The sequence below is a fragment of the Corapipo altera genome, unplaced genomic scaffold (genome assembly GCF_003945725.1).
Source record: "Corapipo altera isolate COAL_440 unplaced genomic scaffold, ASM394572v1 23, whole genome shotgun sequence".
Classification (NCBI taxonomy): domain Eukaryota; kingdom Metazoa; phylum Chordata; class Aves; order Passeriformes; family Pipridae; genus Corapipo; species Corapipo altera.
The window spans coordinates 2,142,156-2,214,244 of NW_020884878.1; the positions used below are offsets into that span (position 1 = coordinate 2,142,156).

Sequence of the window (72,089 nt, forward strand, 5' to 3'; positions counted from 1 at the left end):
TTGATGCAATAGATGCGCTATTTTGTTAGGGGCAGTGCTCTTAAGCTTGCAAGGTGTTTGAATACCGAGTTATTAGATGCAGAAACGACATCACAGTAATCTTAAACATAGCAGTCTGTCGTGGGTTAGCATGACAGACAAGCAGTTGAAGAGGGACTTTCCTTAATATGATTACTGCACACACTTCACGTTACCTGTGTCTTTTGGTACTGTAGTCACTTTGTGGAAACAAAAAAAAATTACATATTTTTGAATCTTTGTTACTGTATTTTGTTCACCTAACACATTCAATAACATGATGCACATTTGTTTTGTTTGACATAAAGTGTTCTAGTGGTTAGGACTGCTGTGTTGTCTTTTTATACCACTTTTGAAATAAGAAATTGCTGCATTGCATGGAAATTATTTATAATGCACATATTTTCTAGATGAACATGATTATGTAGACTATCCTTGATGTATACAAATAGTGTAATGACTTTTTTAATGAAAGAATTTTTTTCAGTTTTTAACCTGCTGAATAGTGTACAGTATTTGGGAGAGAATTGTGCATTTTTATAAGCTTTGTTTTTCAAATGAGACTGACACTTGGGCAATGGCTGGAGAAACACTGTGTACAGTCAGCATTGCCACTGCTCCTCAGTTGTACAGTTTGAGTACTGTCATTAAAATTTTGCCAATGTCTGCAGGACTATCAGTGTGTCTGGTGGGGGGGAAGCAGCTTTATATTCCAGCAGTGCTGACTCTTCCACTCCTCTGTGAGTCAGCTTTGCTTGCTCGTGGAGCAGTGTTGGAACAAGCACCACTCTTGCTTATCAGGGCAAGGAATTACAAATCCAGAAGTGGAGCCTGTGTTTGGTGGCACAGATCCTTTCCTTTGCAATTGTTGGTGATTTCCTGGAAGAATATGAAGCTGAACCGACTAACGCTTATTACTAGTTTGAAATGCTGAACTATTTCCCACCCTGGAATTGATTTTTTTATACTGGGAGTTACGGCAGTGCTGGAGAAGGGGAAGTGCAGGTTGAGGAGAGCTCGATGCAGGGCTTTGGATGAAGGCTTTTTGTATTTGGTTGCAGTGAAAATCACCCAGGAATTAGCTAATTTATGTAATGCTTACTGTAGAAAATGAGATCTGTGATTAGCCCGTGGGAATTCTCCTGCCCTTTCTACACTTGTCTCCACTGGTGTTTGCTGATTCCCCATCTTCTGGCAGGGGCATTTATGAACCTGCTTTGTTGTTCTGATGTTCAGAGAAAGACCAAACCAACAGCTTTTTCCCAGCCATGGTGGCAAACCCACCATGGTTTATTTCCAGGATACTAAACTAAAGTAATACAGCTGTTTTGAGGTGCCAGACTTGTGCTCCAAGACACCAATTTCACAGCTACAGCTCTCACACTAGTGCTGTATCCAAAGGTAAATGATGGATCCTCCCTACCCCTCACACAGGCACACACACTCTCCTCTCTCCCTCTGCCATCATTATTTGATCTTTTCAACACAAGTACTTTCAGATGGAGCTCATTTAAGTTTCTGTCTCTGTAGAAGTCATCCAACTCTAAACCATTATTACATTGCCAGATTGTCACAAATGCCCATGCAAACCTTTCTGCCAAGAGCTAATAGTCAGTTGCTGACATGATCTTCAGTTCCTCTGCCATTAAAGGTCCTATACAGGGGGAAAAAAATTGAACAATGTTAAAAGGTCTAAAGAAAATTTCATAGCCTACAATTTCCTTTCATTATGTACAGTTATATCAAATTGTTGAGCTGATGTAATATATAAAAAGAGGAGCTTTCAAGAAATTATCTCAAAATGTCACAAAAAAAAATTCTGGGGAATAACTTAAATCTTTTTTTTCCCTGAACTTATTTTAAATAATTTTATTTCCAGTTGATTGCAATCACTGCACTGAAGGCTGACACTGAAGTCTGCTTTAAACAAGTAATTCTTTATACCCACCAATTTCTTTGTGTCATCATTTTGCTCAGGAGTGGGTTGCTAGTGGTCAGAGAAGGGAAAAAAGATAAAGAAGAGAGGACAGATGCAGTAGTTAGAGCAAGTAGGACTTGTGCATATGCCTTGTAGGAGTGCAACCAGCCCCAAACTAGTTTTGAGTTGAAGTCTTATTTCTTTGGCAGGGAGATGAGGCCTCAATCTGTTTTCAGCTCTAGGTACCGCCCCCCCCCTAAATAGTCAGCACCACTGAGAAGGCTCCAGGGAGACTTAAGAGCAACTTGTAGCACCTAAAGGGGACCTACTAGAGAGCTGGAGATGGGCTTTTTACAAGGGCCTGAAGTGATAGGACAAAGGGTAATGGCTTTAAACTGACAGAGGGCAGGGTTAGGTGAGATGTTAGGAAGAGATTCACAGCTGTGAGGTTGCCCAGAGAAGCTGTGGACACCCCATCCCTGGCGGTGTTCAAGGTCAGGCTGGATGGGGCTTGGAGCAACCTGGGATAGTGGAAGGTGTCCCTGCTCATGGCAGGGGAGTTGGAACAAGATGATCTTTAAGACCCAAACCACTCTGTGATTCTGTGGTAAAATCCAAGCAAGACAAAAATTCTTACCTCAGAACAGGTTGATCACTGGTGACAGTTCGAATAGGATCAACAGGCAACTCTCCAGGGGCTCTCTGCATTTTGAGGGTCTGTTAAACCACTGTATTGAAGCAAATACAGCAAATATCTTTTCATACTCCCCAAGCCATCAGGAGTAAAAGTTCCAGCAATTAAAGGGATGCTCTCCTTTCACCACAATGATTCCTGTATCAATCTGTCATTCAGTCAGTGAGGAAGTAACATATGATGATGGAAATATGCATATTTATTGAAAAAAAAAAGATCTTCAAGTGCTACCTTGTCTTAGTTTGCTACCCATTTTGGAAGGACCCACCCTGTTGGGCACTATCTCAAGGGAGATAATTTCAACACATCTACACATCTTTCCACCACACTGTCCTCTCTGACTGGCAAAGTGACAGCGTTAAAAATGGGTAATGGGTAATTTGCAGGAAGACAGAGGTGTGGAAAAGGTCTCACATTCTTGGAGACAAAGCATTTCACCTGTCTGAAATGCTCCACATTTCTTTAAACACAAATCAGTAAAAAAACAAGATCGTTTTACCATTTGGCTGTAGTTCTAGATTTGAGAGGAACCTTGGCATGTTTTTAACAGCATGCACAAGGAAAAGTTTGGACCTTCCTTTCTTTCCTTCTCTCTCTCGCTCTCTCTCCCTCCCTTTTTGTTCTCCCTTCCTTTCTCCCTTTCTCTCTTCCTTTCTTTTCTTTCTCTCATTTTTTTTAAACTCATGGCAAACAGCCATCCCATATGAAGAAGATTGTCTTCTCACCTCTACCAACATCCCAGAACTGCAGCACAGTTTCTCCAAGCAGAAGCAGCAGCTCTGCCAGGCCCCAGCCCAGCACAAAGGTTGATGTGCAGCCAAACAGTGAAGGAGAGCAATAACCCAGCCCCGTTCCCCTCCCCTCCTCACAGCCCCCGCAGGTCCTCAGCACTCCATTCATTCACAGGGAAACTGGAAAAGCCTCCAGGATCCAAATGGAAACAGTGTGGCTGCTCTGCTCAGGCCTGGCAGGGACAGAGAGATGCTCCATACCAGGAATGCAGTACCTGAGAGGGTCTTGGGGATACAGACCTGTGTAAACCCAACATCTCTCTCCAGACACAGGCACCCTTGTTCAGCCATTCTGTCACACACCCCCCTGTGTTGTTTGAGACCTTTGGGCACCTTCCCTTACCTGAATTTGAACACAGCTACATGAATCCAGACTCATCAGCTATTGACTTTGGACCATTTTAAAACACTAGTAGTAACTTTTAATAAAATTGTGTTCAACATGACAAAAAGCAGGTTAAAATCACGTCATTTTCCCATTTGCACTGTGTTAATAGCAGCATATATGAATAACGACACGGGGCACAAATCTGCAGCATTGCCCTTTTACAGAGTCAATCCACAGCAAATTTCCACTTAGAAGCCAATTTCATGATTTATACCCAGCCTTTCCCATTTTCTTTTTAAGAGGTTTGTTCCAAGATTGTACATTAATTCAGCACTTTTAAAGCAAAACAAACAAATCACAAACATTTCTGTGAAAAACTGTATTAAACAATAAAATTATACAGGATAAGGAAAATCACAGAAAGAACAATACAACAGACACTGAGGCCAGAATGCAATCAAGCCCAAGGAACACTGAGACAGGTTTGTTTCACAGCAAAATATCCCTCAAAATGAAAGTACCAATGAATTCCAGACTCTACTCACTTTTTTTCCTCTTTTTTTTTTTTTTGGTAGTAGATATTACACCTCATTAGAAGGGCACTGCTATATTACAATTTCTTAAAAACAATAAAAAGGTAGCAAGTAAAAATTTGGATCAGCAGCAGTATCTGGTATAGTACAAGATCAAAACAAAACAGTCGATCCGTGTAACTGACTGAAAAGTCTTTATGCTCCTCCTATAAAAAATACTGTCCTTGGCTTTAAAAAACCACCAAGATTAGGTTTGACCAATATTCCAAATATGCAAATGGCATATTTTACTAGTATAATACTAAGACATACTAATCAATACTAATAATACTATTACATACTAATCAAAGTCCTAATCCAAAAGACTTATTGGCTCAAAATAGACATTTGGTGTGATCCTAATTTAATTTCACCATACCTGAAATGCCCAGAACATGCATGTGTTATATTTAAAGCTATCCATTTAGAGTGACAGTTGCCAGAATGAATGATGCCACCCTGCTGATCACTGGGGCCGTCAGCCAGGCTATTTCACCTGGATGTTTTTGCTCAGTGCAGCTTAAACACATGCAGAAATCAGCACAATGAGGGAGTTTAAACCCACTACATCTTCAGTGAAATTCAAACAAGTCATCACACTTGCAAAGCAAAGTAGTGCTAGGACCATTATCCCCATCCTCACTCTTTGAGGGCTCCTATACCAGTTATGAAACCACAGCATAAGGTGCCATGCGAGTTTAAAACAAGCAAGCAGCAAACCTCAGGGCAGCAGGCAAAAAGAGGTCCCAGTTTATATTCCCATCCACTTCCTCATACCCTGCAAAAAGTTTTGGGGCAGGGCAGAATTCCACAAAAGGGAAGGGAAGATGGTTTGTTTCTAACCAATTTCACAAGACCTGATTAGCAGATCATATACAAATGCAAACAGTTAATATTCACAGAGCAAACTCTTGAACCTAATTATTAGAACAGATTTAACATCATTAATAAATATATAAAACAACATGTTAATCTCACAGACAAAACACATTTCAAAGGTAGGCATTGACTGAAATATCCAGGTGGTTTGGTCATTGTTTAAAGCACTGAAGAATTATACACGGATAATACTGTGAGTGTAAAGAACAGGCTCACAAAATCCAAACTTAAGCTCAATTTAAACTTTCTGAAGAGGCTCTGAACTGGCCCTAGAATCTATTTCAAATAACCTACAAACAAAGGCCATTACAGCCATTGCATATTTAGGAATAGAATAAACTCCTTTACACTGTTCATATCTCGGCACTTTAGATCAGCTGCAGAGCAGGCATTCCCCAGGGACCAGTACACACAGGTAAACAGATCTGTCCCAAATAATAATGCTCTACATTTCATACTATCCCATGCCAAAAGAGAAGATTGTCCCGTCAGTGCTTAAAAAGCCTTGCTGTGGGAGACAGAGACCTTGGTGCTCACTCCAAGCTCTGGCACAGGCTTCTTCTGCCACCTCAGAACAGTCCCTTACCACTCTGTCTCAGTTCACCTGCCTCTGAGAAGGAGAGGCAGTAATCCCCTGTCCCACAGTGCTGTTCTGAGGCTTGATTTCATAAGGTGCTTTTGAAGAGTCTCAGAAAAGGCACTGTAAAAGTGCAGCTGTTACAATGTCAGAAGCACGAACAGAGGTGTGCATCCCACAGCTGTTCCCAAGACACCCATGTGCAAATCCAGAAGACATGAGAACTCACACCAGGTCACACTTCAGCAGCCCCATCACAGCAGCTCTGTTTTCTCCCACAGGTTTGAAAAGGCTTCACATTCCCAGGTCTCGACACAGTTACTGGGCTGCCCCGTTTCGCAGGCTGTCTCCGGGCTCCATTTGTTCTAAGGAGCCAAACTCAGGGTGCGTGGCTGGGGACTTCCTTTGCCCTCGGAAAGTGTGTGCATTCAACATCTCCAGCAGCAAGTCATACACTGGGACCACGTTTTTACACTTCATGCTCAGGAGATGCTCCATTCCCTTGTTACTGTGCAGGAGAGCAGAAAGTAAGTCAGAGATCTGGTTCCAACAGTGCAGAGAAGAAAAACATGCTCACGGCTTCAAGAGAGTCCTTTTTTTGTTTGGAGCTAGGAGGTTTTAGCTGCTGTGATCCCTGAGATCACTTACCACTATCAACATTAACAACAACCCAATACTTCAAGGGTGAGTGTTTTACTATTTAGAGAAACACGATTTGTTTTACACCACACAAACTGACTTCAGGAAATAATTCAGATGTACCACCCTACTGAAAGATAAAACCTCTTGGATGCTGTAAATGTGGGAGACCACACACTGAATCTTCGTATAAAAGGGGATTTTACTACATGCATTTACTGACTACCTACCTCTCCTACCTGGCTGAGGATGAAGAATTACCCTGGCTAATTCCAAGCACTTTGTTTACTCTCTGCATGTCCAGTGTCAGATTTTGCAGATGGCTACAGAGCTTAAAAGTAATCTTTTTGTTATTCATCAAGACACAACGATACCTTGTTAACTTGAACACCTAGTGCTCTGTCATGGTTTGGACTAACAGTATCATTGCAGTCACTCATATTTATGCAACAGATGCACTCAAGGGGTTGAAATCTAAGGGCATTTGCTCATCACCAAATTTATCCCCATGGAAATAGCAGAAGACAGCCGGTACATAGCTGACCTAGTGGGTTGGACTGGGAGGGAGGCAGTGCTTCCAGATAAACAAGGTTCTGCTACAATTCAAGACTCAATAATATGATAAAGGTAAAGGAGAAATTGCAGCCCCTCTCCTACACCCAGTTCTCAAGATTCCTACATCATTTGGTAATCAAGACTGAGTGCATCAATTATTTCCAGAATAAAGTCTAATTGACTGACCAGCACTAAGGAACATAAAGGAGGCAGGACACAACAAGTAGCCTCCCGATTTTGGCTGAGGGAGACACAGCATAAAAAGTCTTGGTTTAATGAGAAAACATAAAAAATTTTGCAAAGATTCACAATAGTTATTCACAGAATGCCAGAACACCTCCTGCAAAGCTGTGACATGGAGTCACACCAAAGAGGGCAATCCAGGTGATGGCACTGCGTCACAGACATGGGACAGGTTCAGCTCTGCCTGGTGCTGGAGTTTCTGCAAGGCCAGCTCTCAAACTGACCCTCAGTTCACAAACTGACTGTTAAAAGCTGCCTTCAGCACAGTCAGGTCCCTGCTGCTGCCCCCTGCTCTACCAGTAAGAGAGGTTGCAAAGGTGGCCGTCCCTTTTCCAGTGTCCCTACAGATATGGCCAGCTCTCCTTTGCATGCTCCAGCCTGGTCTCAGGACCACCTTCTCTGGACACACAGTCCAAAATCAAGCTATAAGACTTAGTGAATAGCTGGTCTCTGGGTAATATTTTAAATTACAAACAGCCTGAAAATTAAAGCATCTGTTTGTAGGACCCCGCGTTTCAGTCTGTTGTACCACAAACAAAGATAAACAGCTCAAGGAGGTCCAGGATGAGGCAGGGAAAAATGCTGTAGTTTCAAATAAAAGACAGCAAATTGGTCTGGGAAAAACATGGCACCCAAAGTCCACTTTGTTCCACCAAAGCCCACACTGCAGACCAGTTTTGGAGATTTTTATTTTAGACAGAAGGGTTTTGATGGCTAGGTGGGGTTGGGTTTTTTTTTTTTGAAAGGCTGAATTTGTGTTGTTATTGTTATGTATTGTTATATCAGGCAGATACATAATGAACAATTGAACGTGATAGGCTTAAGACAGTATTTTAATATCACACCATTTTCGAGTGCCAGCAAGCACTTGAGCATAGTGCCTGTTTTGTTGGGCTAGGAAGGAAAGCCTCCCAGTGACAGAGGTGAAGAGGATTCCCTCAGGGGTGCTCTGGAGTTCTGCCCTTCCTTTTTTCCCATAATAAGCAAACACTAATGTCCTACATGTTACACACACTCTGTAAAACATACCTTGCGTGTCTGACATGAGAGAGGAGCATCAACAAATTGGCCAAACGAGTTGTCTGCTGCTGTGAGGGGATCCCACTCTTTGCAATAACCCACACCAAAGCATCTGTGACCACATTAAGCAGGTGATGCAGCTTCCTGTTGCTTTCAGGTTCTTCTGCTGACAAGGGAAACATGCCTAACCAGAGAAGAGAAAGAAAATATTTGCTGCTTATGAGGAAGGAAAAAAAGCCAATGACTGTGGATTTTTTCCTGATGTGTCTGCAGTGAAAAATCTTAAAAGTTGGCAAAAACAAACAAACAAAAAAAAAGAGATTGGTGATATGGAGAAGGAAGAGAAGAAATTAGCACTAGGAAGACCTGGAAACACACAATAACATTATTGATAAAGCAGAAAAGATCTGGGACAAAACAAAACAAAAAAACCAAACGAAACAACAACAACAAAAAATCCTTCCAGAGACATTTATGCAATCTGTTCCAAAACAGATTTTGACAAGAAAGAAGGGTAGGGAGAGGTAAAAGTAGAGATTTTTTGAGAAGTGAGCCTCTCAAGAAAATATGGCTGATTACATGTGGGTTTTTTGTTGGGTTTTTTGGCTGCTTGATTGTGGTGGGTATTTGAGGAAAAAAAGAACAGCTTTTGTTGTCTATTGAAATAATAGTATCCATAGAATCACAGAATCATTTAGGTTGGAAAAGACCTCTAAGATCACTGAGTCAAACCTTTAACCCAGCACTGCCAAGCCCACCACTAAACCATGTCCCCAAGTGCCACATCCACACCTCTTCTAAATCACTCCATAGGTGGTGACTTCACCACTTCCCTGTGCAGCCTCTTCCAATACCTGACCATCCTTTTGGTGAAGGAATTGTTTCTAATATCCAATCTAAACTTCCCCTGGTGCAGCTTGAGGCCATTTCCTCTCATCCTCATCATCACTGAAATCTCTCATCCTCATGAAATCCCATTTCCTCTCATCATCATCATCATGGCTTTCCAACCACTCTGCCCCCAGCCTTGGTCTTGTTGAACCTCACACCACTGATCTCCAGCCACGAATCCAGCCTGTCCAGACCCCTCTGCAGAGCTTTCCCGCCCTCCAGCAGATCAACACTCCCACTAAAACAAGTAGGCAGAAAAGTGGGATAAGTGGGCAGCTGGACTATTCGCCTTCAGTATTGGACTAAGAATTATGCAGCAGCTTCTTGCTGAAAGCAGTAGATGTAAATAGTTAAGCTGTTATTTTGTTGTTATATTATTTTGACAACATTAACTACAAAGTGTTCTGGGGCCAAAAATCATTTTTACTGCAGACTACCCTAAACTAGCAAACACACACTACTCCTTACCCTGTGTAAAAGTTTGCAAAACAAAGCTACTGTCCTGAAATTCATGTTGCAGAACTGTTGAGTACTTTCAATCATTTCTACCAACTAACTACCGTTAAATAGGAATACTTAAGCCCAATTAATCATGACTCAGTTGAGTAACTAGTTTTACTAGAAATAGGAATTAAGGACAGGTTTGTAGAGCTGTACAACAACTTTACACATGAGCAGGATCCAGACAGATGGGAGCAAAAGTTCCCATGGAAAAGGACAGACCCACAGCCTGGGCCATGGGCCCCACCTTGTGAGAAGCTTTCAGACTTCAGGTCTTTTGTGCAGTTCTTACAACAGGACATAGATCCTAAATCCAGCAAATGATACAGCCTGGGAAGTTTCTCGAGCAATCAAACAATCTTTACAATCTATCAGACAGAAGTCCTTTTCTCTTATACTCTTTCAACAGTTTTATCTCACTTGATAGTTCTGTGTTTTTGAGGCTGATTTCCCAGATACCCTGAAAAAAAAAGTACAATTTGGTGAGTATTAGACCCGATCCCATACTCACTGGAATTGAGGAGGATCATTGCCTTGACACACAGATACTCCTTGTGCTGCAGTTTCAGCTCTCGGAACCTTGAGGTCATGGCCAGGAGCATATCAAAGATCTCCAAAATTCCTTCTACGCATTTCCCCTCATCCCTATGGAAACACATACAAAATGTTACTGAAAAAGTAGAATTAAGGTACTCTGACTCAGACAGATAAAATTCGAAGCACAAAAGAGGCTGCAAAAGGCCCATCTATCTCATCTTTGGGAGAATTTAAAACATTCTATCACGAAATCTAAATTGAAAATTAGACTGATATAAAAGGTCAGCAGTTATAAGAAACTGATTTTCTCTCTAAAGTGCAAGCAGGATTGACCATAAGTATGATCATATTTCTCTAAGAGGCTTTATCCTCTCAGCCAGTATAAGTCTGGATAATCAGCTTGAAACCCTGCAGTGAAGGGCACAGTACCACCTTGAATAATTTTACAGATTTGTTTCACAAGGAGTTACCACAAACAATAACATCATGGTTTTACCTGATGGAGGTCTCAGGACTTGGTGAATAAAGAAGACCCCCTTAAATAACTGTCTTGGAATAATAATACATTTTTAAAGAATAAAACAACCCCTTGTCCCTATGTGCTAGCACCTTTTTCTTTGAAGTTATTGAAATATAAACAGATTTTTTTGGGTTTTGGTGGTTTTGTAGTTTGGGGTTTTTTTACTTTTACAAGTGTTTATGAATACAACTTTCTCCATTTTGGATACTAGAATTGGTCTTATTTTTTGATCTGAAAAAAACAAACATACAAACCTAAGCCATTCTGATGGGTTTAAAATTAAGCAGCAGCACATTTCAAACCACCGAAGCTACTATTCCAGTTTTGGTTATTTTTCTTTTTACTTAAAAAGCAATTAAGCTCTACAATGCAATATCCAGAAGGAGGCTTCTTATACTATTTGTAACAGGAGATCTTTCAGTCTGTAATACTTTTAACATGAGACATTTAAGCAGAGCAGTGCAGGAGTATTAAAGAAATTTACTGTTTCTGCCTGAATACCACCCAGTTTCCTGTGTTTCTCACAGCAAAGGAGAATTTTAAGCTTTGGAGAAGTACAGACAGCTGACAGATTCCAAACAAGGACACAAGTATCAGAGAAGTACTTGCCTGTAAAGAGATTATGTAGGATATGTATCTGAAGGGTCTGGGGAGATCTTGGAGCCCCTTTCAGTGCCTAAAGGGGCTCCAGGGGAGCTGGAGAGCGACTTCGGACAAGGGTATGTAGTGCAAGGACAAGGGGGAATGGGTTCACACTGACAGAGAGTGGGTTTAGATTGGATATTAGGAAGAAATTCTTTACTCTGAGGGTGGCGAGGCACTGGCACAGGTTGCCCAGGGAAGCTGTGGATGTCCCATCCCTGGCAATGTTCAAGGCCAGGGGTTGGATGGGGCTTGGAGCAACCTGGCCTAGTGGAAGGTGTCCCTTGCCCATGGCAGGGGGGTTGGAGCAGGATGATCTTTAAGGTCCCTTCCAACCCAAATCATTCTGGGATTCTAAGTTCAGCTAAGGTAAAAAAAATCAAGTTACAGACCAGTTTCGTGTAAGGACGTCTTAAATAAAATTACAGCACATCCAGATGCTTGTAAGCTCCCACTCTGCCATGTCTTGAGGAAATGAAGGAATGCATCAAATAAGATCACCCTGTTCAGCACATATTAGCTTCTGAGAAATTACATGTATCATATATTTTCATCAATTTCTTATCATTGCACTGAACAATGCAGCTTACCCTTGCACTGAATTTTATACAAGTAAATTATAATTTATTTCCTATATTTTATAAATTAAATTTATTTCTCTTATTAGCCCATTTTCCCTTCTGTGTCTGTGATGATAATTACTAATTGCAAGCCACAGAACTGGTGCAAATCTGAATTTCCCCAGATTGAAAGGGCTAAGAGACATTTTAACACAATCCAAGAGAGTAGATTGTTTCCCTGACTTTCTGCTGGTGTGAAGCTCAGGTCAAATTCTTCAAAAGTTCTGTAGAAAAACATCCTTACTAATCCATAATCAACCCTCTTGGTACATGATGCTGTGGAGAAATAATCTTTAAATTTGAAAACACCCTTCTTTACCTTGAAAAAATATTCTCGGTATTCAACAGCAATCTAGGAGTTTTAAATCCCTTTGGGCTAGTGCTGCAATGTTCATTATTACAGATAGCTATGAAGTCTGCAGTAATGGGAGGAAGGAAAACAGGAGGAAACCTACCTAAAATAATTCAAATATTGCCTGACACTATATCTACTTTTTAATGAGGGATGTAGGGACAAATGGACAAAGATGTATCTATAGTTTCAGCATCTAGAGACACAGAACAAAAGAAACAAAATCATCAATAGATGTGAAAAATGCAGAGAAACTTCACACTGTCACACCACATGAATTCAGGAACTTACAGGTTCAACAATACTGTTTATGCTTAGCATTCCTTAAACCCCCATACGGACGTGGAACCTCAGGATATTATTGTTGTGAATACCAGTAAATTCTAGTGTTAGATAAAATGTTAATAGCATCTCCCATACTTAATCCTCTTCCTCTTACCATTCACCCCACCTCAAGAAATTTATTTCTTTTACCTGTCTAATACAAGGTCTGGTGCAAAAATCAGTTTCCCGGGATGGTCAATTGATCTCCACATCAAACCAATCATTAAAACTTCCATCCAGCAGCTCTCCAAGAGTCTCACTTGGTCATAGAGGCTGAGATCAATGAAGCCTAAAGTGATGAAAGCAGCATAAAATAAATAAACTTGTTTATTTCTCTGTTTTGATAAAGAAGAATGAGCACAAGAGAAACAGAAAGAACCACGGGTTTTGAAGAAAGGCAAACAAGGGAGCACTGACACCTGAAGTGCCATCCTGCCATTTCAAATAGAAGTAAAAATATTTGCTTTATTCCAAACGTTTTGTGGAAGATTTGACAATAACAGAGTGGTTTTCTAGTGCATTTACTCCCATAGAGCTGGTAAAACTCAAGTGACTGCAGAGGACCTGCTTTATGCTTGGCCACCTTGGCCTTCTGAGAGGCACCAGGGAATCACTTGGGAAACTCACATTTTTGTCAGAGATTGCTGCATTGTGCTGCAGAAGACTACTAGGAAAATAATCTGTTCTTTCACCAGAACACATAAAGTTGTTGCTTGCAGGGTGTTTTTTATCTCATGGCAGGCATGTTCCTGGGTTTGTTGGGTAACTGTGAAAGAACCCACACCTTGTGGCTCATTGTAAATGAAATGTGTTGATACCATCCATTTTCTGCTCCGTCCTTCCCCAAATTTTCAATAAACCAGAAAAAAAAAAAAAAAGGCAAGGATAGTCAGTGGAGGCAGTAGTGTCCTCATTGCCTCCATCCATGGAATTCCAGAAGCAAGAACGGAATCAATGCCACTGTGTATAAACCTGATCTGCATCCTGGGCTGCACCAAAATCAGCGTGGCCAGCAATTCAGGGGGGTTGATTGTGTCCCTCTACTCTGCTGTGGTGAGCTGTGGGGTCCCCAGCACAAGAAGGATGTGGATCTGTTAAAGCAGATCCAGAGAAAGGCACAAAGATGATCCAAGGGCTGGAGCACCTCTGCTATGGAGACAGGCTGAGAGAGCTGGAGTTGCTCTCTCATTGGAGAAAGAGAAGGCTCTGGGAAGACCTCATTGTGGTCTTTTAAAACTTACAAGGGGGTTATAAAAAAGAGGGAGAGTGATTTTTTTAAACAGGTAGATAAGTGATAGGACAAGAGGGAAATGGTTTTAAACTAAAAGAGGAGAGATGCTAGAAAGAAATTCTTGAGTGTGAGGGTGGCGAGGCCCTGGCACAGGTTACCCAGAGAAGCTGTGGATGCCCCATCCCTGGAGGTGTTCAAGGCCAGGTTGGATGGGTCTTTAAGCAACTTGCTGTAGCGGAAGGTGTCCTTGCCTCTGGGGACAAGACACTTTTTAAGGTCCCTTCCAACTCGAACCATTCTATGATTCTGATCCTATGATTTATTTCTCTCCAGAACTTATAGCAAGGTCTTAGATAACACTGCAACACAGTCAGAAGGGAGAGACAGTCATTGCCTTCCCTATCTCTGCAAAAAATAACTGGGGAAAAAATAATGCCTAGAAGCAAAAAAAAAAGGAATAATATTTACACACTGCAAAACAAAAGAGTAGAAGTGTAGATTATCAAAACACAAATGGGAAAGTAGACTGTTCAGTCAAGGAGTAAAACACAGATATGATGTATGATGAAGTGCCACTCAGAGGCCAAAAACAAGATCAGGCCACAGTTTTCAAAGCTGAGCTCCTTTATCTTGGTCCCTTAGCAAAGGTGCTCCATTTTCAGACAAGTTGGCATCTACAGCTCTGCATGGTGAGAAATTCTTACAGCCTGCCCATGGGAGACAGGTTTCCTGTAATTCTTCTCAGTCATCTGAGGTCTTAAAATACACACAGGACTTTTGTGCTGCCAAAGAATCTGCTGTCAGTAATTTATACAAGTGCTCCTTGTATTTTGATCTTAAACTACTAGGCTGGAAGACAGTCAGTGGGAGCATCAGGCTGACATTAACTGGGTAATGCTCACTCTCTCTTATCATCACTAAACTTCTGCCTTTTGACATTGGTACAGCCTTGCTTCTGATTTTATGAGAAGTGTAAATGGGAGCCTGTGAGTGGTACCTTCCTGTCCTGTCTTCCCCGTCACTGAATTTACTACAGAATGCACAAACAACAGATTAGCTGCCACACACACTCATCATTTAAAAGTGGTTTTGGAAAAATAACCACGGAAGTGTGAATAGTATAAACTGACAGTGGCAGTTTCCTGGGAAACAACAGCGGAAAGACATTTCAGAGTTTATTTAAATAAATATTTACACCAGTGTGTACTGATTTCTCTGGCATAAACAACGAGTTATCAGGGTTAAAAACTCTCTCAGTGGAGTGAGGTGTAAAATCAAGTCCCAGTATTCAATCTACAGGTACTTAAAAATCCAGATTTATCATGGATGTCATCTGCTAAACTCACATTATCAGCAGCAGCAGTAGGATTTATGACCATTAAGCACAGCTCTTAGAAGGACTATACTTTCCCTAACAACTTCATGCTCTAAAGACTGAGGACAGCACAACTTCCACTGCAGTGTCAGAAGTCTCATTTCCTGCAGACTACCTTAAACTACTAATTTTTCTACAGCTTTAGTACACATCCTTTAAATTGTGTGCTGCATGCCTTACCATTTAATTATAAATTGCTAAGACAGCTGAGAAAAAAACTTGTGCTAGATGTGTAATGACTAGAAAAAGGCACACTGCTCTGGTCAGCAACACACTAGGTTGCATAATGAACCCAAATTTCAATGTTGTGACAACATCTTATTGATTTACAATACAGGTTCAGCGATGAACCATGTTGAACTCTTTCAGACTAGGTCAACAAAGCAAAAGGCAATTATAGAAGCTATGTTCTGCTGCCTGACAACTGAGAATTAAAATACTTGGAATTCAGAAGGAAAAAAATCCAAAAGTCAGCTTCTATTTTACTGAGCAACAACAAAAATACAATCTATTGGGCTGAAAGTACAGACAAAAATACAGTTGCAGAGTAAAATTCCTAACAAAAGACTGTCATTAAATGTTAAAGATGAGAAAACCAGAAAATATAAACACCTATTTCTCCTATTTAGGCAAAATGTTACCATTAATATAAGCATCTATAAGGAAAAAATAAAAATATTTTCTTTCACTTTCAGTAAGTGTCAAAATAATATCCAGTAATAACTTAGAGATGAAAATGGGCTTCTAACCCAGGTACACAAAAGAAAATATTCAGCTTTTCAGAAAGTAAAATTACTGCTCACTGGGCCTTTACTCAAGAAGTCTGTCCTTTTTTCTGAGATTTTACCTCCAGGAACCAGGCATGGATTGGCATCAGGCAAGAGTTTTTGACAAATGAAATTCCATGTTCTAAAATTTAATCATCACAGCTTTTTAATAAAAAAAATAAACCCATATTGAAATAAATGCTCCAACTGCCACGTAACACGGCAATATTACTTATAATTAGGTGTATATTAAACATCACATCTATTTTTGGCACTATTCTAAAATGCTGTTTATTTCTGTTCTGTGTAACATGAGTAATCAGAAAAAACAAACACACATGATAAAGTGTCAGCATTCCCAGGAACTGTTTTGAAGGGGTTTGATTGTTTCAGTGGATTTTCTTCACGCAGTTCTCTTACTGCCAAGAAAAAGTTATTATTTCTGACATATGTTGAAAATAAACTGGAAGTGATTGATGTCAAAATTGGGGTTGGTTTGGAAACTGATTTTTAAAAAAATAATAATAAAACAATCTCAGAGATTTTGGGCTTGTGGGGTTTTTTTTGTTTGTTTGTTTGTTTTAAGAGGTAACAGAGGTAAAAGATAGAAGTTATTAACAATCAAAAAATTGAAATATTGCTTAAAATAAGGTCATTTTCTAAGACTGGTTTTCCTTCACAATTCACTTCTTACCAGATAAACATAACTATGTTGAGTCCATTGAAATGGTACCTTTTAATCAAGTTTTTGTGATCGGACAAGAAACTATAACAATAGAAACCATTTAACCCCTTATGATTACTTACTTCACAGTTATTTTCAGAGTTTCTTAAACCAGTAAAAATAAGGACAAAGGATTTGAGTTTAAAACATCCCACACTAACAGCAAAACCACTCTCACCTTGCAGATGTCCAGCCTGGCTTGAGATGCTCGTGTGGTGCAAACATCTCCTCCCCAGCAGCTCAGCAGCTGACCTGGGATTTGCACCCTCTAAAACCATCACACCTGGGCCCTCCAACAGAGTGGCTGAGCCTGGACACTAATCTGCTCCAGCAGCTGGATCTGGTTGCACCACCAGCCACTCCACCTAGACCTGAAATAGGATACGCTTCCCTTACTCTAAATTCTTAATTTAGGGATTATATGAAATATTCTCCTCCAAGTGTGTTTCTTGTACTGTGCACGCACTCTGCTTCTAAAGGGAAGGATTACTGTCATGTTTTCCCAAGTGTGTACTCAAGCAGCAGCAGCTCTTTGCAGTGCACACAATGACCAGAGCAGAGCTCACACAAGCACACTCTGAGCACCTCCAGGATAAAACCCAAGACAGGAGCCATGGTGTGCTGGCTCCTCAGTCCTGATGGTCATGGAGTCAGGAATATCAGTTATGCTGTGGAATATATTAACCATGCAATGTAAACAGAGCTGTAGGGATCACTCCCAGCAGAGCACTCTGTCCGAAGCTCAGGATCAAGTCCCATACTGCTACATATCCACCAATTATTCAATGTTTTCAGCTCACTGTTATTATCTGGTCACCTTAGGTCTCGTTAAAGGGCCACAGGCTGTGGTTTAGTCTATGCCAGCCACCAAGTTTTTCTGCACAGCTTAACCAACAATCATCTCTGCATGGTGGCTGCTTTTATTCTGGCTTTTATTCTTTATTCTGACTCTTTTAATCATGGGTACTTCAGGGAGAAGGAACTGAAAATGCTCACCACTTCTGGTTTGTAAGATAAATTGTGCACTGCCAACGTGTAGACATTCAAGAAGTTCCAGGCACTAACACATATTGTTGTACTTTAGTGCATGTTCTTTGTGTTGCCAACAACCAAAAGCATCTTACTGATTTTTGTTTCGAAGGAGTGCACATGATAACTCTGAGATCAACATTATGCTCCACTGATGCTTTTGTGCAGCAGCTCTGTCAAATGAAGTGGTTGCAAACACCCAGAACTCGGACACATTTCAGTTTTCATCAGCTGTATTAGGAACTTTCTATCAGGATTCAAGGAAAGAATTTGGTGTTAGATGAACCTTCTAAATCAGCTTTGTCAGGTATTTTATAGCTAATGAGGTAGAAATTACATACAACAACAGCTATGCTTTTTAGCAAAATGAGCTATTATGTGACTAACAACGGATGATAGAAAATTATGGGCTAGGTTGTTGTCTAAATCAAAAGACATCTGGGTCAATTACTGAGAGCCATAAATTGTGCATTAGTTTAAAGGATAAAAAGATTGACTTTCATACCACACACTTACTGTGCTGTTATTTCAGAGTAGAGAATGACATACTGATGGTAAAAGCACTGACTGAAACAAATAAGACTGAAACTCTTACCAGGAATTTTTTTGGCCCAACCAATCATGTGAACCAGCTCTTTGTCTGCCAGTTTTGTCAGGGACATCATCATGGAGGCCTCCGTGAAGGGTTTGCTGGGACGGCTCACCAGTACGTTGGGAGGCTCCGCTTCCAGCAGCGTCAAAACGAACTGCTCCGGGCTGACGGTGCTGAGCAGGATCTCCTTCACCCGGGTCGCCGCCTCGTTGTACTTCTTCGCTTTGCCCATGCAATGCACCCGATCTTCGGAATTCCGATGGCTGCGCAGGATCCGGTATCCACAGCGTTCCCTTCTGGAGCCTGACACGAGAGAGAAGCACGAGGTTGTAGTGGAGGATTTTTCTAGCAGGTCGCGTTATGTAAATCCAAATATTTGCGGAGAAGGGGGAAAACCCTTTAATGCTGGATGTTCTAATATTGAACATCAAGTTTTTAGGATATTCAGCATTGACTTAACTTTGTTCCCACCGAATTCAGCTGAGGGTTTTTGTTTATTCTGCTTAACAGAAATAAAGTTTAAAAGGATTTATTTTTGAACTTCAGTTAACTCACTTTAAAAGTCCAACGGAAAACTCCTGTCGACATCAAAAAGATATAAATCAGGTCTTTAAAGGCAAATAAAGATAGCTGATCATAAATTCTGTTTTAGATGCAAAATGGGGGAATAAAAAACTTTTGGAAGTCTGGGCCATGTTACAGATTAAATACTCCAGGAAGAAGCACAGCTGGGCCTCCATGTTAGCTGGGTGTTCAGCCAGGGACTTACAAGTTGCAACCCACTTTCTCCCGATGTCCCATTAAGCCAGCAGGAGTTTCTCCAGAGGGAATTCAAATATCTACAACTAGAAGCAAACACCCTATTTGGAGTTCTGCCTGCAGAACACTATTTCTGTTGCAAAGAGCTGTCCTTTAAATTCCTGTATTTATTTATGGTTCATTTTGACAGCACCAAACATTCTCCAATTTCCTGTCAGTGTTATTGGTGGCATAACTGTTACTTGTTCTCGCATAGCTGCCAAGGAAAGAGTCTAAAAGCTTCTCCAAGCACATCATATGGGGATTTGCTAAAATATTTAGCTATCTGAAGTCATTCATCCCTTCAGCTATTCTTTAACAAGGATCATGTTCACTCATTTACAACTAAACACTGACAGTAACTGATGTGCAAGATTGTACCATATTAAAAATCAGGATATTTAAAAATATGATGTTACTGAAGGGATTCTTATACTGGAATCCTCCAACACTTAACAATTCTAATATCACAGCTAAATTGTTCTCTAAATCTTTTATAAGTTAAATTTTTATGCTGGTCATGAACAGTTTTAGTGACACATGATTCTCACGGGTTCAGTTTCATAGGTATGAAAATGCCTGGGCTAACATAAATCTGTAACAGACCAATATTTATTATTACATACATAGAGACCATGGAATCTTAAAGCATAATAAGTTTTTTCATAGGGATTCAGTCCCACAACAAATTTGACAGAAGCATCTTTTCTGCTACTGCTACTATCTTGACATTACTATTATTATTTATGTCTTTCTGGTGTGTAGCCTAAAGAATTCTTGCCCTGGCCATGGACTGTGGTTCTTCTTCATTAGGGTGTGTGATTAAAGTTTTCTTAAAATGTATGAAGGAAAAGAAGCAAAGGAACAATGAAAATGGAAGAACCCCAAGAACCTAAACAGACAACAAGCACACTGACCAGGTTACTCAGGTCTATCAAAGGAGAATGATCAGCCATCAGCCAAAGGAGAATGTGGTCTGGCCATGACACATGGCATGTAAGCCAAAACAAAAGGTTTTTCAGTTCACCTGGAGGGACCAGGCATTCCAAGACACCTACTAGAAAGTCAAGAGGATCTGGGTGGCAGCTACTGGTAGGGTGATACCTTTGGATCAGCTGAGACCTGTGTGTGTATGTGTGTGTGTGTATGTGTGTGTATGTATGTGTGTGTGTGTGTGTGTATGTACAAAAGACAGATTGTGCATGACATACCTGGAAGAACAGAGGATCCACAGACCAGCTACTGGATAACACTGAATGACTGACTAAAGCCATAGCCTTGTGTTTCTGTGACTGCTCTTGGGGAAGAAGGGCTGAGTATCAGCAACTGGGGTGAGGCTGCAGACCCACACAGCCATCAGCTGGGGAGAGATGGGGATCCATAGGTCAACTGTTTGACAGACTGACTGTCTAAACCCAGCTACTGGAAGGATCCATAATGTTTAAATACACATATTTTTCACTGCTTTTGTTCACATGACTGCTGTGTTTTCTCTCTGCTGTGCTCTGCATGGTTGGTTGTGGATGCAGGTATTGTGTGTGCATTTGCATAATAACAATTCTCACTCAGACTTTATACTGGACCTGGGGACATGGCAGTGTGACAGCTTCCCTTGTCAAGCTACTGGTTTCAGCAATTCCTATAATTCTTCATCCCTATCCATCAGAGTTATATAGACCATGACTTGTCCAACCAGGCAATGCAGTTCTGGTCCTGGGTTTCAGTTATCAAAGAGGTCCAAACATAAGCCAAATTAAAAATAAGGGCAATGGGGACACAAAAAATTTAATTTCAGATATTGTTGATGAGGCTTTGTCTTGCTAAATAAAATGTTGGATGAATACAGACCCTCAGTGGTGGAGGTTCCTCAGATGAGATGGTTTTTCAGGTCATAGTCCTACCATGTCTTCAGCAGCTGTCAAACAGCATTTGAGTCAATCTGTGAGACAGGTGAGATGCTCAGGCCACTCAGGTACAACCTAAAGGCACTGAAAATACTGGACAAGGACCAACAGAGTGTGCCAGAACTTTTGGGATGTGGACCTTTCAACTTCATGTGGCTATCACCCTCACTTGCTGCTTGTTCAGTAAACCATGTCAGATGTAAAAGAAAACTGGATGACCATTAAAGAAGTTCTCAGTATTGGAGAACACACTTTACCCAGAAATCCAAGACTGGAGAAGATAAGTAGGGAAAGCTGGTTCAATGAACAGATCCTCAGGTATGGAGGTATGCAAGTGGAACAAGAAACTTGAAACTGGAAGTAATTTTTTAGCTGGAAGTCCAGCTTAAAGTCTGCACTGTTTGGAGCAAGGATGATTTTGCATCCTTGAAAGGGATATGGGTACAATGAAATGGGGTGAATGCAGACAGGATATTGGAAAAAATAATGGTAGAACAAAGTACTTAGCCTAATAACAACTACCTAGAAGTTGCCAGAGCAGCTGAACAGCAGTTAAGGAAAGATAATATACCAGCAGAGACAATTGGAACTTGAGACATTATCTTATGGTAGATTCATGAAATGATACTTGATGATGATACCCAAAAAGAGGTTATCTGCAGAACTACAGAAGTCACAGAGCAATTTCTTCAACCATCTGTCTGTGCAAATCCTTTTCTTCCTGAAAGAGTCAAAGGCCAGCGAGGTATAGACTAATTTCTACAAAGACACCTGGATGATGTAGTGAACTCTGTGCTAAACCTCATTTTTGGACTAATGCACCAAGGTCAAGAGGAAAATCTTGAAGTGATTTGTCTGCTTCCAAAAAACATTAGAATGGCACAGCGTGCTGCAGACTGTTCTGAAGTAATGTAATGGACAGAAATTATGTATTTTCCATCACGGAAGACAAAGAGGAAAGGTCAACAGTGAGCTGAGCAACTGGAACGAAAGTACAGCTGGAGACAGATGAGGAAATGCCCAGGTATCAGGTGCTTTGCCTAGGGAGAGCCATGGCTCTGATTTCTATAGTAGTCTGCATGGGAGGGGCTGTAACCAAGAAGAAATACAGCATGTTGTTTGCACTGCTTAGAAAGCTGAAACACATTGAACATGGGCATCTTGAAGGACAGAACAAGAAAAATAACAGAGGGACTAAAAGCCATAGACAGGGCAGAGAAGAAATTTTCTTGGGCTATGAAAAAATACAAACTGCTGTGTGATGTGTAGTTATTGTTCTCCAGTACCTGGGGGAGCTGTGAAACTCCCCAAAAGAATTTGCAAGAATATCAGTCCACTAATTAAACACAGGGAAAGTTGTTCAGTAAGGGACTGTATCTAAAGTGATAACCTGTTGAAGAGGGAACTGGAGGGAAGAGCAGATGGCTGATGACACAATAAGGAAGAAATTCCAGCAATTTGGACACACTGGCCAGAAGCAACATGTGGTCAAGAAAGCACTTCCAGCCAGCTCATTGACCCTAGATCAGTTCCTTGCACTGAAGTGAACCAAGTGGGCTCTTCTGGGACTCCACGATCTCTGATCAGCTCTGTTATGCTGTCACTCACATTTCTCTGTAGCACTGAAAATATCAGGCCTTTGGTGCCACAATCTGAGTTATCCTTCCCAATTCAGTGTTGTGAAGATCTTCAAATAACATTTTGCAGCCTATCCAAAATATAAACACACAGGTAAATGACCAGGTACTTTAATGAAGATGAAAGAAAACAATTAAATTAAAAAAAAATAAATTAAAAAGTAGTCCAGTATCCTATGATATTGAGATTATTAAAGGTCTCAGTACTTGTGGAGGGTTCTTAGTGGGAACTAGCAATCCCCTTTAAGTTACTTTAAGTTATTCAACTAAATCAAGTTTCATATACTACCAGTACTTATTATAAAAAAATAGTGCTCCATTTAAAACATAAAACCATCTTCTATTATCACATTACCGGTGCAGAAAGCCAAACTAGGAGTGTTATGACATTTTTACATAAAAAACTTGTTACTAAAGAAAATATAGTTACTGATAAAAAAAGGGGGAAAATCCAACCAAAGCAGATTCTGATTTATTGTTTGTATTTTTTAATCAACATATATTTCCAAAGCAGGTGAAGGCTCATTCACTGAACACTGTGCATGAAACACAGCTCACTTATTTCCACTTTAAGTTTTTTCTGCTTGTATTTAAAGAAAAAGAAAACAACATTTAAGCTTGTCAGTCAACCTACACAGCAGAAAACAGCAGTCTTTCCAATTAATACAATGCATTTCAACAATGTAAAGGAACTTCTTTGCTTTCTATTCAAATCCAAAGTTTAGGCAGGACTTAGAAATTTTACCTATACATCTACTAGCATCCAATAGACATAAGTGATTAGAAAACTATATATTATAGGTAATTATCAACCAGGTTAATGTTTGGCTTAACTAGACACAGAGATGTGGATCAATGTGTGTAAAAGCAAAGCAATAAAATTCAGCTTCCCAAACTAGGGACTATCTCTGACTTTACCAATTCCCTAACAGTACTTAATAGCTAATATTCGTTCCAACCAAGGTAATTCAGGCAATTGCAGAAGTGCAAAATGATCAAATCCCTCATTCTTCCTACCACACTCTCCTTATTTAGAGCTATTTTGTGCAAGAAAATAGCTGTATTCAGCTGAGAATGCTGGACCAAGGGCAAGACCTTGAGTTACAGCACCACAGATCACAGTAGAAAATGATCAGAAGAATATAAGAAATAAGGCACATTGAAAAAAAAAGTCATTAAAATGAGACTGTTGTTCACTTACCCATGAACAAGCCACAACACGTATTACTGGCAATGAAACACACTATTTTTCAAGCAACTCCTGCTTTACAAATTCTCTGAAAATCACAAAAGCTGTCTGATATGGTGGGTAGCCACATGGCAAGTTGCTCTTCATACTGATTTTTGTCCCTGGCAATTGCTTATGTAACTAACCAGTTCAGTAGCAACTGCAGATTCTACCACTGAATATGTTATCATCAGTTTTTGTAAGTGTTTGAGCTCAAAACTGGCTCCAGTACACATTAGTAAATCATTATCTCTCCAGTCACCTCTGAAAGCAAATGCAAATGTTCTGCCGAGTGGTTATGCCAGAGCAGAGCTGCTGACAAAGAAGCTGCTGGCTGCTGTGTGCATATGAGAACATGAGCTGAAATTACAGTAATTTCTATAATGGCTAAAATGCAATTAATACATCTGATGTCCAGAGAATGCCATGAAACATTTTTTCCCCACTTATTTTCTGTGTGGAAAGTACCTTACAGTATTTCAACTGCACACGGCAGCCACACGCAGGAGAAAGAGCCAAATCCTGAACTGAACCAGCCCACAGGGAAATCTGTTTTTTTTTCTGCAAACTTGTCAAATGATGCCAGTATTCAAGGGCAGCATCTCTCCATCATTTCTGAGTGTGGCCCCTCAGCCTCCCCACTTGGGGCAGGGTGGGGTCTGAAAGGAGCTTTGTCTTTGGAACATTTTCAACACATGAGAGCAGACACATGGGGGAAAAGATACAGGAGTGGGGGAGAGGAGGGAAATAAAAGGTAGGTTTAGTTCAACAGGGAAACTGAAAACTCCTTATGGAAGAAGGTCTATTTGAGCCTCAGGAAGCAAAAAAGCAAAGCAGAGCATAGCTCCTCTAAGGGTGGCTATAGCAAAATGATGAAGCAAATCCCCTCTCCTTCACTGCCTTTGTCCATTTCAGCTCCCCAGGTAAACACCAGAAAGTTCCAGGAGATCAGTTTTATCCTGATCTGTTTTATTTAAAGTTTGCTGGGCAGAGTTTAATGCAGTATTTCTGTTTTCTTTGTTCCTGGTAACAGTGTAATTTTTCATAATTATTTTTTCCTACCATTGTTAGTAGTCCTGGTACCAAAATTTAGCAGTAGCTTTCTTGTTTGGAACAGCAGGGAACATGGACTTCCTGCAGAGAGATTTGCAGGTGTAATGTCTAAGACCCTCATTGTGGTTTTGGCAATGATGGTATATTTTGTAAGAAAATCCATTATCACCTTAATACAAGGCACTCCCAAGCTGGCCTCTGCCGAAATACCTGCAGCTTGTTGGGTTGAATTCTCAACATTTATGAAGGTGACAACATTTAAGAGAATTTCAGACCAGGAAACTCCAAAGCAACACTTTTCTACTGCCTCCTACTCTATTAAAGATGGCATGTACTGCCTAATCACATATAGACACAGAAACTTATGTTATATACACACACATACCTGTGTGTGTATTTTTTCTCAAGGTGTCTATCGATAATATGCAAAATGAGGATCTAAAGATTTATATAAGTGGTGCAGAGTTTTTATGAAGAGCTTTCATAAACTGCAAAGTGGTAATTGAACTTCTTTTTATCACTTCTGCTGGACAACAAGTCTCCACCGAGCAAAAATGCACTTACAAACCATTCTATCCTATCCAGGGTTTTAGCAGATGTGAACCAAGGCATTCACTAAGTGACCTGGGAAAGGAACAGAGATGGGGAAAAGCCTTCATTAAAAAAAAAAGTGTATTCTTTTATGGTTTTCTACAGTTAAAAAGTGGTATTAAAGCATGACTCTAACAAGAAAACCTTTGAAAGATAATAGCTCTGGTCTGCAGGAAATGGCATTTATATTTCAGGCAGTCTTAAAATCTGTCTGGTTTAAATGTCTGTCACCATGTGTCCATACATCAGCATTACTCACAGGTGCCCCTTAACTCATCAGGCAACCCAGACAGTTCTGAGTAATTTCTATGTGCTTTTTTCTGAAATTAAATTGTTTGGACTCTCAAATTAAATTTGTAAGAGTCTCAAATTCCAGTGCCACTACTTAAAAAGTATTTATAAAAAAATACAATTCCTTTTATTTTCCTGTTATAGTTTCAATCTGCCATTCTTTATCTGGCACACTCATTAATGTCCTTTAAATATTCATTATTGTAGGAGAACGTGTTTGTGAATATGTGGCAAGATTAAAAGGAAAACAGGCAACATGAGTGCAATCTATAATTTATACTTGTAGTACCATAGTGCCTATGAAGCCTAATCACAAACCAGGACTTTCTGGACAACTAGAATAAAAGGATTAATTTAAGTCAAGTATTGTGGAGGTCCACCTTATGACATCATTCTGGGATCAATCTTTACAAAACCTCCACTGGAAAACTTTGAGTAAAAATCTCAGTCATAAAGATGAACAGAAGACAGTAGCACCATTCAGAAAGTAAGCTTTTGAAGGGAGTCTTATTTGCAAGCTTTCCTTTCTGGAGGTAAGACCATTTTAATGACAAACACCAATGAAGTTGAGATGCATCATCACTGCAGGAGAAGACAGGAGCTTCACACAGAAAGAACCATCTGACTTGAGCAAGAGAAACTAAATGTACTTCAGGAGTACAAAAAGAATACAAGGAGCAATTGAAATTGCAGTTCTACACTGGGAGTTATCAGCTAGAAATGAGCAGGGAGGCTGCAATCTTAACAGATCGTAGTGTGATTAAGAACTGCCAGCATGATGTTACCATGAAAAAGGCAAAGAGGATCCTGGGCTGTGCACAGAGAAAAGCTCCTGCAGAAACAGAAATGTATTAATGCTACTGCAGGAGAGTTCACAGGAATACTGGCCATGATTCTGGTCATCCAAGCGCAAATTGGGTTATCTCCACCTGGAGCCGACTGAGGGACAAGCTACTCTGAAGACTTCCAGATTCTGTCTACTTTCCTGTTTTGCAAGAAGGTTGAGTGGGGATATGATGTAGTCCCTAAATACAACCAGGTCATTAACAATAAAGAGAAGAGGACCCTCTAAGCTAAAAGACAATATTGCCACAAGAACAAAAAGGCAATCACTGTCCAGCAATAAATGCAGGCTGGAATTCTGAAGAATGTTCCTAATGAAAGGAATTATATTCTTCAAGTAGCCTTCAGATCAAAGCAGTGGGAGGATGAAAACAGTACCTAGCCTTGAAATAGAAGTAGATATCTACATTAAATGGGATTAAATGAGATACATTAATGAAGGGCCAAGCACAGTGCCCTTCTCCTTTCCACTCCATTGTTCCTACGTGAAGTTTTCCCAGCCTGTTCCTATCACGTACATTGGGGAATCTAAAAGAAACAGCAAACCTTCTCCATGAACATACACTAGATATTGAAACATCTCTCAAATTATTTTCTTCTTAAAAGTAACCTTTAAAATATCATCCATAAGTGTATAAATACATTGAGGTCACATCACTCTAAATAGAAGATAGGAGTAACAGAAAAGGCTGGATAATTCTGAGTGGTGCAGTGATAAAAAGTGGTTGTTGACTATTTCTGCCCTGGTTCTTCACATGATGGGTGGTCAAGCTGCTGAGGGATGTTGTAGATGCTAAGTATTCATGGGGTTAAATAGAGGGACAGTGGAAAAGTTGCCATGTTCCCAGTTGAGAGCTGTCAGCAGTAGTTTCACATAGGTGTCCTCTCATTCTTACACTTCTCCCGAGGCACGCACTCTTGCCACTGTCGGAGGCAGAATACTGAGTTAATTAACTACTGCTTTGATGTGACACTGCTGTTCCTTCAGTACATTCAACAACAGAGCACAGCACAGGCTGTTTTACCTCATATTAGCAGGGATTTCAGTTTGGCTTGAGGCTCAGAAAGAAGCAGGTCTTGGGTTCCCATTCTGCAGAACACAGCAGAAAAGTAACCTGCCTTCCCGAGGTTATATGATTTTCACATGCTTAACCTACACTTTGCCCCTTCCCACAGGTTTTCTTCCGAAAAGTCTTCTCCTGCTTTGAGAATCAGTGCATTCCTTCCTATAAAACCAGCCTAAGCCTTACCTTGATTGCCTGTTGTGCCTTTTCAGGATTTCAAGAAAAAAAGCGGGAAAAACTATATACAGAACTGGCTGAAGGGAAGGGGAAAAAAAGAGCCAGCAAACCCCAAGGAAATAACACAGAGATGCAAAACTCACCACATTTCATCATTCCCACTTCATAGCATTTCCGTAGCCGGCATGCCTGGCAGCTTTTGCGCCTGTTTTTATCTATCGTGCATTGATTGGTGGCTGGGCAGATGTAATCGTTGTGTCCTGCAGCAGAACAAGAAGTGAAAGTTTAACATTTCCAACCATCTCTCTTCCTCATTTCCCAAATCAGGAATGTTCCTGGGTTTAAGCATCTCAGCTTTTTCACTTGCATACATCTAAGCTCCATTAATTTAACTGATGAAAAAAGAGCATATTTATCCTATATTAAAACATCGATTTGTGGCCTCAAAATTAACCAGACAACATAGCCCAGCTTTATAGTGATAACTGTTAGATAACCAAGCACCTTCTAACACTAACTCATTTTTGAAAATGGAACATACACTCTTGTGGAAATGTGCTCCCAACCTCCAACTTCATACTGTATATTGGGACTCTACAGATGGCAGATACTAGATTTTAATTTTTTTTTCCTCAGCAGAGTTGAAAAGAGCGGTGCGGACAGCTTCAGTCCTGCAAAGATTTAAGTAAACTACAGCTCTATTTACTGAATTCTGAAGTGGTGAGTTCCAGGAATGAAGAGGCCTTGGGAGAATTGACCCTGGACCAAAGTTAATTCAAAAAAAAGGAAAAAAAAAAAAGCCCAAGAGAGAAAGACTGGTATGAAATACTGCATACTATAAGTACAAAGAAAAGCACAAGGAGAAGGTATAACTTTTAGATATTCTGGAAAAGTGTTTCTCTTATTTTATTCTCTTCTCCTTCTCTCCCATCTCACCTCATTCCTATCCGAATCTCTTTACATTGTTATATTTCATTAATCAATAATCTGGTCCAAAGGTTTATTACTGTAAACTGGACTTGAGTATGATCCTGCTGTAAATGCAGTCAAATCATTTGCTGTCAAATACTGGAACTATCTCTTGCAGCAATTACCAAAGGATTCCAAAATTATTCAGTCATTTACATTTCTTAATGTCTTTTCTCCCAGGTTGTTTTCTAGGTTGGTTTTTTTTCCAAACTGTAATAATAGATCAGGCAAAAATACAACTACTACAGTGGGTTTTTTTCATTTGATGTGAGTCCAGGAGTTCAGGTCCCCAAGAGTAATTATTTAACTGAACCATTGTGACTATTTCCTCGCAAAATTAAAATTATTTTAACCTTGAATTTTTGAACTGACAATTTTAGAAAGAAGCGATCAGGTTACAGTTTGTCCCATTTCCTACTGGCAGATATGACTGAAAAACAAATTACTGTTTATCTCTCTTCACACAACATGGGGGGAAAGGAGGAGGAAGCTCTCTGTTGCACTATAACCCAAGCACAGAGGAATATAAAGTGATTTAAAACTCTCGTGGCCTTGGGATAATTTAGCTTGCAGGCAGATGTTTAGCAATGGAGGACAAACAGACTACACCACAAGCCTGGACAGTCCGAGGAGACCACACACAGTTGCTCAGTCATCCCATCTAATTTTAGTTAGACATTAGCCTGACATTTTGGTCTGTGGTAGGCCCAGAAGTTCTTCATTTTAACGTGGAATATCCTGCATAACAACAGTTTCAGCTGTGGGCTTGGTAATGTTTTATGCCAAGAACTGAGTTTCTTTTATTTGAATTACAAACACCATTTCCTGACAGGTACATTGAGGTGTACAAAGGACCACAGTGGGTAACTTGTTGATGGCCCAAGCACATGTGAGCAACACAGAGCAGGCAAATCATTTACTTGACAGAAAACACTTTGAGATCAAATTCAGTCTCCGTTTGTGACGAACTGGAGACAAAGTTCTCTTCAGTTATTTTAGAAGTCTAAAGCACTTGCACCAGCTTACAGAAGTTACACAATAAACTGAAAAGGCAAAACAAGTTTCGAATTAAATTTGATTCTCGTGGTGACACCAGTTCTACCATATTGAGCCAAAAGAAAATATCTGAAGATTGCTGAAGGCTTTGCAGGCTGAAGAGGAAGGGGAACATTAGAGACCAAAAAAACGACAGGATTTTCTGTATTGGTATCCACATATAGTATCCAATGTCAGTAGTAGTTTTCCACCTAGTGGTCCCAGATGAGGCCAAAGAACATGATAAATAGACCAAGATTAAAGAAATGCAGTGCTCCAAAGCTGCAGTACAGTGCCTAAGTGACTTCCATCGGTTGTGATAGCAAACGTGAAGCCTTGCATTCACACTGCAGCCACTCAGCCAAATTGAACTAAGTAACAAATATTTAAGAACTTAAACATGGAAGTGGAAGTCTTAGATTGAGAGATCTGGTGGAGTAAGAGATACTGCAATCTAGGCCCTGGGTGGTGGAGGCCTGAGTATTAACACTAATCAGGTTAGTGCCTAACATGTGCTACACATATTTTTATATCCTACATAGTGTGTAGATATTATACGCTATGACTCAACAGCTCTGGGCAATATACTCTTGTTAAGAGTAGTTCCTGGCAAGCAAAGTCTCCAGATAGATGCCTACTTTGAGTCTGTGACAACAAATTCACAATTACTGCGTCTATGTTGGGACACAAACTGCCATTAGACTCACGGGTCTGTTGTGCCACCCACCCAGGACTTTGCTGTGGGGTCTTCCCGTGCTATGCGTTCCACCTCCTCTCTAAAGAAATCAATTGCTCCCTCTGTAATGTTTCCAGATCTTGATAACATCGGAGCCAAAAGACAGAGCAGTCAAATCACATGTTGCTCTATTTTCAGAGTACAGCATCATGCCCCAGGATTTCAGATCAGTTCATTACTAGTAGATCCACTGCTGCAGCCCCTGGTCATATGGAACAACCTATTTGAGCAACATTATAAAAAGCCGATTGTCCTACCTTGAATGCTTCTTTTAAAGAATGCTTTGCAGCCTTCACAAGACCAGACCCCATAGTGGTATCCTGAAGCATAGTCACTGCAGACTGCACAGAAGTGGGCATCCTTTTTTGAGCCGGGATTGTTTGCAATTGGGCTTGTACAGTCATTGCCATTAGTTTTCCTTTTTAATGTTTCTCTGATAGAAAAGAAAAACATCTGTTATAAAAGAGGAGAAATTAAATCTGCACTACAAAGAGTTTCATAGTTTTCCATTGTCTTCTATTCTCTCTCTATAGAGTCTTATTTCTGAACACAGGATAGTGTGAAACACTGTAAAGTCTTTTCTGACAAGGTAATTTAAAGCATGTGGTCTGATTCCTGAGCTTTCTGTGATGAGAGACTATAAAGTTCTAAAATACTCAAAGACATAAAACTGGACTGCTGATATGTCAATCACATGAACCCTGGGAAAATCATATGGAATGCTGACGGATCTTGAAGAATTCTTGAAAATGTACAAGTCCAGGAATTTGTGAAGCCAGTGGACTTTGCCTTTCGGAAGCTTCACAGGGAAAATGAGAACTCAGACAGCTCAGACTGACACGACAAATGCTACAATGAGCAGAGCTGCAGTTTGTACTGTTAGTAAGGCAAAATTACGTTGCACATACGTTCTCAAGTATTTAATCCTTTACATAAGGTTTTATTCATTCAGTGACATTCTGGAGACAAATAACTTGAAATGTGAATCTTGGCCCACAAGACTGACTCATGATGTTAGTCAGAGTTTTCTCTTCAAGAGGATGACCACACTGGTCACCCAAATGCTAAATAAATGGAAGTCTGAATACAAGAATAATGGAGAAACACAATTAATAAAATACTTTTGTTCATAAAAAAATTAAAAATTGTTCTGTATAAATTAGTAAGATATACAAATTCCTGAAGTGTTGCAAATAATTCCAACATACAGTAACTATTCTTAGTGACTGAATTAAAATGAAAACAGGATAAAAACATGAAATAACAGCCAATTCCTGACACCAAGGTCCTGTAAACAAAGAGCAAGAGGAAAGGAACTTAGATTATCAGTAATGTGGGGTTTAGGTATAGGAAGTACATCCATTGTATCCTTTTTATCTGGATGTCATTTTCGTGGTGGTTTTAGCACGTTATGCCTTCAAATACTGTCATGGACAAACTCTCAGCAGCAGTTTGAGAGAAGGAAAGGTGTACAGTCAATTTATAGGTATAAATTTAATCACAGAGGCAGAATTTAGAAACTCTAGAATTTTCCTCGTCCCACTTTCCAGCAGGATTAGGGAGGAGAAATAAAATCAGTTGGGATAAGACAGCAGGTAGCACAGTTTATGACTTCTATAGAACAAGGGCAAGTTTAAACAGAATATTGGAAGCATGTTGCAAGTGCTGTCAGAGGCTTTAACTAATATTAAAAGTAGACTTTGTGCTGGTTTCATGACAGGAGGTAAGGACAAACACACCCACATGCCAACTAAAAATCATCAAGTTCATAAGTATATGAGGAGAACGTGCTCCAATTTCCTAGTAGAAAATTTGAAAAGGAAAAAATGGTGTTTCTTGGACAAATTTCAAACCAGAAAAATTGAGGTATTTGTTGTACAATTGAGCTACTGAAAGATTTTTTTACAGCATTAATTCATTCAGATATTGCAGGGCAGAAGAGTGTTTAGATGTTTAATAAGCTTAGTCTCCGATGACACACGTTCCCCCATTAATGGACTGGTGAATCACTGAGTTGTTTCCCATTCTGCCATGCTGGGAAGACTGAGGGGGAACTCTCCTTTAGAGTAAAGGAATTGTATCACATATGCTTAATATGCTGCTAATGAAAGGAGGGAAAAACGTTGCTATTCTTTCCTGTTTTCCTGTATCTGGAAGCAAAAGTGATTTTGCGTTTCATATTAGTAAAAGAGGTATATTTTTAAGCTTTACTTGGAAATCGTGATCCAATTGTGAGGATCAGAAAAGACAAAATCAGCTGGAGAGCCTCTCTGTGGCTGATTGATACACTGTGGAGAGCAATGTTTATTGCCCTTGTTAAAGGACCGAGATGTTATGGATGAAAATAAAGAAAAAGCACAGATTGTAACACTCGGTGAGGAGCGTTGCTTTTTTACCTTCCAGTCAGGACAAGTGTTTTTAAAAAACACTTTTTCTTTCTCTACTTAAAAGTGGAATGATAGCCACCCTGCACACATGCAAGCTGGAAGACTTCCACAGACTGTGGCAAACAGCTTGCACGCAGAGGAACCATCTGGAACAAATTCCTCCTGCGTGCCAAACAGGCATCAGAGCCGTCCGTCTGCGACAGCTGCAGCAGCACAGCAGGAGGCTAAAACCCCATCAATTTGTTACCAATGTCTTTAAGGACAACAGAATCAGCAAACAGCCAAGAGTTTTAAGGGACGCGGTCCCGAGACTCACAGGCTCAGGCAGAGCGTCCACACCAACAGCAATCCCCACGCATGGTTAGAGATGACATCCCAGCACCCTTGGGACTGGAGCACCCTGGAATTCTCAGCAGATAAACAAGCTACCAGGTCCTCCAGATGAGCTGGCAGGAGCTGGCTGGATGCCCACAATGCTCCTGCACCAAAGGATGCAGGAAAATGGGGGATTTACCCTGGTTGCCACAGAGGAACCACGTGGAAAAAGATTTATCACTTTACGCCTCCTTGTATTCCTCTCTATGGTTTCTATATAGAGATGTTAAGTTTCCATAAAAAGAATTAAGACTTTTTAAAAACTCACTAGTAATTGATTTGCTACTAGTCATCCTACTACTCTGAGCAATCTGGTCTAGTGAGAGGTGCCCCTGCCCATGGCAGGGGGCTTGGAACTAGATGGTCCTTAAGGCTCCTTTTAACTCAAACCATTCTGTGAGAAAAAAATTATACTCCAGGTTTTCTTGGTTTCTTTCTGTTAGGTCATCATGAGCTACATGAGTAATAGTCCTTATACATCTATACAAATAGCAGAAGAATTATTTATTTAAACTCCAGTGTGGCAGGTTTGGCTTCCCTTCTATCTATGTAGAGAGGGCACCGCAGAGCATCAGACAGGAAGGAGCTCTTGGATTATTCCAGCTGCTGTCCCATCATCTGGACAGCTTCAAACACTAACCTACAGCAGCCTTCCCAGTGCTATCAAAGTTTTGGAACCCTAACCAAAGTGAGAAGAGTTTGGATGTTTGCCCTATACACATCAAAGCTGCGCAGGGAATTCTTCTGTATGTAAGTGCTACCCAAACAGTGTCTCCCAATCCACACACCTACACTGAAAGTAGATTTGCACTCCAGAACTGCCTGCTACTCCCTGCCAACTCCAAGTAGTGACTAGTCAGGTGGCTGGGATGAAGGTCTGTGCAGCCTACAAGTCAGAAGTAGATGTGGATTCCATACCTTAGTCCTGTGCAGACAGCTTAAAGTTCACCCACTGCAGTATGAATGTGGGTAGTCTCCAAATAGCACAAATCCTTTATTAACAATTGAGTTAAAACTGTTGCCAGGACACGCTATTTTTCATACTCAAAATGACTGTTGAAGTTAAATAAGGAGCCCTACGAATAAAAATACGACTGCTAAAGCAGGAACAGCACCAGCAACATCCTGAGCTTTTATCCATCCAACAAATGCGCCCATGGATGGAGTAATTTCATCAGCTGATGATTTACACACTGCTTAAGGTTTGCAGTATGAGTAAATGTGTGGAAAGAGAACATATTTTTGCAGAGTTTCTTGTCAGTTGAAAATTTAGCCCATTACTCTGCTGTTCACAACACCTTTACAAAAGCAAGAAGAAACAGTCAGACTTTTTCAGTAGCAGCCCCCTTTTAACATGATGCGTGCTGCTATGTGACTGTTCGTACTAAAACCAAAGAGCAAAGAAAACATTTCCCTCGAATTTCAAGTTATTGAAAAGCCTTCACAACTATTACATGCAGTAAAAAAAAAAAAAGTCAAATCTGGATAAAAAGAAATTCAGACAACATTGTATGAAAAGGAAAAAAGAATGAACTTTTACTTCTTTCGCTCAAAGGACTTAATTTGCAAGAGTAAAATTAATTTTTGCTACACAAATTAGTACCTAGCAGTCTTGAACTTATGTTTAGACAGAGTAAACTGTTTCCACATTGAAGGTGTTTGCACTGCTTTGTGTTGGTGCATAGTTCTCTAAGGAGACATTGAAAAAAAATCTCATTTCAGAGGTTACATAAAAAAAAGAACAAACACAAAACTCTGATTTGGTGTCTGGTGGAGGTTTTTTGGCTTTGTTTCATTTTTCAGAGGGACCAAGAGAGAAGCTAAATGTAAAGGGAAAAAAGACTTAAACTAAAGAAGCTGTAAATTATTTTCAGCAAAGTTTTAAAGCACCAAATAGCACTGACTTGCTCATGGGCAGCACTGGTTCCATCGGTCTTGCTTCGCACCACAGGCTCTTGGGCTGCTCTGCATAGAGCAGTGATGACTGACAGTGCAGCGTCAGAGGGGAGAGGTGGCCAGGAGCAGACCACAGCGCACTGGGGCTTGAGGTTTGCCTCACAGCCACACTCTCTGAATCCCCAAAGTTGCTGGCAATGTTGTAATTCATCATAGCAGGGCTGCAGAAGGCCATTGCAGAATACTCGTGTCGGTTTTCCATGTAAGATGAGGGAATGTAGAGTGGACTGTGCTCTGCTGTCAGCGAGGTCTGGTTGCAGCTGTAGGGAACTGGAGAGATGACACCAGCAGGTGAGTTTTTGATTTCAGTTTTATTGCATCCAATATCTTGAAGAGGCAGCAACTGAGAAAAGTCCTTGTGAGAAGATGCACACAGGGACATTTTGAAGCAAGGTTGAAGGGTGCTGTTTAAATATTCATCCTAAAAAGATAAGGTATGGGAAAAAAAAAAGAATTAAAAAAGTAAGAAGTTCTGTATTATTAAGTATTTTATCTAAAAGAAAAAAGGAACCACTAAACCAGAAAATATAAAAATGTCTTGTTAAAACAGATTAAACTGCTCTTAATCAATGTACAAATTTACTACCTTTAAGAAAAAGAAAGCTTTCTAGAATATCCTTAAAAAATAAAGGCTAATACACATGTTGAGTTCAGACTCCCTTAAAAAATAATAACAATAATTTAAAAAAGTAAATTATTTAAAGCTCGAAACAAATATGAAGGTGACAACTTCAATCTTAACAGAAGTAACTTACAACCAGGGTAAAACTACCCTGCATCAAAAGGAAAATTACCCTGTGGTCCACAGTTATGGAGGAGAAATCAACTCTGTAACTCACCATCTCCTGCTGTACTACAGTCTTCAGCCTTGTACTACAGGGTGCTTCCCTTTTCCATCACAAACATGTAACAGCAGATATTTTGAAAACAAGCACACACACGTATCCCCTATACTTTCCAAACCCAGAACTCCACTGCACATCCCACTCCACAGAGGAGGAAGACATGTAATGGATGTCAGCAAGCAATGCAACTTCAACACTGAGAGGTCCCTTGATACGGCACCTCTGAACAGAACCATTAAAAAAGCAGAAGTCACACAATGTAGATATTTCCAAAGCTGACAACACAACTCCAGTGATTTCATAAGGTCCAGAAGTTTTTTAATTCCCTGCCACTCTCCATCCCCATCCCAAGTACTCCCCATCCTTCTTCTCATCTGGCTCAGCTATCAAAACAGAGACCTTAAAACGCCCACAGTAAATACTCTTTGTCAGATTTAGGTATACTCAAATTATTTAAGAGAGAAAAAAATTCTGAAAAATAAAAAAAGCCCACCAAAAGCATCCTCCAAAGACATAACTCATATCCTGGAAGCATTACTTCACAGTAGCATTTAAAAATATTTTTTTCTTTATTCTTCGCTAAAAGTTTCATCTGCAATTCATTCCAGCTCTGAAGACAGACATAGTTTGCAATCCAAAACAAATCCGTATCCAAAATATCAAGTTCCAGCTCCCCGATCTGATACTGCAGTGTACTTTTACAGAAAAGATCTTAACACAAAAAATCACTGGATAATCAAACAGTCACCCACAGCCTTGCTATTTCTCAGGTTGCCAAGGTATAGATGCTAAATGTTCTTACCTTTTTTCATCTCACATGACAAAAAAGGAAGATGAGGAAGATTCAAACACAAGTTTGCTGAAGTACAACAATCTCCCTGTCCCCAAAGTTCTCAGCCAGATGACATTTCTAGTATGCCATCTTGGGCAATTAACACGATTTTGTCCTCTAGGGTGAGGACTGCGAGTAGAACCATTAACGAAAAATATAAGAAATAGTCTTTTAGACTAAAATGGATAGTTGAGAGTCCATCCTCCTGTCTCACTCTGCACTGTCTATGAAACTGAAGATACATGTAGAAATATCCAGGAACTCATTTAGATCAGTTCAGGCACTTCAGTCCCAGCTGCTGTTTTTTCCTTTGTGGGAAACAGGAAAGTGAGATATTTCAGCAGCTGTTTGTGTCCAGCAGTTCTTGGACTGGAACTCCAGTGTAGTCAAAGCAGGAGAATCTGACCTCACTCCTCACACAACCTACAGGCTTCATCTGCCCCCACCAGATGCTTCACAGGCTACTCTAAGAGAAACCAAGCACCCTGCAAATTTCACTGCAAAAAGCACTGACAATCCCTAAAGTGCTTTCACTCCCAGGTTATAGGGTGGGTAACCCTGGGCAATTTTTCAGCAGCAAGTGATGGAAATAAGAAATTATCTAGGGAGTATTTGCAGTGGTTACTGCAAGTGGGCCCAGTGAGCACACTGGATTCAACATGCATGTGAAACTTCTGTGTACGCAAAGCTGTATACTCCTTGTAATCTTAGAGGCTGCATGTATTGAGGACGTGCATGGAAACTCTGCCAGAGCACCCAGAATATCCAGCAAAAGCTGTCTGTGCTAACTGGGTCCCTCTGTCCCCTTTGGAGGGGCACCCACTGCAGGGGAACCCCAAACCCTTTGCAAAGAAGGACCTGAGCAACATTACAGCAACATCTCTCTTAGGGTCAGCTAGACACATTCTGCTGTGATACTCCAATAGATTTTGCAGCAGGCAACTGTTTGTGTAGTTTTCCCCAGCATTTGTAAAATACATGCTGTAGAAGCAGAGAGAACACAGAGCTGCTACTACACAATTCCACGAACTGAAATCAGCTGAGATTTAAGTCATGTTTTTCTGCAGAGGGAATCCACTAGTGTGTGTATGCAGAGTAACTGCCTGTTTAACAGAAGGACATATTATCTCCGAAGGACAGCACACAGTATTTAGCAACATACAGAGAAGTTACTAGAAGCAAGAGTGAGGTTTGTTTTAGGGACGGGAGTTCACGCAAGCATGAGATGTCAGTACAGCCGTCCTGAAAAACATACTGCTTATGACTTATTTACAAGAGAAGGGACTCTGGGGTCCAGGAGGTTAAAGAAAACTGTACTCATGATCTTCAGCAGGTTGTAATATAGTGAAAAAATAACAGCATTGGCCTCAGATAATTAACTTGGGTAGCAGAAATAGTTTAGACACAGTAGACTATGGATCTACATGAGATCACGTAGTTCACGTTTCCTTATATCTAGAGAGTTTAAAATGGGAAGCCCAGAGCCTCACAAATAAAATGAAAGTGATAAAATTGCCCATTATTGCTCAGAAGGTCCTAAAAAATTACGGTTGGACTGTGAAGTTGTGTGTCTTAAAGAAGGACTGAAGACTGAGGGAGTCAAATCTCAAGATCTGAGGCCAGAGAAAACAAACTCCACTAACACCAGTAACTCAGAAGGAAGCACAACCACGTTTAAGACAAGGATTACAATAAATAGTGCAAGAGGCTAATAAATTTGTTCCATCCTAGTATAATGTCCTCATATCTTAGGTACTATTCATTAAACAGAAATTAACAACTTCTTAAGTCCTGTCCCAACACTCCCTCTTACTCTGAAGAAGGATTTTAAAAGTAAGATTCAACTATAAAGCACATTATTTAGACTCAGTCTATCAGCACTGCACTAGATCTGTACCAAACACAGAAACAAACCAGGTGTCCATTATTTTTATACTCCAGTCTTCTGGGAGTCTGAGAACGTTTCAAACCACTTAAGTCAGTTTAGCTTAGCAAGATATTCAACAAGCAAAATGCCACTATAAAATAAATAGCCACTCTGGCCAGTTCCTTGAGTCACACTTACCATTCACAGAGCTAAGACACTACGGGCAGGATTCACATCTGACAGAAGAGAAAACAACTCCATCGTCTCCAGCACTCAGAAGATGACACTGTGGGATGATGTAGGGGAAAAAAAGGGATGTTATCGATGTTCTCCACAAGAAGAAAAAAAAAAAAAAAATAGGTTTCTTGTCTTTAAAAAACTCTACAACAATTGAATGTGCAAGACACACCAGATGAGGGACACGAACTGGTTTAGATGTCATAGTCAAACAGACACATGGGTAAATAATTAAGCCATCTGACCTAATAGAACAAACTCAAAAGCCACTTATTGCACATTACCTATACTAGGTATCCCTTTAAAAGCCTTGTGTGAAAAAACTAATTTAATTTTTTTGGTTGGTTGGTTTTTAGAGATTTTTTTTTTCGTTTTTGAAGGGGGAAAAATAGGTAGAGAGGGCAAGGTGCCACGTTTTATAGCCTGCTTGGGTACATAATACAATAGCTTTTCCTAGAAAAATGCAACATTGCAAAAAGCAAGGGAGTGATGGATGTTCTCAGGCACCCTTCATACACTACAACATGCTTGGAATTTTATATATATTTTGAGTAAAGACTTCTTGCAATAGAGAATCAAGATGACCTTTTTCTCCGCTAGGCTTAAATTAAAGTGCAATCATTCTCCTAAATAGAGGTGATTCAGCAAGGGTTTGTTCCACTACCCCACAGCTGAAGCCCCTCAGTCATCTTGTGGAGCATTCTATTAATATTCTGTTAAGTTACATTTTACACAACTTACCGCAACAATAAACTGAATCATTTTCTGAAAAAGTGATCACTAAAGGAAAGTCGTCCTACAAAATGACACTTGTGCTTCAGGTTTTGTGAAAAACTTATTACTCATTAAACACAGTGGTGCCAGATATTGCCAACAGAAAGCAGGCAAGTAAACAAGTTTATTATTACCTGAGAAGGACTAGATGCAACAAGTAGCAGGGAGACAGGGAACTAAAATGAAAACACAGCTATCTGTCCAGACCTCAGATGTTGTACTCATTCCTGCAAAATTAATAATCTGTTCTCAATGACCTCAAGACCTTCTCTGAAGAAAATATTGCAGATTAAAAGCAGACAGGAAAGAATACTTTGAAACACTTAAGCAAAACGAGCACCCTTTGGCCTATGTTAGCCTTTGAGATACCAAGGACACTGACAACTTCTAGACTATTCTAAATATATTTATAAATATATTTCAGGGCTCAATGCACATGACATGGAGGCACCAAGGGAACTGGGTTTGTCCCTCTAGAGGAATACAAGACCATAATCTTCTACCCCCCGAAACGGAGTTACAAAGAGAAGAATTCCAGACTCTTTTGAGAAAAAGTGCACAAGTCAGAACAAGAGATCACAGCGCAAGGGAAATTTCAGCAGAATATATGAAAAATTCTCCATAGTGAAAATTAAGTACAGGAACAGGATCTCCAGAAAAAGCTGTGAAATCCCTGTCTTGTAGACCCTTCAGATACCAGAAGGTGCTATAAAGTCTACCCAGAGCCTTCTCTTCACCAGGCTGAACAACCCCAGCTCTCTCAGCCTGTGTTTGTAGCAGAGGTGCTCCAGCCCTCTGATCATCTTTGTGACCTCCTCTCGACTCGCTCCTTCTTGTGTTCTGCATCCTTATGTACTCAGTGTTCCAGGTGGGGACTCACAAGGGCAGAGTAGAGGGGTGAAATCACCTCCCCTGTCCTGCTGCCACACTCTGCCTTTGATGCAGCCCAGGTCACAGTTGGCTTTCTGGGCTGCAAACACTCATTGCTGGATCACACTGAGCTTCTTGTCAACCAACAACCAAGTCCCTCCTCCTCAGGGCTACTCTCCATTCCTTCTCCAGTTGCCCTGACCCAGGTGAGTACCTTGCACTGGGCCTTGTAGAACTTCATGACGTTCACACAGACCCATACCTCCAACCTGTCCAGGTCCCTCTGGACGGTATCCTCCCCCTCCAGCATGTGACAGCACCCCACAGCTTGATGTCATTGGCCAACCTGCTGAGGTGCACTTGATCCCATTGTCCGTGTCACCAACAAAGGTGTTAAATAACACTGGTCCTAATATGGACTCCCGAGGGACCTCACTTGTTGCTGGGAAATCTTTAATTTGTATGACTCTGCTGAGAAGCATCTGCCATCAAAAAGGGCAAAAGCTTGTGGATAAAATTCCTCATTTTCCCCAGTAGGAATTTTACACAGCTTGGAGGATTACTGAATAACTGTTTCTAAGTTATTGGCACGATGTAGACATGAGCTGGCACAGGGGCTGAGGGTCTTTGGCTCAAGTCAAGTTCTTTCTGTCTAGTCTTTCAGCAATTCAACATCTCTTGTCTTATAAATAAATTGGGGACTGAAAATTCTCCTGCATTTATTCCCTTTTCCCACAGCAGTTCCCACACACAGGTCTGTGAGGATATACGGCAGCACACAGTGAGCAGAGCCGGCAGCAATGCACTCATGCCAGCCAGAAATTTGAGAGGAAAGGGAGGGTGTCTAAAAAAGTCAATATGTGAAGAAAAACAAGTAAATCAGGCAATAGGGATAGAACAGGAATTGAAACTTCCTACTTTCTCAGGGGAGATAATATCTATCTTTCCTTCTGATGAAAGCAAAGGTGAGAGATCTTCCCTGGCAGCAACTGTCCATCACCAGGCATAAAGACTTGTGATAGGATTAAGAGCCCTTTGGCCAATGGACAAAAGAGTAAAGTCATAATTGCCCCTAAAACCTGACCACCTGGCAATCTATTGGTAACAACATTAGATAGATGGATAGACAAGTGGAACATATACCCAAATTATGTGAACTAATTTATTTCTGCAGCTCGGGCTATACTACCCTGGCAGATCTGGTCTGCCATAACTCTAAAAGACAGAGTGGGAGTTTCTGTTTGGCATGTATGTCAGCAAATGCAGGATTTAATTTCTCCTGGCTAAGCAGACATGATGCATTGGCTGTTCCCCACACCATGCCATGCCTCAGGCTCCTCAAATGACGTCTTGCTTTATGAGGCTGAGAAGCAATGGTCATAACCATAGCTATCTTTGGCAAAAGAAAACCTTCCTTGCAGAAATGCTGTCAGGGAATTTTTTTTTTCAGATCTAGATGACCTGAAGAAAAAGAAGTGTCGTTTGTTTTTTATTTCCTGCCAGACCAATGTGCAATATCCCTTATTCCACCTTCTCCTCCCCCAAATGGTGTTATTTACTGTGTTCTTCCGGACAACCCCTTTACTATGTAAATGATTTATGCTATAGGATTAATTTAGGTAGTCAAATAGTCTGTTTCACTAGTGGTCTTATTAAGCAATGATCCCAAAGCCTCTTCAGCAAACAGCACTTGACAGCATTGATTTAAAGACAGTCAGTAGTGTCTGTCCAAGAAAAACATGCCAGATGTACTTTTCCACCACTGCCACTCAGGCAGCCACTAATGCTGTGGGGTTGCACTGCACTTTGGGAGATACTGAGAGACCTGCTTCACTGTGGGACTCTGACAGCAAAGAGAGTCCCATTTAATCATAGAATGGTTGGGGTTGGAAGGGACCTTCATCGTCCAGTTCCAGCCCCTCTGCCATAGGCAGGGGCACCTTCCACTGGACCAGGTTGTTCAAAGCCCCATCCAGCCTGGCCTTGAACACTTCCAGAGGTGAGGTTTACAACTTGCTTTGCTTCATATCCAAACAACATGGTTGAGAAATCCATGCCTGCCTTACATAACATGTGGTTGCCTTACCTTTACACAGTAAAAGTATAAAACTTTTGTCCTTTTAGTTATAAAATGTGAATAAACAATATTTTCTATCATGGTGTAGAAATGAAATCTATATATGAATATGTATGAAATGCAGAACACCTTTAGCTGCTTTTCTGGTTTTAGTTATAGTAAATTACTTTTCTTATTGGAATTTCTGTAAAATACTATACCAATTTTATTCATTTTGTTGTGCATCTTCACATTTACAACGAATTCAGGACTAAATATTTTCCCCTGAAATTTTATTCTAACTTCTTGAAAAAGAGTTTTTTCAACAGTTTTTTGATACCTGATTTTTGATGATTTAAGACTCACAACCACCCAACGAATCAGTAATTACACTGTAACTTTTCCCCTATCATCACTAAATCACTGAAATAACACAGAAACCAAGGCATTGCTTATTCTTGCCTTTCAAACTATGAAACACTGTTATAACACTTCATGAAATTCCAGGTCAGATATGCTTAACATCATCTACAGGTAACAAAAGTTTGTGTATATGTCCTTTAAACAAAAAAAAGTTGTTCTAGATTTGCCTCATCTAGAGGCAAAAACCTGCCTTTTACTGTGAGTAAAACCCTGTCTCAGCTGAGTCAGTCAGAATTTTGTTGATATTCCCCACCAATGGACATTAGTCTAACATATTAATTAAGGCAAAACTGTAATGTCTCCTCCTAGTCTTATTGAATGATTTCTGAGAAATTATTCTGGCATTTCTGTTTTCTGAGTTTCTTATGTTCTGTCTCTCAAGGAATGGTCTGGCAAACTCTTCTGTGTGCATATTTCTTGCTGCTGGCAAAAGCATGTTGCAGGTAACTGAAGAAGAGGACAGTAAAGTAAAGGGTGTAAAATTTGTTCAGCCCCCTGGGTCACCATCCCTTCTCACTGTAAGCTCTTTGCTACTTGTACCTTTAAGCCTATATTCAAGAATCTGAACTAAAACTATGAGTATTTAAAGAGATCATACACTAACATGGATTTATAGTGGTTTTAATTAATATAGTTTAATCCATTCTTTATCAGAATATCATTAAAGACACACTGCCTGACTTACTGAAGACAATTCTGCAATTGCAACATTTTAAAAACACCTCTAAAAGTATGGGTATTTTCTTCTTGTGATATTTTAAGTTTTTCAGGTTATCAGCAAACAAATTCACTAGGATATGAAACAGATTTTGTGTTTCCACTTTCTCCAGCAATACTTGAAGCTCCGTTAACTGTTTCTCATTTACAGCACTAAAGAGATCAAAGAAACATCAGATTTATCCCTCCTTTCAGGTCTCAGAATCTTATTGTTATTTCTCTTTTGAAAGCCTGAGGAAGCTGAGCTGTTCACTCACACAGAGTGACCAGCCTGCGAATGGAGACACTACAGCCATCTTCTTCTAACACTGTGTTACAGTCTCTGTGTCTGCAAAATTTAAGTTACATCTTATTTAAAAATCTATAGGGAAGTTGAGAAAGGAAAGTAAAAACGAGGGGTAGCCACAGAGGGGTGATTCTATGCTTGAACTTTGTTCACAAAAAAAAGAGGAATCTTAATAGACTTCTCAAATACCAAATAAAAGTTCTAAAGCTTTAAATTAGAAATACAAAATGTATTTGTTGCTTCAGTAAAGGCACTGGTCTTAAAATTCTCCATCTCTTGAGAGGACAACAGATGAGCAAAGAATTTCAAGGGTACAGATGAGGAAACAGATTACTGGTAACACCGAGTACCTCAGAATCAAACAGTAAATGACTTTATGTTCAAAAGTGGTTTCTCGTGCAACCCATAACCATATCAAAACTTCCTCTGCACACAAATGGTAATTGTGCATCATTCTCCCTATGACAAGGCTGGACCCTTTCCCAAAAAGAAATAGCACATTCATCAGCCATTTCAAGGTCTAAACTGCACAATTTTCTGTTTATCCCATTCTCTCTCCAGATTGAAATTTATTTTCCCTAATAAAACCTTGGTTATATAACATCCAGGATTAAAGACCAGACCATTCTTGCCCTTGCTAGCCAAAAGTCTTTACGAGCATTCAGGCAGAGGTTCTGACAGGTTTGATGAAGATTTACACACGTGCTGTACAGTCTTTAGTTACTGTTAAATAAAACTTTTAGTAGTGCCAAAAGCAAACTTAGGAAACAGGCTTAAGAAACATTGCCTAATTAGGAAGATCCTTCTCAAAAACTGAAGATCTTATTAAAAGAGTGTAAATCTATATCATCAACTTCAATGGGAAAACTACACTGTAAGAACAAAATCTGAGATATTTATCAGTCTGAGACCTGGAAATTGAAAAGTCAAGTCAAGTCAATGAGGAGACTTCCAGTAACTCCGATTTGCTTTGGATCAGGTGCTACCAAATACTGTGATGCTAAGAAGAGGCATTTATCCTTTGCTAGCATATTTATCTGTGGAGTTTTCCAAAAACCTTAAAAAACTAATCTCCTGATGTATGTTCCAAAATACTCCTTCTGCTCTCAGTGCAGCAATCCTATTCTAATTGGATCCTTAAGTCAAAGTCCTAAAATACAACAAACTTCCATAATTTTCTCTGTATCCACAAATATTTTAAAAAACCAAACCTATTGAAAGACCATTTAATCTGCATAAACTGTTAGAGTTTAAGAACAGATTTACACTGGAACCAAAGCAAAAACTCTGATAATTTAACTATCTCCTTTAGCTTACAGAGGCTATTGTTCAAAAATCCAGAGACTATCAATTGCAGATCTTTGGCAACATTTACAATAATAAATATTTCATTCAATATAGCACGTACCTGATTGACACTGAATAGGATTTCTGCTCTTTATAAATGCTGTGACAGCATTACATGTCAGCAAGATTTTCACATGGCAATTCTGGATTTGTTTTCCTTCTTTCCTTTATCTGTAATTCTAAAGCAGCTGTGCCCACCACCACTTAGTCATCAGATCTCAAATATGAATCTTTCCAGAGCAATGTGATGTCTGCTCATCAGTGCAAGGTTACACGAATACTATCAGTGTATCCTTTCCCGGTGAAGGCAAGACCTAAACAGAAGTTCCTCCTCCTCCTTTCTGACATAACAAGCTTCTGAATTTGTCGTTCACTGCAGTTAAAGCTCTTACATGATGGAATCGTTTCACAAGCCAAGCATTCTCAAGTGTAGCACAGAAATCTGAAGATTAACTAACCTGCAATTCTGGCAGCAAATACTGAGATTTTAAAAAGCTAAATCAAACTTTTTACATCTTTGTCACAGGAAAACCTGAAACATAATTAACATTTGCTCTGAAGCAAAAATGTTCTCATCTTAGACATTCTGGGCAGCATAATTAATAAACTCCTTTGGCATTGTTTTTAAACACCAGATGCATAAAACACAGGCAATGTAACTACATTCATTTTTAAAACAAGCAAATTAATTAGAAGCCATTTAGGGTGATATCTTTGTTTTACTGAGTGTCATGGTTTAAACCCAGCTGTCAGTTAAGCACCACACAGCCACTGACATGCTTCCCATTGGTGAGATGGGGGAGAGAATTAGAGGAGTAAAAGCGAGAAAACTCGTGACTTGAGATAAAGACAGTTTAATAGGTGAAGCAAAAGTCACCCACACAAACAAAACAACACAAGGAATTCATTCACTGCTTCCCACCGGCAGGCAGGAAAGGAGGGATACATCATGTTTAACAGTGACTGGTGAAGACAAACACCATCACTTTGAATGTCCCCCCTTCTTCTTCCCTCAGGTTTATATGCTGAGCATGATGCCACATGATATAGGATATCCCATGGGTGAGTTGGGGTCAGCTATCCTGGCTGTGTCCCCTCCCAATTTATTGGGCACCTCCAGTCTCCTTGCTGGTGGAGTGTTGAGAAACTTGGACTCTGTGTGTTTTTCAGCAATAACAAGAACATCCCTGAGTTATCAACACTGTTTCCAGTACAGATCCAAAACACAGCCCCATACCAGCTACTATGAAGAAAATTAACTCCACTGCAGCCCAAACCAGCACATTTTCCACTTCTTATCCCATACAATCTACATAATGCTCAGGTCCCACACTATCCAACACATCCCCATTACCCATCACCCCCTTCCCATCCTTCGATACAATGCAGAAAAAACACTCCCTTAGTCTATGGACCACCCCTGCCAAATGTCCATATATCTTCACAAATGTCCACAAAATGCCCAATCAGTTCAATCATTAGTCCATGATTTTGTGCTCCATCTGATATAGAGGCCACTCAGGACAGTGCTGTGTTGTGTGGAGTTACTGGGCACCAAAGCCAGCTCAGGTCAGATCACTGCTTCTGGTAGTTTCTGCTATACTAATTCCTTAAAATGCAACCCAAGTCCCAGGTAAGCAATTTAAGGATATTTCCATTACAACCTCCACCCCGGTCCCTTTGAGACAGGTTATACGGTTTAACCCTGCAGTAAACTGCTCCCCTTGCCCCTGTTCCAACTTGGATTTATCCACAGGGTTGTATCTGCTCCAAAGGAGGCCTTATCCATGAGCCACAGTCTCTCCAGGGCTGTAACTGCTGCAGCATAGACTTACCCACAGCCACAGTCCCTTCAGAAGTCAACCTCCTCCAGCATGGCCTTGCCCTGCCTGCAGTCCCTCCAGAGATGGACCTGCTCTGTCAGGTGTTTAGCCATGGACACACATTTTGAGGTGCTCCAGCATGGCCTCATGCACAGCCACTGATGCCTCAAGGTGTACCTTCTCCAGGGTGGATGCATCCTTGGCCCACAGTCCCTTCATAGCTTCAGCTGCTGCAGTGCAGACATAACAATGGCCACAGGTGCTTGGACATGTTTCTGCTCTGGCAAGGGCTTATCCATGGCCATGAACATTTTGGGGTGTCCTGCTCCCATGGGCACTCATCCCCAGGTCACCATCCCTTTGACTTGAATTCACACTGGAATTCCAGCCTGCCCGGTGCACCACAGGAACAGCAGTGTTGCCCCTGTCAGCCCAGTGCACTGCCATGGCCATTCCCAGAATGTTCCCAGGCACAGCAGGGTGAGGCTGGTGGCAGCACAGCACTACAGCAGCAGCAAAAAGCAGCCACTAACAAGCACCAGACTCTCATATATGGTCAGGCAAGCAAGCCCCATGGCAAGCACAGGAGCTGCCAATTAATAGCTAAACAGCCCTGACTTCGATTTAGCACATTCCAATCAAATCTATAATTATCTTAAACCCTTCAGTCCCCATGCTGGGCATCAAAAAGCACTGTTGTGGTTTAACCCCACCCAGCAACTAACACCACCCAGCTGCTAACTCACTGCCTCCAGGTGGGATGGAGAAAATCAGAAGGGTAAAAGTGAGAAAACTCATGAGTTGAGCTAAAGACAGTTTAATAGGGAAAGCAAAACCCCCACACACAAGCAAAGCAAAACAAAGAATTCATTCACCACTTCCCATGGGCAGGCAGGTGTTTATCATGTGTAATGGTGACTGGGGAAGACAAATGCATCACTCCAAACATCCCCTCTTTCCTTCTTCTTCCCCAGCTTTATATGCTGAGCATGACCCCATATGGTATGGAATATCCCCTTGGTCTCTTGAAGTCAGCTGTCCCTGATATGTCTCCCTCCCAGCTTCTCCTGCACCCCCAGACCACTCTCTGGTGGACTGAGAAGCAGGAAAGGCCTTGACGCTGTGCAACAAAAAACCCTCTTCTGAACAACAACTAAAATATCCCTGAATTATCAACCCTGTTTCCAGCACAAATCCAAAACATAGTCCATCCTAGCTACTATGAAGAAAAATAACTCTGTCCCAGCCCAAACCAGCATACTATGTTAACGTTTATCAAAAAAACCCACACAAAACCAAAACAAAAAAAACCCCCAAAAACCTAAAAATTAAAGACAGGCAGCAAGGTCCAGTTCTCAATTATACATTGGGATTGCTTTGAAAAGGCTTGATTACTTGCAGAGCATAAATCTAATTTACTCTAGGGAAGCTGACACGCTTAATAATTTGCTTGGAAAAAGCCTCATGTTATTCATCATCGGAATTTTGACCCCAAAATACCTCAAAGTCTGCACAACTTTCTGAAACCACTTGTTGGAATTAGCAGCTGAAATAGCTCTGCCCCCTTTGCTATCAACAGCTTCTGTGCAAGCATAGCCAGGACCAGACCAAGGTAATATTACTGTCCACTCAGACAGCCCTCCCTATAATTGTTTTATGCTAATGTAACTTTTCTCAGTATCAGATATGCCTTTCTACCTTGTTTCTCTGTGCTTTTCCTTGAGCCCTCTCGCCTCCTCTCATTACTATTTTGCAGGTCCAAACACAGCTGCTTTTAATTTGAATTTCTTTTGTTTTAACAGATAAAGCCTTTTCCAAGCTACGGGAAATGCTTTTTGATGATTAGTTGTTATATGGAGTGTGATCTGTGTCTATCCAATTCTATTTACATCTGTGACAATCTTTTAACACTGTGCAAGGGTGAGATCGTGTTCCCTACCATCCTCAGTGCTAAAGGGGTAGATAGTATTTTTTGCTAAATACCATAGAAGCGCACCTTAGTTTTTTACACATATAAAGGCTGCTTTCCCCTCACATCCTGGCATAGCCCCTAAACAACCTGTACCAGGCCCTGGTCCTGTAAATCCCTTACTCTAAATACCTGGATACCAAATGAGCATTGGGAGCAGCATGAATTAGTTACCTGTGTATTGTATCTTTTCTCTCCATTTGGATCTTCTCTCAGTTAGGAGCCACAGTTACTTAGGGTAATATAAACAAAAAACCCTTCGGTCAAGGTTAATTAAGGTGGTATTAAGGATTTTATGTGTTAGATAACCAGAAGGAATAAAGAGAAACCAGATAAATGATCAGGGACAGGTTGGCAGTAGACAAAGAAAAATAAGTCAGGTTCTCTTCTCTCTCTTTTATATATATAATGTAAATTAATATTTCTTAAAATAGTATAAAATTAAGGCCTTTTATGTTTTTTTCTCAGAGGGTTTTTTTTTTTTTTTTTTGGGGGGGGGGGGAGTGTCAAGACAGGAGTTTCCACGCATATAAAGGGATTTTTAGACTCTGAGTTACAGTAGTTTGTAAGTGGAGCAGCACCTGCCTAGCAGGCATGGGGAGCAGCTACAAGGAGCCTTGAGACAATACACAAGAACAAAAATGATCAAAATTAAATGTATCTCAGGCTGTTACACTCCCCTGTGTGTGCAAATGCATGAAGGACAATACATTAGTGCCAATAGACTGAAAAAGCAGTTCCTTTAGGCAAAGGCGGTGTAGTGAATAAAATGTGTATATTTACCTACTTGACAATGCAGGCCCATCCCTGATAACTGTCTTGTTCCAGACTCAAAGAGTTATTTACATCATTATCACCTAAAATTACTCAAGGCTGAGCAGCTCCTGAGGCCACAGGATTCACAGTGGTGTGTACTGTCCATAAACTTCCCGAGTAAAGCCCAACTTCTCTCCTCAGCACTCCCACTATATTTAGCACCCCAAGTCTCACAGTCATGACTTGGCTTTCTAGCACATTCACGCTATAAAAGCGATTTGAAGAGTGGCTTGACTTGAGGATTCACCTAACAAAGAACATTTTGTCCACCACCCACAAGCTTTAGAGGTGTTACAGTAAAAGGATCACACTGAAGGAGGAGTGAAGAAAAAGGTCAAGACAGAACTGCAGAAGGAATCCTTCTGGGCAATGTTCATCAGTGGTTACATTTTTACATACTTATTATTGAACTGCTGTAGCATTCTCCTTAAGGACACTCACAGATAGCTGTAAAAAACCCTACATATTTATCTCACATATCCATAATAAGATGTAGATTTTAAGGGAAAGAAGGATTCAATGTTAAATTTGTAGAAATAAATAACACAATTATGCCTAAAAGAATTTGAAGGAAACTACTCACCCCTGTGTTATCTTAGTCAAAGGTATATTCTCATCATCTGTGAGTATCCAGTGGGTGAATACCTTGCTTTGCTACTACAGGTCTTCCGCCCCAGCACCACACAGAAGAAAACAACTATCTAAAGTTTTAAATTCTTTAATATTAAACTATTGCAACATACAATTGGATTCAAGATTGCTGTCATATTTTATTCTCTTTTCAATTAGTTGCAATCTTGGCAGCAGACAACTGAAGTCAAAGGCTGAAAGTCAATGGCTGAGAATATGGAACTTGTGTTTCTTGATTCTGTGCAAGAGGGAATTCTCTCTTCCTCTAATTTACCTCATCCAGAACAGGTTCAACATAGGTCATTTTGAATTTAGGTTTTTAAATGTAGAAGACCTGGTTTTTCAGAGGGGATCAACAGGGATCCGAAACTTCTATATAAATCATACATGAGAAAAACAGCAGTCTCCATATCACACATGCAGTATAGGATATTACTAAACAGGAGATTTGGTCTGTTGGGTTCAAAGGATTTCCCCTACTGCCACAGTTCAAACTCCCTTTTGTCCTCATTTAACTCTTTCCATATACAGCTCCCAGCCACGGCTCATGGTTTTACAGCAGACTCTTCTATCTTCCCTTGGACCTCTCAACCTTGAATAAGCTACTGGAGTAGAACCTGTCTGTTAGGACACATATGTCCTGAAGTAGCAATTAAGCTATTATAAATAACTATAATTTTTCTTCTGAGGTCCTAGCTTACTGGCTGCTGTTATGAAGGAGGCCACCCCACTCCTTCGAAACCAAAAACAGACTTTGTTTCTCCAGCCTGGAGACCTCTGGAGATGATAGAAACAAAGCCCTTTCCATAGAATGAGATCTTTCTTGCTGGTACACCTCTGTGGAGAGATCATTCAGAAGCAGTTTGTTTCTTGCTCTCCAGGAAATAAATATATATTCTTTGATCAATGCAGACACTTAACAATAACTTGCCACCTCAAAGAGCATGGTAGTGAAACTCCTGTATCTCTTTTCAATGTCACCACAAAGAGGTAGATAAAGAAACTGGTGACTCTACCCACATATCTTTTTAATTTACAGTTTTTTAAATCAGATCTCATTTTGCAACAAGTTTAGTTCAAATTCCCCTCAAAAACAATCTTCAGTGGGAGCAGCTGCTGTCTGAGGTCAGATTGGGTATCTCCTCTTGTCTGACAGCTCACTGCCATCACCAGCAGCATTGTCCCTCTCTGTTCTGCCTTCTCAGGACCATGCACTCCCTCCCTTCCCCTTATGTTGGCTCTGGAGCTCACCTGACCCAGGAGAAGTCACTGCAGCTTGGGAACTTCACAGGAAGCTATCTCAGCAAAGAAGAAGGAGGGAAAGAGGCGTGGGGTTTTTTTTCTTTCTTTCTTTTTCATCTCAGTGCTCGGCTAAGAAGAGGAATCTGCTCATTGAGAGGTCAGACAAACGGCAAACCAAGAGAAATGCATGGCTGCACAGGCAGGAATGGGTGAGGAAAGACTGCTCCTTTGACTGCAGACTGTTAGATCAGTTCCTTTATTCCTGCAAGGAAAACTTCTAGCTGCAGCTGAGGCACAGACTGGATAAAATTATAGGCCACAGGTTCTGCAGACACCCCTCTTCCCCCATCATCCCAAACTGTGGAGGAGTTAACACCCTGCCCAAACTCATTAAGAAGCACTGGGAACCCCTCTTTCCCTTGCCCTCCAAGAAAATCCTCCTTTGCCACCCATGGAAGTAAAGCTACAAATAAGAGAATAGGATGATGGGCAGCAGGAGCCAGCACCAGGTGTCACAAAAACAACATTAGGGTATTCATTGCAGGAGAGGTGGACTAGATATCCTTTAAATGTTCTTTCTAACCCAAATTATTCTATCATTCTATTCTCTGGAGCTTGAAAGGCCCTGTTGCCACACCGTGCTGGTGACTTGTTCTCCCACAGCAGAGATTCTTGTATTCAGTTCAGTTTTACTCTATACCAGCCTTCTCCCTCTTCTCAAACCATATCCCTTTCCTCTTTTTCTATCCAGCTGATCCATGACCGGCATACACCCTCCCCAAAGAAGTGCCTTCCTCCTTCTGTTCTTATTGCCTCATAGCACAGAGAAGGGATCCATATTAAAATTTACCAAAAACCAAAAAAAACTATCACTTTCTCAAGGAAGCCAACAAATAAAAAGATTCTAATCTAAACCAGTTCTCCATAATAAATGCAATAATGAAATGTAAGGAGCCTCTGGTGTACATGGCTGGTTTACTGAGATGTTTTAGAGCTGAGGTTCTCTGATACAAAGACAGAATGTTTTGGAAGTGGTAATTCCTACAGTAGCGACACGACTTCTGCATCCTCCTAGGAGAGCAGCTCCAGATTTTCAACCAGAATAACTCTTGAGAGGCAGTATGTTCCTTGACTAAACAGGTTTGCCCTTCATCCAGAATCACTAGGAATTTAGGCAAAGTCTTAAATGTGAATAGGCTTTAAATGTAATAGAAGTTTAGAGAAAATATGCTGCCTCTGTATTAGCATAGAACACGGTCTTCTCACCTATTACCTTGCTAAAGCAAACATAATGGGACAAGGGGAGTAGCAGTCTGACTTTCTTGAACTCTTGAAAAAATAAATCTTCAAGAAAAAAATCCAAAGAAGCTATAATCTCAAAGAATCTGGCTATCCAGTTGAGGAGATCAACAAGAATAATCAGCTGGGTGACTGGCTGTGGCTGCACACTTGCTGTATTGAAATCTTTGCTGCCTGTTGCCTGGTTTCTCAAAACTGGAAGAGCCAGACCTAGATTTCCAATAGGGAAAGAGTAGCACCAGATAAGCACCTGAAACACTCAATTTTAAAGCATCACCTAGTGCTATATAATGCATTGGTGTAATAAAAAACAGTGTTCAGAATCATTTGTCTTGACTGATTTATCCTTTTTTTTTTTTTTTTCTAGAAGGAGCTTGGTTAACATCGCTTTAGCATGTTAACTCAATAAATTATGAGGCCAGGCAGTCAAGGGCACTGCATCTTTCAGCACTCCACCTGTATTCATTCCTTGAGCACAGTTCAGGGAGGGGACTATGTGGCCCATTACAGCATTAGGAAGTTAAATAGAGAAGATATACAGCACATAAGTGAAGACTGTCCTGGTGAGCTCAGTTGTAGGACTTCCAAACTACCATGCACCTAATGTTTTTAATCCAAGTGCTCATTAAACCATTTTGTTGTGTTTATGGTCGAGCTCTCTTCTAAGCCCATGTTTTTATACCATGTAAGGTCTGCAATCATCTCTCTCTCAGAGATTATTGTATTATTTGCAAAATACAGGTAAACCACTTCTTCTCTGATCAGGGTAGTAGCAATCATTCAGAAGTTCATTTTTTCTTCCAGAAATATTTTGCACAAAAAGCTCCAAGCAATTTTTTTTCCTCTCAAGCTCACACTAGAAGCACTTCTCTTTTTAGTTCCCTCTTTCCTTGCTTATTTTAATCACACACCCACCTACAAGGAGATCAACACTTCCAGCTTGTGCTTGCATTCAGAGTGGTCTCTGAAGTAGCTTCCCATGTTCCAATTATTGTTAAACAAAGAGGCACATCATTGTTCCCACTTTCTGCTAGAATGGAAAGCAACTAGAACACCCTTCAGTTTATAGAGATTTTTAACAAGAAGGATGTGGAAAGCAAGAAGCAACAATGGTTAGTTTTCAAAGGGCAGCTTCCATCTGAAAGTCCAATAACGCAGAGTGCACTTGAAAGGATCAGGACCTGGACACATGAAATCAACGCCTAAAATTGAGAGAAACCTGACATTTTAACCTTAATCTCTCTCTGTCACTTTCCTCATCTACGAGATGAAGGGCAAAACTCCAAGGGATCCTCACATGAAACCAGGAGGCAGGAAGAAAGTCAGAAAAGGACATTCACAGAATCCACAGGATTGTGAATATTGAACACAGCAGAGACTGCAGTCATTTACTTTTGCTGCATCAGTCACGAATGTAATAAAAAAGGTGTCAGAGACTAAAAACAATGGCTGTAGTTGAGTGCAAACATAATTCCTATTTATCTCTCAAAGCTATTTTATCTTGAACAGCCAAAAAAATCATGAACATGAGAGACTTTTCACTAATTAATTTCCTATTTTGTCAAACTCTGCCTGGGCAGCATTGTGAAGAGATGTAGTAATAATAACGGTAGGAATTAGGAAGGAATAGAACAGGCCTCTCAATAGAATTCCATTCCTGAACAAATTTTACACATAAAGTAAGGACTCTATTCAATTATTCCATACAGATGAAACCTTTGTAACATGCAAACTAAAATCATCTGGCTAATATATCTCTTTTGAAAGATTCAGAGAAAAAAAAAAAGGCACAAAAGAGCAAACAAAAAGCAAAACCAGAAGTGTACATATAGGAAGACAAAGTCTAGAGAAACAAGATATAAAAACACATCCAGTCTAGGGCTAATGGGGAAATTACCAAGAAGACAATACCTGAGTCCAATGCCTGAAGAAGAAAGTAAAATATCAGAAATGGATCAGGGGAGAAATATAAGAATGAAAGGTAACTAGAAAATAAATCTGTCTTTACTTCTCCTGTCTCCCCCACCCCTACTTGTAGCATCCTCAAATTTATTCCAAAGGTAGTTATATATATATATGGATTTTAAATTGTTTCTGATAACACTTCAATCTAGTGGGCATTAAGCACATTTAAAAGAGCCCCACAACCATTTACTGTTAAAACATACTTAGAATTTACCATACAGTGCCAGCTTGTTTAATTTTAGAGAAGGCCTTTGGGCTGATGCACAGCCCACCCCACTACCTTACCTCACTGACAAACAATGATCTCATGCAATTGCAGAGTCCACCACCAAGTAGAAGAAAGTTTCAACAGTTTCAACCAATTCCCACAAGGGTGGTCCATGTAAGATGAGACCAAAGAAGAAGTTTTATCTTCCTGGCAAGAAGGAAAAGGCATGCCAAAACCTGCATTCCATGACCTTCCACGTCAGTTTATCATCACATCTCTCATAGGATGACACTAGAGGAGCAGCACGTAACTGAACTGAGCTAGGATACAAGCACTCAGTATTTTTTTTGAGAAGTTGAACTTGGACACAGTGGGTCCTTTAACTATTGGAAATATATAGTCACAGCATTTAGGACAAGTGAAGTAGATTTATAGGGAAGAAGGAGGCTTCAGGAAACTATTCTCTTATACTCTGCAGCATGTTTCAGGTTATAGAACTGAAGAGAAAGTGCAGCTGCCTCTACATCTCTGACTAAGTGAAAGTCACTCATCTCCCAGGACCGCAAATAAAATCTAGAAATAACAGTATTCTGTGAGCTGTTGCATATTTACCATGCTGACTTCTCCTTCGGCAAACGATGTATCTGTCGGAAGATCTGTTGCCTCTCAGCAACTGAGAGGCAAACATGAGAAGTGCTTTATTCCATTTTAGCTTTACCTCTGTGCTCAATATTTAGCTTTGCTTGCATGCCTGGCTTTTGCTTTCCCTATTAAACTGTCTTTAGCTGAACCCACGAGTTTTCTCACTTTTACCTTTCTGATTCTCTCCGTCCCACCTGGAGGCAGTGAGTTAGCAACTGGGTGGTGTTAGTTGCTGGGTGGGGTTAAACCACAACAGTGCTTTTTGATGCCCAGCATGGGGACTGAAGGGTTTAAGATAATTATAGATTTGATTGGAATGTGCTAAATCAAAGTCAGGGCTGTTTAGCTATTAATTGGCAGCTCCTGTGCTTGCCATGGGGCTCGCTTGCCTGACCATATATGAGAGTCTGGTGCTTGTTAGTGGCTGCTTTTTGCTGCTGCTGCAGTGCTGTGCTGCCACCAGCCTCACCCTGCTGTGCCTGGGAACATTCTGGGAATGGCCATGGCAGTGCACTGGGCTGGCAGGGGCAACACTGCTGTTCCTGTGCTGCACTGGGCAGGCTGGAATTCCAGTGTGAATTCAAGTCAAAGGGATGGTGACCTGGGGATGAGTGCCCATGGGAGCAGGACACCCCAAAATGTTCATGGCCATGGATAAGCCCTTGCCAGAGCAGAAACATGTCTAAGCACCTGTGGCCATTGTTATGTCTGCACTGCAGCAGCTGAAGCTATGAAGGGACTGTGGGCCAAGGATGCATCCACCCTGGAGAAGGTACACCTTGAGGCATCAGTGGCTGTGCATGAGGCCATGCTGGAGCACCTCAAAATGTGTGTCCATGGCTAAACACCTGGCAGAGCAGGTCCATCCCTGGAGGGACTGCAGGCAGGGCAAGGCCATGCTGGAGCAGGTTGACTTCTGAAGGCATCGTGGCTGTGGGTAAGGCCACGCTGGAGCAGGTGCTCCTCAAAGTGACTGTGGCTGTGGGTGAGTCTATGCTGCAGCAGGTACAGCCCTGGAGAGACTGTGGCTCATGGATAAGGCTCCACTTGGAGCAGGTACAACCCTAAGCAACTGCAGTTTGTGGATAAGGGCAAGTTGAATCAGGAACAAATAGAGTAGTTCACCGCAATGTTAAACCATACAACCTGTCTCAAAGGGACCAGGGGTGGAGATTGTAATGGAAATATCCTTAAATTGTTTAACCTGGGACTTGGGTTGCATTTTAAGGAATTTGTATAGTGGGAGGAAGCAGTGGAGGACAAGCTTTGCAAGTGCAGCAGTGACCTGACCTGAGCTGGCTTTGGTGCTCAGTAACTCCACACAACACAGCACTGTCCTGAGTGGCTGCCATATCAGATGGAGCACAAAATCATGGACTAATGATTGAACTGATTGGGCATTTTGTGGACATTTATGGACATTTGACGGACATTTGGCAGGGGTGGTCCATAGACTAAGGGAATGTTTTTTCTCTATTGTATCAAGGAATGGGAAGGGGGATGGTAGGTAATGAGGATGTGTTCCGATTCTCTCCCCATCCCACTGAGGGGGAAAGAGTGAGCAAGTGGCTGTGTGGCGATGTGCTGGCTGGAGTTAAACCACAACTCTACTGAAACTTCAGCAGGTGCAAGAACTGGGAGATATTTCTTTGTCACCTGTTGCTGTGCACTAGTCACAAATCCAAACAGGGACCCACACCAGAGTTGATGTGCCCCAGGGATGCTTTTGCAAGCCAAGTTGGCAGAACTTCCCTGAGAACGCTTCGGAAGATATCAGCCTGTCTTTGGTAGGTGCCCCTCAAGGCTGATGACTACTTTATAAGAACCAGAGGGAATTGAGTGAATACTGCTGGTTAATCCACTCTCCTTCAAATCTTAAACTCTATTTTTTTAAGTGTGCTCAGCACTGAAAGGAGAGCCTGTAATTCTGGAGCAGACAGATTTCTATATAATTTATTTGCAATGTTCAAATTATTTCTGCCAGTGTCTTCTGCAGTCTTGGAAGAAAGAGAAAGCCAGTACAATGCAGGATTCTTTTGTGTAATTTACATAAGTAGCTTCTAGTTGATATTTAAACTATTTTTTGCACATGCATTGTATATTCGGCATTGCTGACCAGAAAATTGTATTCAGTATCTAATTTGTTAAATGATCTCCTCTGTCAAGAGAATGTTCCCTCTGTAATAGTGATATTTTAACCTGTCAAAAAAATGATTAGACTAAAACATCTTAGTAAATACCATAAACTACCCAATAACATCAAAAATTGAAGATGTACAAAGGCTATCCAATTACTCAGGAAACTCCAAAATTTTCAGGTAAAAGGACTCATTTTCTGCTTGAATGAGTAATCAAGGAAACATCATTTTCTTTTATATTGATCATGGTATAAGGCACAGCCTAAGGACAGGAGCATAAAATGGTCTATTACATTTTCTTTATTAGTGTTGGAAAAATCATTTTCAAAACTATTTCAGTTATTTTTTCTGGGAAAGTAACCTCCTTTCTAGCTATGTCCCCAAATTCCTAGCTTCATGATGCTGTTACTGGTGGAAGGGCATGGTCTCTCTGAGAAGTTCTATCCTTCTTGAAGTCAGTGGAAGTCTTGCCGTTAAATTCACCAGGGACAGGATCACTACTTCCATATGGGATTAAATGTCAAGCAAACAAGCATCCAAAATCCAGAATCATCCCAAGACTCCATTGACTAGGCCTTACTTGCATTTTGTGCCAAAATTAACCAAAGAAGAGCAAAGACAAACAGCATATTCAGGTTCCCAGCATCTAAATGTCCTGAAGCCAGTTCTGAGTCCACCAAAACAACAGAGGTTTTGTATCACCATAAGAGGTTTTGATTTGAAGGCTGCTTGTAGACTACTTCTGTGTTTCAGGGAAACTAAACCCACCCCTGGAATGCTGGAGGGCTGCCAAGAGCAGCCCCAGCAGTGCCAACCATCTTTTCCCTTGACTGCTCCTACTTGCCAAGACCCATTTGTGTCACAGGGTGAGCACCTCAAGAGCACTGTTATGCACAACTCTACTTCCATTAGTGAAACAACCTTGATTAAATGTATTTTCCAGAGCTGGAACACACTTCTAAGATAAAATAACCTGAAATATGTCAATTTGAAGGTGATCCAAAGGTAGCAAAAAGTAGTTTTCCCTAGAGGTCACAACACATAGCTGTGGGAAAACAGATTGTTTTACCATGATGCAGCATGAAGTATGACTGGACTATTATTTTTTCAGTTACATTTTTGGGAAGAAAAAAAATACATGTATTAGATCTACATGTAATAGACCTCATTATCTCCTGACTACAACTTTCACTCCTTTTGATTTTTAATTCATTTTAGTTCCTTCCAATTTCCCATCCAGTGAAAAGTGGCGTAGACAATTTACAAGACTGTAATTGGAAAAGCACGTGCTAAATACTTTCCACGTACTGGGACATGAGATATTAATCTGTATAAAAGTTTGTTTAAATGACTTTCTAAACTGTGAGTCTTTGCTTGCCGCCCTAAAAATGATCCTAAAATATTCCATATACTTTGTAATCCCTAGGTTTCTCTCATGAAAAGCAACTTTGCATCTCTTACAATTATCATTATCCGCCTGCACCTGAAGATGCAACCAATTTAACAAAAAAGCTGCTTGAAACATAAAATTAAGCATAATATGCATACACACATATGTATTTTTTACCTGCTTCCAGATATGTTTTAATATCTAATTCTAAGTATAGTTCCGCAAGAACAAAACAAAAGACATTCATCTAGGTGTTTCTCCAGGTTTTTGGACCAGCAACTGGTCACTTGTGATAATTTTTCCTTCTTCTACCACTTGTTCAGTCAGGAAAATATGCCAGTAAATAGGCAAGAGGAGGAGGGCTTCTTTTGGAATACTGCTTGTTTTTTTAACATTCAGGCTCCCAAAGGAAGGATGGCAGTGTAAGAACTCAATTAGGGGACCAAGCAAGTAAAAGGAGTGTACTTCAAAATAAATCTGTGAATCCACATCTGGGTGAGATTAGCATTGCAATTCTGGAAGTGCTATCATGCAACCAACCATCCCTCTCACATTTTGTACTTTAAATGGCTAAGGAAAATAAATATTCTCATTTTGTAATATGCTTTGAATAAGATTTTTTGTGTTGTTTTCCACACATAGAAAGAATGCAGCTAATAATAAATGCATTACATCAAGCTGGGCTACTGTCTACCATGAACTACTAGAAGTCCAAAGGCTTGTAGTCCAATTCATTAAATTTTAGCATGAGAAAAATACATGTCTTTCTTCACAAGTTATATGCTGTAAAGTTTACCAAGCATATATTATGTTCTCTCATGAAGTATGACATTCACTTGCTTGTACTAACCTGCATCAAAATAATCCAGTCACAAAAATATACAAGAACAGTTAAAAAATAGTTCCTTTACTATGATTTGTGTTAACCACTATTGCAGATACTGAAGGCATATATTCTTGAGGCCCCAGAAGTGCCTAATTTGGTCCAGATATTTGAGACAGAGACCACAGAACTGAAAGCAGCATGAAGTCTACCTAAAATAAGTGTCTAAAATAGATGTGCAGCAGAATTGTAGGATTTCTGCAAGACAACTGGTCAGTGAAGGATAACGTCAGAAAGTTGGTTTTGGAATGTAGGTAGAATTCAGAGTTCCTGGTGTTAATTCCTCTGTTTAGGGCTTATGCATATTCTTTGCCAGCTTTAAACAATAAGAGCATCTGGGATGAAATCAAGAATTTCAAGAATTTTTTAAGACTTTTTTTTCTCAACTTGGCAACTGTTCTTCTGGAATACCTTCTCCTTCTTCTTCTCTATTGTAATCTTATTCAGATTCAACAACAGGCATGAACTTCACTGACTTCCTGGCAATTTTAAAGAAAGTTGTTGGACTTTGAGAAGACAATGATGTGTAACATAATATCTCTGGTTGTGGTAGCTACAGTTTGAGGTCTCTCAAAAATTAGACTTGGGCAGTCATTCAGAAGGAAAAGTTTAGAAAAAAAAAGGTGGCACAATTATTTCATTTCCTTGGGTTTGAGTTTCCTCCTTCTCTGTGTTTTATCCCATAGAACATTTCCTCTGACCAGATCTATAACTACATATATTTATTTTATTATATATTTTATTTAGGTTTACTTCTTTGACCATGCTCACAAGACATTTTTAACCCCTCTATATGTTGTGAGAAGAATGAATGTTAGAAAGTTATCATGGCAATTGTGGTTTGTATAGAAAAATTATAAGATAGAACTGTGGCAAACAGTGAGAAGAAGATTTAAGATAAACATAATTATAGAGATATTCCAATAATTCTACTCCTAAGGTGTACCTATTCACTGAACCTTGGTTCAGAGTGTTCATCTCTCTACCTTCCCTAGGAAAAGAACCTGTTTTGTCTTTAGCTTAAAATGTCCAAAATATTTTGAACACCTGCAGTCTTGATATAAATAAATACAAAAGCAAATGGAAAGAGTGCTATTCAGTGTATTGCAAATAAGAGCGGATCCAGACATAAATATGGTCTCACATTTTGATCACTTGAAACTAGTGCCCATATCGTCCCAATTCTGGTTTTACTGAATGTATTTCCTGACATCCTAGTTGCTCTGATGCTAAAGAACCCAACAGTTGAAAGTTCTGATTAGTTCTTTAGGTGACTGCAACAATTATTCTAAGCATCTAATGTTTAAATCTGATACAATCAATGCATTTCTATTAAAGCATATAATCTTCCTACCATGTTCTGTGAAGCCAGCACGCTGTAATGAACCACTGAATGTGGTTACTTTCACAGCAATGTGCTAATAATAGTTTTCCCAGAAAAAAATGAAGGCAGTGAAACTGTTACTAGAATGATTTTTAATAAAAGATCAAGATTGTTTTTAATTAAAACTCTAAAACTGTTCTTTGTTCTTTTTTTTTTTTTTAACTCTGAATAAACCAACTCCTGATTGCCTTTTAAAGGAACAATACAGTTCTTGAGACTCCTCTATTACCAACAGTACTTATGCAATGTATTCTATCTCTCTTTGTGACAAAACTCATTCTTTCAGGTTGCTGAAGAAGTCTCTTAAAAAATCCTTAAGCTACCATCATTTGAACAGAGAGCCAACTTGCATTAGCTAGAGCATCCAAAAACTATTTAATAAAGTTTTAGAGAGTGTCTTAAGAGACCTTAATGATTCACTGTAATAGCAATACAGAGAAAAAAAGTACCTGGCTCTTTTTTTCCCCATCTTGCTAGTTCTTCAAGTGCTCTTTTGGCCGAGTGCAGCTCACCAGTGACTGCTTCCAATATGCTGTCTTCATCTTTTTCTAATCATAGCCTGTGGAAACTTGATCTGTTTTCAAACTGACCACCTTTCCAGATACTTCTTTTTCTCTAGTCCTCTAAAGTCATTCCAAAATACTTAGGGTTCTGCTGTGGGTCTTTTTCCTGAAAAACGTATTTCATAAATACAGGAAATAAATCAGAAATTACATTCAAACATTCAAATTGTGATCAAGAAGCTAAGTTCCCCAAACTAGTGGCTTTGTCAGATATATCTGGGATGTAATTCATCCAATAAGCAGTTTAACGTGGAAAGAATAAGATGGGGCAAATTTTCAAACTATTATCTAAATTTTGTGAAGTATGTAGGTGCAGAATATGTAAATTTTGTGGAGTATGTGAAGAAACAGATGTACCTACTGATTTGCTTGAAGCACCTATAGTCAGATGGAGACATCTTGTTCCAGTTGATACAGATTTGGGTTAAAGTGTTAGAACTTCATCAGCTGATACCTTTTGCTCACTTCTGTAACTGGGTAACATTGTGCTCAATCATCTGACTTGAGAAGAACTGTCAAAAACTGCCTTGGTGCTGCTGTGTAAGCAATCTGCAGCAATGCCCTCTACCTGGTCAGTAAAATAGGATTGCTGTTCTTACTGTTCAGATTGCGAATTGGGGCCGTAGCTGTTGATTTGACATTGTCCTTTCACTGAGCTACTCCTGAAGTTTCTCAGCACTGTTGTGAGTTTTGAGGTTCTGAGAAACTTTCAGCATTGAAACAACCTCGTTGGCCTTCGCCTCTCTCAGGCTGATTAAATCTCCTCTGGTGTTTATGTACTATTCTGCATATTTATTTCCCCTCCCTGAAAGGAAACCTTACCCATACTGCAAGAATTAATTTTATAGAGCATGTACCATGAAAAACTTGAATTCCTCCATTTGACATATCTTCCCTGAAACAAAGATAACCATCAGGTTTGAATGAAAAGGCAAGATGACACAGTTTCTTCTCAACATACATATATTATTATTCCAAAGTGCTTTCATGAATTTATGAATTTACTGTTTTGGTAACAGTAAATAGCTTACATGATGCTTGGAAAGTAAACTAGAATTGTTTCTAAGCACTGAAAATGTCCTAGTGCTCCAGCAATCTCTGAGGGAGAAAAGCAGTGTGTTCCTCTAAACAGTAGGAAGACCCAAATTTCTTCCATGATGAGGCTTCACTGGGAAAATATTGCCAAAGACCTGGGTGAGATTCACATGTTATATGCTCCCTCTCTACTTTCAGACAAGATTAGCAAAAATGGATTTTTTTTCAACTCTACTGATCAGATTTTTCATCTGAAGTTTGCTTCAAGAAAATTTACCTTAACATATGGAATGTATTGTTGCTTTTAGTAGTACTTTGCAACCAATATTGTATCTGAAGTACTTGTAGATTAAAGTTACAGATTTCTGTATATTGTAGGAAGAGTTTATTGTAGAAAGGGGAATATGTTTGTATTTTTAATGTTGACTAATGAGTATTCATTAGATCAATAATCCATCTCTCAATATATTACATTTCTGCTCATCCAGTTATTACATAGTTTCCCATGGAATTGCAAAAATGGACACAAGACTACAACTTCCTGGTAACATTGATTCACCATCCTAAAATAGGAGGAATCAATCACACTTGATTTTGCATGTAAAACTGAAAACTTACACTGACTTTCCCTGTAGGTTAGATGTGCAACAATTCGTAGGAGCACAGATAGTAGGGTCTCATTCTTCGAGCTGCTCCACTTTTTGCAAGAACAACCTTGCAGCCAAGGTTAGTAAGAAATCAGCTAATAGTCTCTGTCTTTTAGAAATCTGTTTAGAATTCCCTTCTTTGAGGCACATTACCTCAGATTCCATGTACAAAGATATGAATGTTGTCTACTGTATCTGTAAGAAATGTCATCAAAGCTCTAATCCCAAAGCATTTTGTGAGAAACAGAAATACCTCAATTCTATTTGATTATTCCATTAAACTGAGTTAAGAGATGTACCTGGGCATAAAGAATATAATCAGATGTCCCTTCACACTTTGTGCAGCAGCAAAGGGGATGGAGAAGATGGATGCTGCCAGAAGGACCCTAAAATCAACACTGACACTCATTGTCTTTGCATTGACCCATGTATAACCTCCTAGAAGAAATGGATGTGTGTGATTGGATGAAGCATCAGAGAAATTGATGGGAAAGAGAAATGAGAAGAGCCATGAATAATAATGAAAAAAAAACCACTAAGGGAAAAAACATAATGAAAGAAAGTATCAGAGTTCCCAGTTCATTTGCTCACTGGGCTCTTCTTCTGCCTTGTTAAAATCTACCCCTTCCTCCTGGAGGAGTTTCACTCCCTGGAAGTGTTGAGTGTTTTTTGACCCCTAGGAAATCTGAGAGTTTCCAGTGCCTTAAGGGATGGTTCCTTCCTGCTTTATACCCAGTGTCACTGCCTCATCAAGGCTAAATAGTTTGAATTAGTCAGTGGGGTATCAGAACTGCTATTGCCAGAATCAGACTGTGCCTTTAACAGGGTCCACTATTCTTTTTTTTTTTAATCTTGTTCTCTCATTTTTATCTTGTTCTCTCTGTATGCCAACTTTCTTCCTCAAGCTTTCTTTTTCCCAGTGGTTCAAATTTTTGAAGTACTTCTCTGGGTTTACAAGTTACCCTCAGTGCCTTGTGGTAGGGATCTCACTGCTATTCTACATATCAAGTTAGTAATGGAATTTTTTTTAAGTCATCTGGTCCAACTCCACTGCTTAAAGGAGGGTCCTCTGTAGTCACATTATGTTGCCCAGCACAGTCAAATTCTGAGTATCTCCAAAGGCTGAGGTTTCAGAACCCCTCTGGGCTGTTTGTAACAGTTCTGGTTCAGTCTCATGGTGAAGAATTTTTTTCTTTATATCTGATTGGAATTTTCCTTGCTGAAATTTGTTTGTGTTGCTTCTTGTCCTTTCAGTGTTCACATGAATGGAAAGTCTGGGTGTGTTTTCTAGTGGGTGTTCATAGATATATTTGAATTAGATTAATTAGATCACTCCTTTCTCCAGGCTGAAAAAAAACCTGTTCAGTTGGCTTCTCCTTGTGCATCAAGGCTGGTCTGGATGGGGCTTGGAGCAACCTGGTCTAGGGGAAGGTGTCCATGCCCACGGTAGGGGGGTTGTAACTAGATGATCTTTAAGGTCCCTTGCAACCCAACCTATTATTTGATTCTGTGCTTATTTGCTCCATCCTTCTAATAGTCTTGGTGACCATTTGCTGGGGTCAACATAAGGTGATTGCAGAGCTGCTGCAATTCATCACTTCTCTCTGGTATTGGACAGTGCTTCCTTCATGTCTTCTCTCTTTCAGGTCTTTCACCTCTAAGAGCATTTACAGACTATGTTCCTTGTAAACAAATCCATGCAGGAAGAGTTATCATGGAAGGCTTTTGGTGCCACTGATAATGTTTCAACAGGGTAGTGCAGAGGGTGCTCTGCAGAAGGGCAAGCCCATCTTCCTGCTTACCAGCAGCTTGCATTGTGAATTCTGAAGATTGCATAAGCATCTTTAATTAAGTGACAGCAGACGTTATGTCAATTTGTGTAGGAGTGCATTTTACTCTAAAATTTCACAGAGAACTGGCCATGAGTTTGTTTTTCATTTGAAATCTTTGAGAACAAAAGCAAATCCAATAGATTAAATGGCAAAAAATATTGCTAAATGTCTTATTATCTTTAGTATGATTTCACCAAAATTATATTACACAATTACTCATCTGTTTCTTTTATAATACAACAGGGAAGAGGAGGAAAAGAATTCCAAAAAAATCATTGAGAAAAATGTTATGTAAGTACTTTCCAGAACAATATAATTAATGAAGGGATCTTTCCACAAGCTGATAGAACTAAAATTTAATCAATGACATTTCACCAACTGTGATTGTTATTATTCTAGAGTCACAAAATATTGTTTAAAAAGATATTTGTAATTTAAAGCAAAGTGAATCCATTACATGCTTATTACTATCACTTTCCTTATGTAAAGAATATGTTATTTGAGAGTAAACAGTATCTGAACTGCTATTACAATTACATTCCACCAACTGTCTTTAATTCAAAAACTACAAAGAAAGGGAATAAGATATTCTTTTGAGGGCACTACAGGAAAGCAACAGAATGGGGTAAACTGAGGCTGGGAATGGAAAGAAAGGACATTTCCTGACTTCTGGGGAAAAAAAGAAGACAAAATGGTTTCCTATGAAAAGATCTAGTTCACTGTAATAATTTTAGCAAGGGTTTTCAGGAAGAATTCATCCATCTTACCTTTCCTTCGTAATCTGTGGAATTTCACTGTAGATGAAATTAGCACACTGTCACTCAGGGTTATTCCAAAAACTAATAGGGTAGACATTTGGAGACTAAGCAGTTTTCAACACAGTCATATATCATGCAGGATATATTGCTTTCAGATTTATCAGAAAGGCTGAAAAGCAGCAGGGGTGTCTGCCACATCTATGAAAAGTGATTATGTTCAATCCAAATCTCATATATGGAGAAAAAGCAAATAACAGAACTGCTGTAGCAGATATAAAGGAAATCCGAAAAGGAAGAACGCTTCATTGAAGTAAACCTCACATATTCTACTCAAATCCTGCCTTTAGTCTTTCTCAGAAGCACAGGGCTACAAAGCAGACTACACCTGCCCACTGCTCATACACTGATTCTTTAAACAGCTGGAAGTTTGTTCCTCCAAAGTTCAGGGTCCTGACTCTACTCCTCACTAGCCCCATTCCTTGAGATCACAAACTCTCCCCAGGGTACGGTCGCTACAACCCAGGCTGCTCCAGTCTCGACTTCTCTGATGAGTTTATTTGTATATGCGAGCACCAGGTCCAGTAACGCTTCTCCTCTGGCTCTTTGTCCAATAGCTGGACCAGGACGTTGTCATTGACACTCTCCAGGAGTCTCCCAGATTGCTCACAGCCAGCTGTGCTGCTCTTCCAGGAGAAAATTCAGGGGATTGAAACCCTCATGAGGATAAGAGCTTGGGAACGTGATGCTTTTGTAGCTGAAGAAAGAGGCCTCACCAATAGCCTCCCCTGGTCAGGCCCCTGTAGCAGACTCCAAGCACAAAGTGCCCTTTGTTGGTCCAGTCCTCAATTTTTGTCCACAGGCTCTCAACCTGTTTGTGGCTGTTCCTCAGACACAGCTCTTCATAATGAATCCATTCCTTAACACAGACATGGAGATATGGCACTTGGGGACATGGTTTAGTGGTGGTTCTTTTACACTTGCACCAGGGAGACGATTGGCATTTTGTTTCAGTCACAGCTTTGGGGAGTCTGTCTGCTTTGTCCAGGGAGACCCTGGGGTGGGTTTGCACTCCGTGTGATGATGCCCAGGCCTGGGCTTCCAGCTGGTGATGAATCTCCGGTGGCTGTGACGTCATGGAGGATGGGTCACAATGGGAGCTGTCACTGGGGCCATCACCAGCTTGTTGCACAAGTAGCTGTGCAAGCTGTCAGAAGGGGCATCCACAGAGAGCCCCAGCCCCACTGCAGTCAGACTCGGACAAATGGCAAGTACACTTGCAGGCAGAAGGCTGGGCTGGATGGGGGATGGCAGATGCCCACCGGGGTTTCTAACGCACAGAGAGAGCTGAGCCCCTCGGGGCAGGGCACAGTACTGCCCTCAGGGCTGGGGGCAGAGGGACTTGTAACTCCCAGTGGTGGCAGGTGCCCAGCAAGACTTTGGAGACGTGCTGGGTGCTCTCAGCTCCCTACTCCCTCCCACCCAGACCTGATGAACCCCCTTTCTCACACCTTCTCAGGACCATGTCTGCAGCAACCATGCTCTTCCTTTTCCTGCTGGCCCTCCAGCCTGGCCTGAAGCAGGATCACCAGATGGATGTGGCTACAGCCAAGGACATGCTGGAGCGTGAAGTGCATCTGCGTCAGGAGATGATCCGTCTGCTGCAGGAGATGGAGGAGAGAAAGAAGGAAGCCACGTTCCTTTCTATATTGCAGCATCAGTGGCCGTGTTGTATCACTGCAGTGGCCCTGGCCCTGCTCACTGTGGTCTGGTGTCACACCAGGCAAAGGAAGCCTCAGGAGTCTCCTCAGACATTCAGAGCCTGCTGCTCTGATCTCCCACCAGACGTCTCTGAGATTGAAATCAGGCTGATACTTGGTGATCCCGATGATTCCGGAAGCTGAAGGAAAAAGGCCTCATCAACAGTCCCTAGTCTATGAATGTTTGAATCATTTGTGCACATTTACAAGATCAAATAGATCTATGCAGATCCAGAAGGCACTGATAATCTGCCAATAGATTCCTCTCTTTGGAATAATATAATATATTCAAATATAATATCAGGTTGGTGTCCGGTCATTAGTGGGGTTCCGAAGGGCTCCATCCTCAGCCCAGTTCTCTTCAATGCCTTCATTAATGACTTAGACACAGGACTTGATGGAATACTAGGTAAGTTTGCCAACAACACTAAACTGGGAGGAGCTGTCAACTCGGGGCAGAGAGGCCCTGCAGAGAGACCTCGACAAATCAGAGAGATGGGCAACCCCAAACCATAGGAAGTTTAACAAGGGCAAGTGCTGGATTCTGCACCTGGGATGGAGGAACCCTGGCTGTGTGTACAGACTGGGGAATGAGAGGCTGGAGAGAAACCCTGAGGAAAGGGATGTGGGAGGTCCTGGTCAATGACAACCTGAATATGAGTCAGCAGTGCCCTGGCAGCCAGGAGGGCCAACCGTGTCCTGGGGGCATCAGGAACAGCATCGCCAGCCAGTCAGGGGAAGGGATTGTCCCGCTCTGCTCTGCACTGGTGCAGCCTCGCCTTGAATACTGTGTGCAGGTTTGGGCACCACAATATAAAAAAGATACAAAGCTATTAAAGAATGTCCAAAGGAGGGCAACAAAGATGGTGAAAGGTCTGGAGGGGAAGCCGTGTGAGGAGCAGCTGAGGTCATTTGGTTTGTTTGGTCTGGAGATGAGGACACTGAGGGGAGACCTCATTGTGGTCTTCAACATCCTGATGAGGGGAAGCAGAGGGGCAGACACTGATCTCTTCACTCTTATGACCAGTGGCAGAATTCGAGAAAAGGGCATGAAGCTGTGTCAGAAGAGATTTAGGCTGGATATCAAGAAAAGATTTTTACCCAGGTTGAGCACTGGAACAGGCTCCCCAGGGCAGTGGTCACAGCACCAAGCATGACCAAGTTCAAGAAGTGTTTGGACAACACTCTCAGGCACATGGTGTGATTCTTGGGATATCCTGTGCAGGGCCAGGAGTTGGACTTGATGATCCTTCCAACTCAGCATACTCTATGATTCTATGATGCCTATGGATTGCTCTCAGTTTTACAAGTGTCATCATAGTTTCATCTCTTTTTCAGCCAGCCTGGTCTCCTATCTTCAGTGTCATAATGGATGCATTGAATCAAGAGATTCACACTTTTCCAGGAGTATCATTATATTAGAAACAACACTTGGTGTGAAACCCAGGGGTGGGCACTTGGGCACACAGAAATATCAGCACTGCAGACCATGAACAATGCAGATCTGAGGCTCCTGTGTGGCCTTTTTTCTGGATTTTGGAACACATGGCTCTGCAGGCATAGCATTGCTTCTTCCAGCAAAGCCAGAATGACTCCACAGGGATCAACGTGGAGACTTGTGGAGCTGCAGCTCCTGATTACAGCAATGCTTTTGGGTAAAGCAAAGCAGGAGATGAACTGCAGGAGGCGCACAGCAAGGATGAAGCCATGCCTCACGCAAGGCTGCTCCCTTGCTGGCTCAGGTCAGGATGCACCAACGGTTTCCACCCATCACCTCAGGGTGATGCCTTGAGGCAGCTGCCTCCAGTTCCTCTCTCAGGCCTAAGAAGGCGCTGTCAGGATTAAGAGAGTGTGGGGGTTTGCTCTTCTCTTACATCTTCTCTTTCCTCGGGCCCTCAGGTGGATGACTCCTCAAGGGAATGAAAGGAAAGGGTTTGGGCTGCTCATGTGAATAAAGAAGAGCAACATATTGGAAACCTTAAGTAAAGGCTTTCATTAAGAAGTCTTTGTTAAGATATTTTCACTAAGGGAGGGTGAAGAGAGTGAGAATACATCTTAAAGGACAACCCAACTAGTGCAGGGTATAACAAATGTCTGCAATAACAAGCAACAGCAAGAAGCCTAGGAGCAAAATCCCAGGCTGCATGATTCCATCCCTTTAACGCCTTTAACCTTGCTGCTGGAGAAGGATCAGATTCCTTTTTCACCCCAGAATATACATCTCACTGGAGAGGTAATTTTTTTGAGACAGACAAAATGTGCACTGTGGTACAGGGCTGTTTGTGACAGCAGAAAACACAAATGCTGATAATGACCCTTCCAAAGAAAACAGACCCATTCTTCTGCTATGATTTAATGTGGAGTCTCACCCAGCATCTCCACACCCCTGGTGTGGATGTGGGAGCAGCCCACAAAGGGATGCTGTGGCTCAGAAGAGGATACTGTAGCCCATGAAGGGATGCTGCCTGCTCCTGGCAGCATGTTGCCATGGCTACAAGATGAGGTGTTTTGGGGGGAAAAAGGAAAAGATGAACTCTAGCAGGGCTGCCAGTCTGCAGCCTGCCCTGGGAACCACAGCATTGCCTTGTTCAGGTCTCTAAAAGCCACTGCCTGCTCCAGAGCTCACAGCTTTGCTGTCAAATGTGAATCTCAGAAAGGAAAAATTATTAATTCAAATCTGACTAGTTCATTTTCCCATTCCTCACATGCACTCCTTAGCCTTTCAAGCTTAGTTAAGAGGGGGCATAAAGATTATGCTGGCAAAGGGAGCCCACAGCATCCTCCTCACAGCAAACACCAGATTTTGTGCTACAAACAGGGGAAAACAGCCTGTGTGTCATGAGGCAGCAAAATGCCTGGTCCTTCCTTATGCTGGGTGTCCAAACCTTGTGCTGCTGATCTTCAGTAATGCATATGTTCAAGATTGTCACACTTTGGTTTTTGGGTTTTTTTGGGTTCTGGGGTTTTTTTTTAAATATTGCATTTTAAAATATTTGAGCATTGTGAAAACCGCTCCAGTGCAGTTGGATATTAGAAAAAATTTATTCACTGAAAGAGAGTGGTTAAGCATTGAAAAGACTCCTCAGGGAAGTGGTGCAGTCACCATCCTTGTAAGTGTTCAAAAAGTAAGTAGACGTGGCACTTCACAATATGGTTTAGTGGCCATAGTAGTATTTAGCTGAAGGCTGGACTTGATGATCTTGGGGATCTTTTTCAACCCTAATGATTCTGTGATTGTGTGATTGGCTCGAGCTTGCACTAGCTGACAGTTCATCTGGCCATCTCTTGGCTTGTTTGCTCCTGAAAATCCTTTGGCCCTGCCTTCACTGCAGGACAGGCTGTAGCTACTCCTTCTCCCCAGAAGTCCTTCCTGGGGGCAGGTCCTGGGGATGTCCAGCATTCCCCCAGACTATGATAAAGAATGATGGAGGAAATCTGATTACTGCACCACAAATTGCCCAGGGAAATGTA

General features: G+C 40.7%; 2 protein-coding genes across 3 annotated transcripts in view; one reads left to right on the forward strand and one right to left on the reverse strand.

Annotated features, from left to right (window-relative positions):
* The window catches only part of SYNE2 (spectrin repeat containing nuclear envelope protein 2), a 179,849-nt gene extending 179,165 nt beyond the window's left edge, over positions 1-684 (forward strand). The window contains exon 118 of the mRNA XM_027637580.1: positions 1-684. This exon is cut by the window's left edge and continues 415 nt beyond it. The gene's annotated coding sequence lies outside the window, so the exon portion shown is untranslated.
* Positions 685-3,806: 3,122 nt separating this feature from the next.
* ESR2 (estrogen receptor 2) lies at positions 3,807-39,273 on the reverse strand. 2 transcript variants are annotated; one of them, XM_027637581.1, is made up of 9 exons: positions 39,126-39,273; positions 35,332-35,804; positions 30,923-31,098; positions 28,069-28,185; positions 18,343-18,642; positions 12,772-12,910; positions 10,138-10,271; positions 8,244-8,418; positions 3,807-6,285 (listed from the first exon to the last, which is right to left on the reverse strand). In XM_027637581.1, the coding sequence occupies exons 1-9, from the start codon at positions 39,126-39,128 to the stop codon at positions 6,096-6,098; spliced, it is 1,707 nt and encodes a 568-aa protein (XP_027493382.1). In that variant the 5' UTR covers positions 39,129-39,273; the 3' UTR covers positions 3,807-6,095. The 2 variants fall into 2 exon arrangements, with proteins under 2 accessions (XP_027493382.1, XP_027493384.1); XM_027637583.1 differs by lacking the exon at positions 39,126-39,273 and adding an exon at positions 37,031-37,255.
* Positions 39,274-72,089: the final 32,816 nt, after the last annotated feature.

What these genes read in the sequence shown, in the direction of transcription:
- ESR2 (XM_027637581.1), bottom strand. An exon ending in AGTGGGAATGATGAAATGTG is followed by an intron (nt 18,643 to 28,068) that starts GTGAGTTTTGCA and finishes CTCTCGTGTCAG; the next exon opens with GCTCCAGAAGGGAACGCTGT. An exon ending in TTGGGCCAAAAAAATTCCTG is followed by an intron (nt 12,911 to 18,342) that starts GTAAGAGTTTCA and finishes TCATCACTTTAG; the next exon opens with GCTTCATTGATCTCAGCCTC.